The following is a 72,089-nucleotide window of genomic DNA, read 5'->3' on the forward strand; positions in this document are numbered from 1 at the left end:
ACACCGGCGTAATGCAAAAAAGCATGCTACCATTTCGAAAGGGCTACTGCTGTCGCGGTTCACAACGCACCTGGTTAATTATTTAAATACGCGCGTACGGGCCGTATATTTAACAGTGCTAGTATGATTGTCGACATCTAAAAACTTAACTGACAATCAGTCAGGGTTCTTCCTGACGTTGCTGCGGCCCTGAAAAACAATAAATGAAAAGGAACCCCAGCTTTCTTTTGTAGCATCCTAATTTTCCATACTTTCTGGTGATACGAATTTCGGATGATACGAATATTTTTGGTGGTCCCGTGAGACTCGTATCACCGCTGTTTCACTGTAGACAGACAGATAGATAGATAGATAGATAGATAGATAGATAGATAGATAGATAGATAGATAGATAGATAGATAGATAGATAGATAGATAGATAGATAGATAGATAGACAGATAGATAGATAGATAGATAGATAGATAGATAGATAGATAGATAGATAGATAGATAGATAGATAGATAGATAGATAGATAGATAGATAGATAGATAGATAGAAACGCTGAAAGTGCATTTAGTTAATTAAGAAATGCCTAGCATTTAATATCAGAGCCAGTTACGCCACAAATAAAACCCTTACCAAATGCGGTGCATTTAGCCGACTGTTTCCGATGTGTTAATTTCTTGTTTATAAGGTATTTTATATTATTTTAGTTGTTTTCTTGTGTGTTTCTGCTCTATACTGCTATTTTGGGTTCGTTTCGTGCAAATATGCGCCATTTTGTGTCTTTTTTTCGCTTCTTGTGATTATCTGGATTGTTTAGCGATTATCAATTTTCTATTTCATGGTGTCCTTTCTACTCTTTTTGTGCTGTTCGCAGCGCGGTGCGCCTAACTCCGGGCGCTGGCGTTTCGGCTCCACTTTTCTCTTTCATATAGCTGAGGCTGGCTTGCGTTTCGCTGTCGCTTCAATGGCTCGGACAGGTGAATTTGCTCTTCGGAGACGCTGACGTTCTAAACCCTCAGCCTATTCGACCTATGTTTATGAAGAGCGGGACCTGCATGACGCATGCGCGACATGGGACTGAGTGACACCAGTGCCAGGCATGAGACAACGTGAGCGCAGTCCCTTAAGCTGCTCCACAGTTAAAACAGTTTTGATGTATAGACGTCCGGTGGACGAACCGTGTGTTATGTGCGCCCAAATTACACGGGCACACCATTCAAAACTCAGAAATGCTGCATCGCCATGCATCGCCATGCCGTTCCTCTGCCTTGCGTGCATTATTATTGTTGCACCGTAAATACTATGCAGTTATTATTAAAAAGACGGGCCCCTTCACCGTATTGAGTGCCCATGGCATCACTGTAGCCTACATTATCGAACACTAGCCGACGTTATCCTTATTCAGCCGACACAAGCCAATATTACTCAGATGCGAACAGTATGTAGCCGACATGAGCCATCGTTTATGCTACACTGTTGGTCATGTATTACGGTTACTAGGAATGGAAGCTGTGCAGTCTTGCTTTCCTTCTGCAAATGCGGCATTGCCATATAGGCCGTTTTCCACTGAAGACTACGCAATATTTAGAAAAATAACTTGTAACAATGATGCAGCTATTCTACAATCTGACCTAATCAGTGCGTGGTGTAAAACGTAAGCAATTATCAAGCAATGTGCTTTTTACTAGGTGTGCCATCTGTCCACCAACCTATAATATCACTGAAATACCTCTCGATCGTGTTTCTTTCTATAAGTGTCTTCGTGTCCACATTTCATATGACCTTATCTGGAACACACACATTGTTTACCTAACAAGCAAAGCTAACAGATCACTAGGCTATCTGCGACCGCATTTTTCACTTGCACCGCAATCCTCCACATTAATTATCAATAAAACACCTAGTCGGCCTAACCTTCAATATGCAGCCTCAATTTGGGACTCCAGTGAGCCCAAATTAATTCAGTAGAAAATAGTCAGCACAAATACACACGATTCCTTTCGTCTAACCATAACAGAACCGCAGGCGTTAGTTTAATTAGGACTAATCTTGAGTTGTCATCATCAGGTTCACTGCGTAAACAAGAGCGATTCTGTCTCTTCCATAGAATATACCATCACCATCTTTTACGACACGAACTCGTTTCGGCGCTACATTATATATATAATCTTGCACGAATCACAAGCACATAATCGGCATTCCACCTTCCAGATCCTCCTCATCCTTTCACTCAGTCGTTTCACACACAACTGATGAGTGGAATCACCTTCCTTCAAGTGCTGTCTAAATCAAGGACACTAACTGCTTTAAAGGAACCTGACGCAACATCTTGTTGTAAGTTTCTTTTGGTTCTTGAACTGAGCACCATCCTTATTAGGTACATCAATTATATAAGGCCGTAGCCAGGAATTTTTTTCAAGGGGGAGGGGGGGAGGGATTCTTACTTGCTGAAGACGTTGGGTATTTAGAAATAACACTACAACCTATTTTCATGATTTATTTCGGTGAAACACTCCCCGCAATCACAATTTTGGGGAGGGCGCGAGCCCCTAGGGCCCCCATTCCCCCCCCCCCTCCGGCCTGGCTACGGGCCTGAATTATACGTCATCATTTAAAAACAGAATTTTACATTTTATTGCATCATTAGGCTATCACGTATGTTGTTTTCTTTTTGTGGTACTAGTATTTGTGTAAGTACAGTGAAACCCGACTATATCGAGCTCGGGTGAATGAAACTATGCTTTATGTCAATATATTTTTGAACACGGCAATTCTCTAACGTGAAAGGACAGGAAAATTTGCGGCTACATCAAACGAAAATATCCAGAACACTTGATATATAGAACGTGAGGCAGCACGAAACGCCCCAAGCGGTTGACTTTCCCTCAATTATTTGGACGGGGACTTAGCCGGACATATTCTGGAGAGCGAAAGGTGTAGTGAGGAGAGCGCCACGCGCAGCGAGTACAATGTAGCGCTTGCCATTCTGTGCTTTCCTCGTGATTCCTAGTCGATGTGCCACCGGCGCATTGTGCGGGGGGTCCGTTTGATTCTCCCCTGAATTTCTTAACGCGATGGATACCGTAAAACAGATGAATTTGCTGTTCTCCGCAAAGCTTGGAATAATTAATACAGCCGAGCGAGGGAAAAAGAAGCCTTACGTTGCCGCTGCGTACAGCATCATGAATGGAATAATGGATGGCATAGAGCCGGGCTGCCCTCGCAGTGGTAACCCGCGCTGCACTTTACAACACGGGCTGTGGCAATGTCCTGGACTGCGCGAGAGCCCCAGGTCCCCCTCTACGGAGGTGGATTCACTAGCAACGACACTAGCAACGACAAAGAAGACCAGGTAAGGGCTATCCAGAGATCCCATGACATGGCCGAGAAGATGCATCTCCCCGTCCCGTCGTGGGTGCGGCCCACCGATGCCGCCCCCTAAGGGGGGAGTGAGCCTCTTCTCCGTTTCAAAATAAAGTTATCTGCCTGCCTGCATCGCAAGAGGCACGCTAAGTACGATGTCGAAAACCAAGGCCGACATTCGGGCCAAGGCAGACTGGATGTTTCCTGCGCCCGATGAGTACGTACAGCTGCGCATGAAGACTTTGAGGCGCTATTTACATCGCTGCCGTATTTTTTTTTCGCGTAGATCTTTCCCCTGCATCCAACCCCACAACCCCGACTACAAACCGCGCCCAAATATTACATTTGAAAAAAGAGCGCGCGTTGCCGTGAAGCCGTGTTCCTTCCACCATCGCCCAATAATGCCGTGAAGCCAACTTTGGCACCAAAATACGCGTCGAAAATACGATAATTTGACTAACGTGCCATATTGATTTATCCGATATATAGAAGTTCTTTTTTTTGCGAGTTTGATATATTCGAGTTCTCACGTTAATTATAATATATTCGTGACTTCTGTATGAAATATTGGGAATTTTTTTAATTTGCATTAATGCTGTGGAATTTCATACGACCTGTTCTGGAGTAAATTCCAATTTTGTGTTTTTCGCCACTCCTCTCTGTAATGGAGCTGGCCCTGGTGTTATGCAATATAAATAAATAGCCAATATATTCCTATGGATTAGAGTTGCAGTATCTGGCTATGGTCAGCTTCGCGCTGCCTCGCTGACGCACGGCGTTTTTTTTTTTGTTTTAGTTTCGCGTGGCTCCTCAAGAGCCGTGCTGCGCATGCGCGAGGATCAGTGATGTCACACAGCTGCCGCATCGGAGCCGGCACCTCCCGCGCCCTCCGCCGCTGCCGAGCGCGACTCGCCGCTGCCAGTCTGCGTTTTCCAGAGGAGTGAGGTCGTAGCCGAGGTAGATGTACTGGCGCCGGCACGCGCGCAGCTATTCGCCTTCGCTGTGCAGTCGCCGTCTGACACCGCGCTGGAGCCGCTTGATAGCGCCTCTGACTGGTGTTCGCCAGTGTGGTTCAGCCATGGAGAAGGAGAGGACGAATACTGCTCAACGGCGCAGAAGAGTGGAGCAGCTTAACTCATCGGATCCCGAAGTAGTTGCCTGGCAAAAGAAAAATACATGTGCCACATAATATGTACACCATGTGTGTATCATTGGAGCAGCAGTAAGCGTGATAACCAAGCTAATCCTGGACAATCAGGAAAGCTAAGAACAATCAGCTGAACCTTTGCTAACGCTACGTTATCCTGGCATAGCCGAGCTAAGCCAATGTAACATTTTTTTTTTGTTGGGCGAGAAGCAGCTCTAGAATGCATACACAATAAAGACAAAGAATACGATGAAGCGAGAACAGCGGAAAAGAGAATCGTGTGTCTGGAAAATCTATGTTGTTACACAAAAGAGGACGGATTACCAGCGACGCCGTATTCGCGTTTCTGCTGCCGACGCCTGTCCGCTCGATGTTCAGCTTGAGCGAATGCAGACGGTGACGTTTTTCCTCGAACTCACTATAGGGAACCCAAGCTCTAGTTTGCGGCGCGATGAAACCGCCACGCTGCGACTCTGGAGAGAAGCTGTGGTGCAACTGGGTGCATGCGCGGCCGGCAGCCTGTTTGTCCGCAGCGGGAACACGTGCGCGCGCGCGCGTTCTCGATCGGTGCGGGGAACTGAGGCGCCGTGCCGACAGCTTGGCACGCTGAACCGAGAGGCTTGCAGTTGAAGCTGCATTTCCACGTTGGCAGAAGCGACGCTGTGGAAGCGCAAGCGAGGTCCAAAGTATTGCTGTGTCGTGGTTTACCGACAGTGCAGACAACACCAAGGCACACGATTCAAGTGTGAAACTGTATCAGTTCTCGGGCATGTCCCACGAGAAATAAACGCGGCAAGCGTGGACAGCTGACAACGCTGTCACGCCTTCTATTTTGGCTGTCTGAGTTCATCGCTTTCATTCGTTTCGACTACATGAATCAATACATAACTCGGCGCATGCACGCAGCGACTACAGTAATTATTATTTGCTGTCTTCTCGCATTGTGAAAGTCCAGTTACGGTTGTAGGTGAAACAACATTGTGTTTTGATTCCGCGTGTTCGTGAGACCTGCCCGTCGTTGTAGAACGTTCACACTCGCGTTATACCAAGCGTTGCGCAGTTGGTTAAATTCAAATGAACTGGGCACATTGTCAGAAGTTCGGCGCCTGCAATACACGCACCGGGAAGGCTGCTTTATGACGCCGGAACGGACATCTGTGCATTTTCAACAAGCTTTGACATCGTTCTGCAGGTTTCCCTTCTTTTTGTCACTTCATTGGGGTGATATTTAAGCCGCTAATTATAAATGGCACTCAATACATGCTTTGCAATTACAACCTTGATGTAATCACCTTCTGACTTTGTGCGATTCTCTAGCCGCGTTCGCGCTGCAGGTTTTATACGCCTGTCAAGTCTATATCCTCATAAAAAGAGAGTGCAAGCATGACGCGAGAGCCGAAAAAACGAGGCCAGCAGGTCATCTTACTTCACAGTGATTAAAGCTCAGCTAGCTGCCTCGCGTCTTAATCGGCGGGTGATTCTCTAGCGGCACGGATGACTTGACTATAACCTTCTCCGGAAACAGTGCCATGGCCGTATAATTTTTTTTTTCGCCCGCCGCAAACGTTTGTTCACGAAATGCACGGCTGCTACCGCAAGCAGCCATATCAAAACAACAATCATATGATTCGTAGTCCGCACCGCAGAACATCGATAGCGTGCACGGCTTCATTTTGGAGTGCACGTCGACCATTACGCATCTTTTACATGACAGAATGAGACTTACCTCGAGGTATACGTCCTAACGGTGTAATCGCGACTTGGGAAATGCATTTCGCTTTGAGTCGGGCGTCGTTGTCGTCGATCGTCTGCTCTGCACCGTAAACATGATGGACGAGCCTTTCTCGTTTTATCAAGTTCGCTTTTCGGAAGTGCCAGTCAAGCTTGAATGTCCTTTTGAAGCCGCACTACAAGCGGTACATTGCGAGATGCCGGAAGTGCACCGCGAGAGCTCTGCACGTGCACGGAAGCAAGCGGCAGCGCACTGGAGAGAAGGGAAAACGCGCGTTGCTGGCACGCAGTTTGTATTTTTATGCCAAGATGGCTCTGCCTGTCAAGAGCAGCAGCGCCACTAAGCGATGCTTGGGGAGCCTATATCTAGCCGCAATTTTCGTTTTAGCACACCTCCGATGTCTGGGTTCACGTTGCTGCTATCGACTCCTCTCCGCTTGTTCATCCGGCGTAAGAAAGCTGCGCCATCTCCCCATCTCCTGTTTCTCGCAGTGCTCTGCGTTATACTACATCAGCGCCACCACACTTTCCTCTTCTCCACTACCTGGCTCCATTCTTGTAGGCGTCACACCGGTATGGAGGCTAGCCGCGTAGCCCCTGGGCACGCATGGGCTAGAAGAAAAATTCGCTAGAAAACTTGCGTAGATTCTCTTTTCTAATGCGTTACCGTAGGGATTTATTGTATCCTGCGGTATTCCCTGCAACGCCGTTTTCGGGCATCATCGGTATGGCGTCTTTTATATTTCTATATAGTGCAGGGAAAGGCTCGACAGAAGGCACATCAAGCGACCGCCGAAATGCTAGTTTGGCATGAAATTGTCGAAAAGTTTCAATTTTCTTGATGTCTACAATCCCCCATGTCGGCGTTACATCTCGTCTCAGAAAGTGCTTTTAAATGCATGAGCATTTCTATGCCGATTCGGCGAAGAAATTCACAGTTGGTCCTTGCTTCTAACACGTACCACACTCATCCCTATAAAGTAGTAATGAGTGCGTTTGCTTTGCTTTGCTGGCGTGTTTGCAATATGTTTGCTTTGCTGGTGGTGAATGCAGGCTTTGAAACCCAATATAGGCAAGCACTATGGGCCATTGCACTGCGGCATTCGTTGTTCCACTGCACTCGAGCAGCACGCCTTGTTCGATGGTTTCTCAGCCCTTCAAGTCATCTTGATCCCTTGAAATAATGTCCGAGTTCTATCTGTTTGGAAGCAGGAGCTCGATAAACTGTATATGAATGTTGACTCTTTCAGCCCTCTCGAATGCTCCCGCTAGACATTTCTTTAATAGATTACTCGATGAAAAATCTCTCATCGATAGGGATTCGTCGATTGATGGCTGAGCTGGTGAACGGTTAAAGGTTAAGCTATGAAAAAGACTATTGGATCATCCTTAGCTTGCCGATGGAAGAGCGTATGGAATGAGAACTTTACGCACACAAGAGTATGTCATGTACAGGAATATCTCTTCGTACGACGTCGCATTCTACACGAAAATAGCTGCGTTTTATCCTGTTCTGATTCTAAACGTATACTTATTACTCAATAGTGGCAAGGCAATAATTATTTACATGTACCCTATAAGTACTGGTACTGTGGTTCAGCTAAGGGATAGAAACATTATGTCAGAGTTTTACATATTGCCGCGCACATGTGCCAGCGGCGATGACAGCGAAGCAGGGTGAGGACACTTCACCTAGTGCAGAGGTGAAGAAGACGTTGCTGTCTTTTTTTGTAGCGTGGGCTACACTGAGCGAGGTAGAGCAGTTTCGCGTGGCTTATCGAAAGACGTGCTGCGCATGCGCGAGGATCAGTGACGGCACGTCACACAGCTGACGTCGCAGGCGAGCCGGAGCCGCTTCCGCCGCGCGAGTCTGCGAATTCCAGAGGAGTGACGTCATAGCCGCGGCAGACACATTAGCGCCGGCGCGTGCCCATTTGTGCGCCTCCGTTGCACAGTAGCCAAGTCTCACGCAGCGCCGGGCGTTGGGGCCATAGAGACGGCAGCGTGTTACTACACTGACCTCCGAGCCGTCTTTGTGGCAATAGAGAAATGACGTTGAGCAATAAATAAATATGTATGTGTCACGTGATGCGTATACCGTGTGTGCGTCGTTGAAACAGCATTATGCATGATAAGCTAATCCTTGAGAGCCAAGAATAATCATCTGAACTTTAGCACACACTACGTATATCCTGCCATAGCGGAGCTAAGGCACTACAATGTTCAGCTACTGATAAAGCGTATTTTTGTGTCCTTCTCCGTTTGATTTTCGATCCCACGTCGTTACAATATTTATGCTAAATAACTGACTGATAATTAAAACCCATATATGCCCAGTGTCCTACATACAGGACGCTTCTTTGATGCACTCTAACATCGCTATTTCTTTAGCTGATGACTAGCGCCACCTACAGCACGTCAAGCAGGCCTCATTCTCAACGTGTGTAAGCCTAGACATTGTAGACACTGCTTGCTTTTCATGCTGCCACGTGCCGACCGCTTTCTCCTGGCAAACGCGTACTTTGTGTGAAAGACATCATGGAGAGGAAGCAGTGCAATGTCGGTGTGCACACGAAATCTTTCAAGGCTTACCACACCCGCACATAGCACCCCTAATGCCCAGTGTCCTATATGTATAGGACGGCTTGAAAAACAGTGTTTCGTTTACCTGGCAGTAAATAAAGAACTTGTACTTTCTTTTGAAGGTAGAAGTACACTTTTTGTGAAAAAAAAAATGTTTGTTTTGTCATTTTTTCTGAGATTGGGCATATTTGGGTCAAAAGGGCGGTTCAATAAATATAGTAAAGTTGGTAATAGGTAAGTTGTTGAATATAGCGCACGACTTTATTAAGATACCTTCATGAGCAAAAATATTTGTGCTTGTTTGAAGTTGTGCTTGATTGATTGATTACGCAGAATGGAGGTTGGGACATCTCTCTATCGGTCAATGTTAAATCGCACTACAGGGCCCGACTTAGAAAGAACATTAGGGGTTTATCACAATCTAATGGAACACTAAAGACAAAATTTGGTCAATCACTCTAATGAAAAAGTGAGTCAGGTTCGCAAATATTTTGACGCCTATTACAAACAATTATTATACAGGTCCAAATCCCCCGCGCTCTCACATTATCGCAACACCACTGTTATTTTGTGTATTCTAGGTAACGTTGGCTAAGTAAAGATTCACAAACTTGTCATGTCAATCTATGTGTGATTTAGAACATATTTTTCTCCACTTTTAACAAGGGACAATAAACGAGGCATTAGAGAGTGATGACGTCACGGCAAACTGCTTTGGTAAATTAGGGGCGTTCCTGTCACCTGTGTTACATGTTGCTTTGTTTATTATCATCATTTTCTGGCTCACGAAGACTTTGTCGAATAAAGGTGACATCGTATTGTAGAGGGATGTATATAGTAATAATAATAATAATAATAATAATAATAATAATAATAATAATAAATAATAATAATAATAATAATAATAATAATAATAATAATAATAATAATAATAATAATAATAATAATAATAATAAATGTTTATTTGCCATCAGTACAAAAATAATGATGGAGGGGGCGAGAATAAAAGCGACAATCCCCTTGACGAAGTTCCCACTCCCGTACAGCTAACAGCAGCGAGGCAGATAAAAAAGATACAGTTCTATGTATGTATTGAATAATATTGGTCTGCATTTAAACAAGCGCAGAAAGAAAAAAAGAAAAAAAACACACACACAGAGCACTACCATTTGCTCCTAGAAAAGCAAAATTATACACACACTTATATATATATAAGTGTATGTATAAATCAGTATTCACAGCTGAAAACAAAAATGTACCCTCGGTCAGTTCACGCATTACCACAAGCATCGATGACCTAATCATTACAGATGCGGGTATCATGAACCTGCTGCTAAAATTGATCATAAGAAATCTAGTGGGCTCGATAACATTCCGAACGAATTTCTTAAAAGGTACGCGGAATGGAGTAGTAAATATCTCGGACTAATTTTTAAGAAGTCTTTCCAGCTCGCTAAATTACCGTCAGACTGGAAATTAGCTAAAATCATACCAATACATAAATCAGGAGATAAAGGTATGGTATCTAATTATAGGCCTATATCGCTCACAAGTACATCGAGTAAACTGCTAGAACACATTATTTTTAAACACATCACACTTTTCCTTGAAGGAGTACACTTTCTTTCTCCCAACCAGCATGGATTTCGAAATAGTTTATCGACTATTACACAATTGACCGAAGTTGTACATGACCTTGCATATAGCCTCAACAACCGCAATCAAACAGATATGGTCCTGTTAGATTTTTCAAAAGCATTTGACAGTGTATGTCATAACATATTAATCGCAAAATTAGAAGCCGTCTTAGGTAACAGTCCATTCACCTGTTGGATTAAGGACTTCTTGCTTAATCGAAAACAGTTTGTATTCTTTGAACACGCTACATCAAAAACTGTTTCTGTGTCATCAGGCGTACCACAAGGGTCAGTTCTTGGACCGTTGCTATTTTTAATCTATATTAACGACATTGCAATGAACATCAATTCTAACATTAAACTTTTTGCCGACGACTGTGTTATATACCAGGAAATTAATAGTTATACAGACCACCTTACTCTGAGTGCTTCCCTTAACACAATATCCGAGTGGTGTAAGCTATGGCAGATGTCAATTAACGTAAAAAATCCGCCGTGATTACGACAACTAAAAGAAAAGATCCTTCCCACTTCGCTTATGCAGTCGACGGCACCGTACTGACTAGAGTATACGACCATAAATACTTAGGTGTGACGCTTACTGCAGACCTTAATTGGACCCAGCACGTCGATAACATTACCGCAGCAGCACTACGCAAGTTATTTTTTCTTAAAAGATGCCTAAAGCTAGCTCCTACCCCGATTAAGCTGCTCGCCTATAAGACATTTATAAGACCGATTTTAGAGTACGCCAATGTGGTTTGGTTCCCGCATACGAAGGCTAACTTATGAAAACTGGAAGCAGTGCAAAGAAAAGCCATAAGATTTATCCACAACAGGTACAGGCGCACAGACTCGCCAACTAACCTTCTAAACGCATCCAGTCTAAAAACGCTGTCAGAAAGAGCGAAAGAAGCCCGGCTAAAGTTTTTGTTTCAGATTCTTAACAACAACTTCAGGATAAGCGCGTCCAAATACATTTCGTTTTCCGAATCTCGAATTACGCGTCAAAGGCACGCAAATGAACTAACAGAATATTCATATAGTAATGAAACTTTTAAACATTCATTTTTTCCACTTGCCATTAGGGAATGGAATCAACTACACCCATCCATCACAAACACCAAGTCGTTCTCGGAATTCGCCAATAAAATTGAAGGTACACACAACTAGTATTGTCCCAATGAGATGTCATACTGCCTACTCCTATCCCGCATTAGTACTTGTCGGTTGCCTCCCCTTGGCGAAGCTAGGAAAACATACAGGCTAATTCCCTCTTCTCTTTGTCTTAAATAATTTTCAGGGGATGTGATATTACTGCTTCATTGTACAAATGGTGTTCAAACTTAACACAGTGTCACTTGATTGATTTGATAAATGTATGCAAGTTGATCGTATGTATTTATGTAACCACTGTTTGTTGTTGTAATATATTATTGTAACCTTTTTTTTCTACGTTCGTTTGCACAGTTTATTATCCTGTAAACATTTCGTATATTGTACTGAATATCTGTATTGCCCTCCTGCTACGCTCTCAGCTGAGAGCAGCAGTATTGAAAAAAAAAAAAATATATATATATATATATATATATATATATATATATATATATATATATATATATTTATGTACACATATATATACATGTCCACACACATAAAGATGCAGTTACATACAAAATACCCAATATACATAATCGCGTACATATCAGTTCGGTCATTCTAATAAAGGGAAAAATAGAATGAAATGTCTTCTTCTGTACGAGGATGTAAGTGAGTATCGGTCGTTATTCATTACTCTGCGCGAAAAATTTCCGTATTCCTGCATTATCGATTTCCGGCAAATTATTATGCGCGTCGATTAGCTGATTTAATATGAATAGTAACTGGTAGTGAAGCACATGCCGGCCATAGTTCGTGCGGGTAGCCGGTAAAATCCAGTGTGTTTTGTGACGGTGTGGGTAATGAGACTCAAACAACCTTAACGAGGCAAGACTGCATAAGCTGTCCTGGCGTTTTTTTAACTCTGCTTTATACCTGCGTAGTAGTCTGCAGTAGTAGAAGTTAAATATGTTAAGAATGTCAAATTGAACAAAAAGATGGCTTGTTGTATGTCCGTAAGGCATCCATAAACTACCCTTAGTAGCCGTTTTTGTACGATTAATATTTTTTGTAGATTTGATTTTGTGGTCGTGGCCCATACAAGTGTACAGTAATTTAGATAAGAACAAAAAAGAGAGTTATAGAGCACTAATTTTACTTTTTGGGGCAATATGCTTCTGTGGCGCATAAGGAGACCAGCGACGCGGGATGTTTTAAGAGGATATGGTTAACATGGTCGTCCCAATGCATATTTTCTGAGAAGTTACCCCAAGTGATTTAAAAGATGACACTATTTCAAGAACACTTGAATGATATAGAAGATTTGCAGAGACTGTAACACGTTTATTCCTAGGATGAAAAATGATAGCTTTAGACTTTGACACATTGACGAAAAGCACGTTTTCATCTGACCATTTTTCTAGTTTTTGCAGTAGGTCATTCGCTTGAGTTATTACGTCATTAGGATTCTCATTTGAAATAAATATACTTGTGTCATCTGCATATATTATAAAACGGGAAACTTTATCAATGTTTACGATGTCATTGATGTAGATATTAAAGAGTAGTGGTCCAAGAATGCTGCCTTGGGGCACACCGCAGACAACATGGTGTGAAGATGATTTAAATTGATCAATTTGGACATATTGAGTTCGCGACGACAAATAAGACTTAATGAGGAGTAAGGCATGACCCCTTATCCCGTATAATTCGTATGATTTCATAAAACCGGTTAAATAGTCTTCACTTTTCTGTTTTAAGAAAAAACGTGATTTATCGGAGCTATATTCAACTGTTTAAAAAAAGAACCATGCATGCTTTGAACATTTACAATTCACACGAACATTCGCAACCGCAAAGGATGCGACGATACGGCGTCAACAGAAACGACAGACATATTACAAAAGGATCAATAATCCTTAATCTATATGCAGTGCAGCAACAGATGTATGCATTCCATAATGCATCCTAGATTACTTTCCCGACACCGGTGTCAGAAATAATCCTCCAAGTGTACACTCATCGTGTTTGTGGTTATCATTATTAGAGGGTAATAGCTGGGCGGCTTTGCGAGCCAGTGTGCTCAGCGGACGAGCGGAGAGGTGAACTGTGCGTGCGCGGTACGCTGCGACAGCCGGCGTCTTTACCGAGCGAGCCGCTAACCCGCTCATTTCGTCTCTTTAGCGAAGCGTGAGCGGCGGACGAGCGCGCGAGCGTTTTCCATGAAGGCAGCCCCCATCACCAGCGGCGACGGCATGTCGTCGGCGGCACCGCCAATAAATCTAATAAAATGTATTAAAGAATGCCTTTTGCAACATTCTTTTCGCAGTAACTTCATTTTTTATTCGGCAGGTGACGAAGCAAAACCTCTCCTCGATTGACAGTAACTTTAACTTTCTTCAACAGGTGGCGCAGCAATGCACTTTGCTGAAACAAGCGGGGTGTCACTCAGCTATCACCCTTCCTTTCGTGCTGCGCTCCGCTTCCCTCTCTGCCCGCACCGCTGCCTCGCAAGCACACCTGCTTTTACTCATTATTTTTTTTAAAGCCAAGCTTTATGCGGCTAGGTTCTGGCGTTTGGAGTCCGTGGACGAAAGACACGTACAACAAGCTCTACTAATCCAACGTTTGTGCGTCGAAAAAAAATGTACATGATGTAAAAATAAACGTGAAGGTGTATCATTTTACGACATGGCAGAACGACATGAAGAATTTTACCTCACTGACAACACCACTTGCGTAACAAGCAAACGTCGTGCCATTTTTGGACTTTTGAAAGAACGGGGTTTGGTGTTCACTTTGTGACCGCCGCTGGCCGCCGTTGACGAGAAATATTGTTCAGTACACTAGTAAACAGCGTAGAGAGTAAAGCCAGAAACACTGACTTTACTATCGCAGGCACCGATAACAACTAAGCTGAGTGAACGCAGACTCATTTAATACTTCTTATGGTCACGAAACTTTAACGTCACATCATGGGGCAGTTTCATACGCTTCCCAGAGATGCCACAACGCGGCGCCACTATGCCAAAGAGGGCACTGTCCACGCGTGAAGCATCTGCTGCGATACCAGCAGATGGTTGTGGGGCTTTCTGTGACTGGATGTACGTCATTTTTTGAGACAGCTAAAGTGTCGGTGTGGAATGGCAATAATGGACACATTTGGCGTGCCGGCTGGCGGTTTAGTTTACAAGAGGACATCCAAAAGGCGCCTTTGGTTCAACGAGTAACAAGAAGCAGCGCGAGATATGAAAGTGGACCCTACTGGTGCCAGACAGTGGTGGTTCCCATGGTGAATCCGATGGGCACACATATGTGCACGAAACACAGTGATGCCTCACACCGTCGCTTCCTGCCACTCCAATTTCAACGGCCTAAATCTTCTTCACAAGTGGTCTGATACTTGTATGATCAGACATTTATCTGGAGCCTTCTATTCCGCAGTGCCGCAATCATTTAATGGTTATGGCGCTGAAAAGCCAGGAAATTTAGTGTCCTTTAGGATGAAACCACCGTGAGCTTCCCGTATTGAGCGGTTACTCCTTCGCCCTGCTGCTCATTTCAACACTTACGACGCACATAGGCACTCATTTACGCATGTTTTGTGTTAAATGTACCCACGTGAAAGTAAAGCGACCATAACGGAAGTTTAGAAAGCTAGAACACCGAGGCTGTACGCACAACCACAGTGATAGCAGCGTTCGCATGCCCTCTCTTGCACATCTGCGCCTCTGGCAGCGGCCGCTGTCTCCATAGGAACCCGACGCGTTAGTCTCGTGACCACAGTATTAAAAGACTCTGGTGAAAACCTCTGCGCCGAAAGCGCTAATTCGATAAATTCCAGGGGGAGAAAGAGGCCCGCCGATGTGAGAGCCCGTTTCAGATGTGAAGTAACTTATAGCGGAGTTCAATCCGGTGGTGGTGGTGGTGTGCGGCCTGACCACCCTTCCTGCGCATGCGCAAACCCTCTCCACCTCCCCTCTCCCCTACCCTTTCCGCCTCCCCTCTCCACTTCCGCTCTCCCTCCTCTTTCCCCCCTCCCTCTCTCCACTTCCACTATCCTCTCCCCCTCTCCACTTCCCATTTCCTCCTCACCACTCCCCCTCTGAAACGCGGGCTCTACATGCCGAAACACTGCTTCGCACCATCTCATGGTCCCCTACTATGCAGCGCTGACGTCCTTAGTAAGGCCACACCGAATGTGCTCGCAGCGGCTGGTTATTGGATCCACTTCCGCTCAACTCCACCCTGCCACCTGTTGCGCCGCTCCTCCTCTCCGCTTAACTTCCTCTTCCTCCCTCTCGCCTGACTCATTCCTTTCCTTGCCATTCCATTGCTTTGCTATTATTTACTCTCTCTCTCTTCCTCCTCACCGCGCTTCCCTTTCCCAACTTCATTGGGCTAGGCTTTCACTACCGTCTCTCCTTCTGTTATGCTTTGCTTTCCCTCAGGTTATGCTCTTAACCTCACCCCCGTCCGTTTTCCCGCTCACCTCGCTCCTCCTTCCCCCTCACCTCATCCAATCCTTGCCTTGGCACTCACCCTCGTTTTCTATTCTCGTTCCGCTCACTCCTCTTGTCCCCTCGGTTGACTAATTCCTTCGCTTGACAATGCGTTGCTTTAAAACGGGTTTTTCGCTCCTGTTCCCCTCAATCTCCTTTGCATTTCGCGTTCACCTCCCTAATTCTCCCTCCCCTCACTCATTCCATGCCTTGATACTCCGTTGGCTTACTCAATACGTTCCCCTCACCTTTAAAAGGGTATCTACTTGAGCTTGTTGACATGGCTTCATCATATGAAAGAGCGCGGGAAAACGGGACAGGGACAGACAGGACCGTCTGTCTTGCTTCCCCTCACCTTTGCTTCCGTTTCCCAACGCTGCTTTGCTAGGCTTTCATTCGCCTATGCTCGGCTTATGTTTTCCTTCTCGCTATTCACTTGCCTCTCCCGGCTTGACTACGCGGCGAACGATGCTGTGCATGGGCGGCGCTCAGCTTTGTAGCTGTGCTGTAGAGAGATACAGGCGATTTCAGAGAACTTGGTGCTCTGGTACGAATGCAGGACATTTTGGTGGCTACTATTAAGAGCGCTTCACATGATCTTTAATGTATGCGGTAAAAAAGGTCAGCAACAGCACTGTCTATGGAGCCAAATATACAAGGGTACACCAAGCTTGCCATCGTGGTCGATCTGGTTGTACAGGTGGAAATCTGCTGCCTATTGAAAACGCTTTACTCATAACTAAACAATAAAAAGTAGAACAAAAAAGAAATTAAGGTCCAATTTCACCATTTAACCAAACGACTACAGGATGAAGGGGATACTTAGAAAGGTACCACTTAAATGCCTGCTAAGAATTCCGAGCAAAGGCCAGGTTCAACTAAGAGAAGCACTGAGAGGTCCGCTCGAATAAAAAAAAATTCACCATCTCCCACTAAAGAGAACCATATGGGGATGCGAAGGATCCCATGGGTCGACTTAAAGTTCCGTTCATCACGGGCACCCTGTCGGATGTTAACACGTGTTTGCATATGGAGCACACGACGAATTCACTGTAGTTGCTGTTGCTGTTACTCGTCCCTAAATCTTGCTGGAGCACGCCACACCGTTCATCGCGCGTCTGCAGAATCCCGTGCCCAAACGCCATCACGTGGTTGCTGAGAGAGTGTAAGGGGGAGAGGCCATAGCGTTTACCCAGCCCCTTACACATACCCGAACGCGCTAGCGCGTGCCAGCGCATTGTGACTAGGATACAACGCGTTGGTTCATCTGCAGAAAACAACGCGTTGGTTCATCAGCAGCGGGTCTGCAGAATCTCGTTTGCCGACGCGATCATATGATTGCTGAGAGTGTAAGCGGGAGAGGCCACAGCGTCTTACCCAGCCCCTTACAAAGGCCCGACCGCGCTAGTGCGTGCCAGCACACGTGGTTTTGTCTGCGTAACGCCAAGCTAGGACAGCATACGGCAGCCCGGGTCCCTAAAGTGCTCTGCACGTATTATCATCAAGGCGGCCGAAGAACAAGATGAAGAAGACTACTCCTTGGCACGAGCGCACGCTCTGCACGTATCACCATGAAGGCCGTCGAAGAACAAGATGAAGAAGACGTCTCCTTGGCGCGAACGCGTGCTGAATATGTTACAGATGGCGATGGTAGGTTTTAAAAAGTAAAGTCCCTGAAAAAATAAAGTAGCGCCAAGTGCGTCCATTCGCCTCTGCCTCCTCTCCTAGCAGCTGCAGCAGCGCCTCTAGGCTGTCCTCCGGGAAGCTACAGGTTTTACCAGCTATAGTGAAAACCTCTTCTTTCTGCTGCTGTACCGGTGGTTGGTGCCACTGGCACAGCAGTTCGGCATCCTGAAGCATCCAGAACCACCGTACGACCTGACTCAAGCGCTGTCGACCGCGCACCGTGCACCGTTCAAAGAGTGTACTAGAACTGTCGAGTGGCGTGAACGCGCCTCGCCGCCTGATGCCTTCCGCGTCGACCGTAGCGGCGGCGCTGCAGTCGCTCGGTACTGAAGGCGCGCGGCGCCGCGCGCTAGGAACTGGGAGCGCGCGTCGGCGGCACCCGGCTAATCGGCACTGATGCGGCTTTCGTTGCGTGTCTATCATTATTAAGCGTAGGACTTGTCATCGTAAGCCTTGATGGACGAAACTTTAAAGCTTTTAGTGGATGCTTGCTTCATATATTTGAGAGATACGGCAAGTCAGTTCTTGTAGCCGAAGTGACTGCTGGAAAGTACGCAAAATATAAAAATGAAAACGGGCTGACACCGACAGTGAAGATTCACGATCTCGGTGTAATTGAGCCGAACTCATTGCTAGGCTAGTTAGAACAATTACGCTCAATTGACTAGACGCCGAACGACCGCCAGAAGAAAGAGACAGACGAAACAAATGGCATGCATTTATTCTAATTTCTTCTGTCTTAATGCTTTCTTCTGGTGGTGATTCGGTGACTAGTTTATTCAGAGTAACTGAGCTGCTGTAATGGAATTCAACTGTGCTCAGAAACTGTGTGCTGATATTCTGCCGAAAGCACACCGAACATTTACCGCGTGTTGGCGAAGTTGCGTGTACGGTGCGTATCTTTACAAATGCGCTGTGTAAATGTGACTTCTTCTACATTACGAGGGCTCAAAGGTATTGGAAGTCAAAGGTAACTCGACCGGTACAAATAACTTTATTGTCCGTATTTGTGCGTGTAAATATATATCTGCATTAATATATATATATATATATATATATATATATATATATATATATATATATATATATATAACATCATATTGCAAAGCATAGAGCACCACCGCCCCTCCTGGCTTCACTTTTGACAATATACAGATAAAGCAATGAAATTATAATACAAAACATTGCCAAAAAGACGTTTTTGTAATGGCATAGTTTAGAAGATCTGGAAAAGTGCAATATAAGCTGTCCATTGAAGAGGAGAACTGATTGTAGTGAATTTAGGCAGAATAACCGACGGGCTATATTTACATCTGCGCATTTTGATATGCTTGACATAAGCCCTGATGCATGAAGTGTGTGCCTCGGAGGTGAACGCGCGCCTTCGGCTCGGCTCCATGGCTCGACTTCCTAGTATTTTAAGCACTCAGAGGTCGCATAACCGATGCATGGTAACCACGGAAGCACGCTGTTGAAACAAGGTAGCCTTTAGACATTAAAGAAAGTGCGCGAAACTGGCAGAACTCAGCCGTCACTAATATAAATGTTGTGATAAGAGTTATTTGTACTCAGGTTACTCATGAAACAGTCGAGCGCATTGTATATATCGTAGAGGCTGCCGGCAGAAGAATTGTAGGCTTTCGTCGCTGGTTTGTTATTTCTTCGTAGTCAGTGTTCGTAGTCACTCATAGCGTACTGCGGCTCGAAGTGTTGATTGCAAACCGCACAGCAATCAGTGAGCAGCTAGGAGCATGTGCGCAAAATCCGATCGTTGCCTTCTTTGGGGGTCGGCAGGCTCCAAGAACAGGGAATATCTCGGCGCAATTTTTGCACGCCTGCATATTCACTCGTGCACCATGGCGCGTAGCAGGCGTTGAGACACCGATTAAAGCTCAGTAATACTGCATTAAACGCGCTATCAACGCGCAATTACACGCTTTCGTTGGCTGCGACGCGCGCGCGCCAAATGCAGACGCTCTCCACAGCTTCAGTACAAAGTGACTACAGCGCCGCCGCTACGATCGCCCGTCGGAGCATCACCCGAGATGCGGCGCGGCCGCTTCGTTCGTTCCACTGCACCCTTCTAGTACACTGTAGTTCAAGTAAACAACCCAGACGAGGACGAACAAGATGGCACTCCGACAACCATCTAAAAAGCTAGTGCGCCACTCTAGCAATTTCTTAGCGCCGCCGAGTTTGCACTGGCGCTGCCAGCAGGAGCGAGCACTTTTGCGTAATAAAAGATTATGTACCGTACAATTTTATGCTGTGGCACACAATGAGAAGACGCCACTTGCTTCGGTATACATTACATTGCCGTATTTATTGCTATTGGGAGCTGGCTCGCCAGGTTCTTATGCTGGGGCGAAGTTCCGCGCTGTAACCTGCATTCATCCATTCAAAGCGTCGTGGAACGCAAAGAGGAACGCTACGCGCGTCGTGTCTTCCCTCTGGCCTGGCCGTTAATTCTCAGAGGGCGAGCGGGAAACGCGGTCGACAGCCAAACGAGCGTCGGACAGCTATCTTTAGGGCCACATTGTCGTGCGCGCCTCGAGGGCAGTTTTCAAATTGTAAGAATATTAGGAGCATTGCGTCTACAAGTGTCGACAATGGAGAATCAGAGGCTCTTAGATGTTTCTTGTATACTTCATCAATATATAATTGTAAATTGTGCATATAGTTCATCAAAATTGTAAATTAATTAAACCTGGTGTATATATGTATATATAACAACGTGTCACGTCTTCATACGTTGGTAGAGGACTTGTACGGAACATTCACGGATTTTCCCGATCTTCTCCGAGCCAGATCCTCAATCATCATTCACTTCGTGGATATGACGCGATTTTTTTTTCACAGCCCTTATTTCGCGCACTTTTCCAACTGCATCACTGAGAACTGCACAGCCATCGGGCGCTCTAGCGGAAGAATTGCACAAGCATCTCTTTCCGGCCAAGAGCCATGCTCTGCGAGCTTCGCAGCTCAACTAACTCCAACTGCAATCTACAAAGCGCACGAGTGAGGAGGTGCCTGTATACTGACACGAATGGCGCTACTATAGTTATTTTCTTCCTTGGTTATTTTTCAGGGACTTTAGCGCCTCCTCTAACGAAGCGTCGTAAAAGCGTCGGCCTCGATCATTGCATCACGCTAATCAAACCAAAAATCACACCATCTCCTGCTAAAGGGGACCTGAGGCGATGCGAAGCAGCGTTTCGGCATGTAGAGCCCGCGTTTCAGAGGGGGAGTGGAGAGGGGAGGGGAGAGAGGCAAAGTGGAGAGGGGCAGTGGAGAAGGGGATGGGAAAGAGGGAAATGGGTGAGGGTAAGGGGAGAGGAGGAGGGGAGAGAGGGATTGTGGTGGGGAGGGGAGAGAGGGAATGTGGAGAGGAGGGGAGAAAGGGAGTGGAGAGGGGGAGGGAGAAATGTGAGAAGGAAAGTGGAGCGGGGGAGGAGAGAAGGGAAAGTGGAGAGGGTGGTGAGGTGTATGGAGAGGACTTGCGCATGCGCAGTAAGGATGGTCACGCCGCACACCATCACCACCGGATTGAACTCCGCTATAAGATGCTTCACATCTAAAATAGCTCTTCGACGCGCGCCCGCCTCACCTGGCTCTAACACCGCGTTCCCCGCCTACGCGCTCGCTCGCCCCGAGAAAAATTGCGGCTGGGTTACCGGGGGGGGGGGGGGGGGCAGGGGCGGCACGACGCGCTTTGCGTTTCCCTCTAGTCCGACCGTTGTGTTCAATCAGATTTTAACATGCCGCGGGATGGCGACCAAGTTCTGCGTCCAATATGCGACGCTCTTCTGCCTATCACACCTAGTTCTCTGATTACGCTTTCACCGTCAACTACTACAGCTACTAAAAGGGTTTGTTTATTCATTGAACATGGACGTTAGTCGTCGGCTTTGAGATGTACCATCAAGCATCAAAGTGGGTGCATTCACGTTAAACGGTGCTATAGCTGCCAGGCATCAATATACATTGTGCAAAAGCTCTAATGTCACTGTACAGTAAACACTCAGTTACTTCTATAAGGGCACGTTTTACTTTCGTGTTATTCCGATTCCTATAAAGGAGGGATGAACCATGTTTTCTTTGTCATTATTTATAATATTCTGTGCATGCTGACCAGTATATGAACATCTAGATTTTTTTTCTCCCGACTGTGACTCATTTACTCTGTCTGCTTGCGAAATGAACATCCAAAAAGCAACAAGGATGTAAATGCCCGACGACGACTTAGCGCCGACGACGTTCGGTGAGCACTTGTGACAAGTAGGTTCCCCATTTGCCAGGACGTGAAGTCAGGGCGTGGAGGGCTCTCGGCAGACGTCTGAGTAACTGTTCAATAAAGGCGGCAGAGGAAATAATTTCGCCATTTTGTAGTCAAATTTACAAACATGTTGACGCATGGTTTGCTCCAGCAGTGCACAATATTAAAACGAAAGTGTTTTATGCCATGGTCTACGAAGATTTTATTGACGTATTTCCGTCATAGAAATGACGTCGAAAAAATGCACACAACCAGATGGCAAAAAAAAAAAAGTTCAATCAACGGGAGTCAAACCCAGGATCTCACGGTGCGCGACAGCAGATGCCGGGCACGCTAGCCACTGCGCCAAGTCACACACTCTGCAGGATCTACAAACGCGCCTTTTATGTCTCACACATTCCTCTCACAGTGCACTTGGTGGACGGGGTGGTGTCGCCCTCTGGGAGCGGTCAGGTGAAGTAATGCATCACGACCATGGCCTCCGTGATTAGCTCCGGCAAGGCGTCGTTGCTACGAGTCTGTCCCATTCGGTGCATTTCGAATAGGAGAAGTGAAATTTTTTCAACGCCTTAACACACCTTTAGGTGGCGACCAGAGTCAAGCGTCGGTATCGCTTGTAGCATCTATTCATATCAAAAATACCACTTCGACGTGCGCTTGCCTCGCCTGACTGTAAGACAGCGTTCCCGCACACGCTCGCCCCGAGTAAAACCGCGGCCTAGCAATAGTGGAGGCACGACGCGCGTTGCGTTTCCTTGGACTTCTGTAAGGAGACTATAGTTTCGTGTTATACCGATTCCACTGACGGAGGGATCAACCATTTTTTTTTCTAGAACAATGTGCAGCTAGAAATTGGGAATGCTAAAACACGCTGACCAGCGGGCGGTGCATTCCCCGTGTTAAGGATGGGGAGAGAGGAGCGCACCTTTCATTCACTCCTTAAGTGACCACTCTGGCCTCAAAGTTTGTATAATGTCTCTAGTTTTGCTGGTGAGCTGACATTTCGGAAATCATTGATTAGAACCCGCCTTAAATTTATTTTCTGCCCGAGAGGCGAAGCCACATCGATGAGGCTGCTAAGGAGACTTAATGTACCAGCCATGCTACTTTGCCAAAACTGCTTTGCCAAAACTGACGGCGGTCTTCTGCTATATATATAGGATCTGGCTAGAATAGCTTACACGGCTTAACGCTTCGCCTCCATGGAAACGTGACCGCTGCGGCCGAGATCCAATCCGCGTCGTTCCCCTCAGCAGCGAGAAGCGTAACTATACTGTACCACCGCGGCGCTGGCGTTTTGAACATTTTGCTAGCCTGCCATTTTTTCTAGTCTTTTACCCACGGTCGAGAAACGTCTACATTTAATGTATATTCCATATAGACACAGCTGTCTCTGTCAGGTTCGTGGTCTCGTAACTCAGTAGCGTAATTCTTGTATTGAAATGTCTCGCGTGAAAAGCAAATACCTCATCAAGCGTGCGAATGAATGTGTATGCAACTCTGGAAATGAAGAAAAATGTCAGGGGCTATAATTTTCAAAACTTCACGTCGTTATGTAGCATCAGGATGCATCCTAGAGTCTTGAGGAAATATTATCCAGCTCCTTGGTCTAGTCATGGACTTCAGTCAAGAAAACACGTAATGTCCCTCACTGGAACTTCATCCTAAAATTACATGCATCGCGCATTATTAGGTTCCTCAATGTGTGTGCATGTTTAATTAGTTTTCTTGCTAATATTCTTATTAGTAGCACTTTCTAAGGCGAAATGTAACACTACATTTTAGTGCACCGTCTGGTGGAAATGCGGGCAAAACTATCTCGCATATAGACAAAATTACGTAGCCTTGAGCTGTAGTGCGCACCAACAGAACATAAACTTGGTCGCTTTGTGCATGAGACAGCTCATACGCGTATGTAAGTCTGCTAGACGTAATGGTTCGTCTTTATTGGTTTCTGCAATAGTGGGTGGGCATATTTCGCGGGCGAGGTTAGTCTAACAATGAAAATTATCGCACGCAATCAAAATGCCCGCACACGAAGCAGGTTTGATTGTATCCCCGTTTTCAATAAAGTTCGAGCAATTAGCGTGTCAAGAAACTCGGACAGTTATGACGTTTGATGTGGAGTCTGCTCGACACATCATGTAAGTGAAGTTCCAAAAACGCAATGAAAAATACGAACGCACAAATGCGCCGTCAACTACAGCCAAGTTTGAACTTCGTGCATTGCATTCTATTATATTTTATATCTACTGGGTAGATTTATTTTTACTAAACGAGTTCCTGACGTGACGGAACTGAAGTGGTCGAGTGACAGTAACGTAAATACACGTGCTTTCGTACATGAATCTTTCGTATTGGAAAGCTTTTTGAAGCGCATTATAGATCCCGTGGAACTAATGTACTAGGTAAACTGCTGGAGAGAAAATTTTGTTTATTTTCAGGAATTGTGTTATGCAGCAACGACGCGTCGCTAGAATTAACCCCGAAATGTAAAATTTCCGTAGGACTATAATGCAGCCTAAACACTGTGCCCTTTGGCGAATGAGTAAAAAACCTTGCACTTCGTTTACAGAGTGGCATAGGCTTTCGTTCGCTGAATTGGGCTGCTCTAGGTACAACGCTCTTAACTATTTGTCCCCGCACTGGTAAGTGGTCACATTTAACTGTAGAGGTTCTGCGAACGATGAGAAGTATAATAGAAAGAACAACTATGCATTTCATGAGACCATAGGTCACCGTTCATGAGAGACTGTGCTTTAAGAGTGGCATCCTGATACTAAAAAAAGACAGAGTCGCCGCGGCTATCGGTCTATCATTATGGTATAGTTCATTTCGACAGCCGCCGCACCGGCAACGTCTCTGTCATACAATAAGATACGAGTACATCATCCGCTACATTCTTGTTGTACCTGCTGAGCCTGCCCTCGTACCGATGACCTCGGTTGACTTTGTTCTTACATGTGTACAACATGGCAGTAGCCTCGAGCGATGCGATGGAGCTGCTCTTCTATATTGCCAAGGAAGTGCTGATGAGAAAGCAGGTTCGCATGGCGGACACCAGCATCGACAGGAGACTCATCCAGAGTGCGAGCAAGGGGATTTGCTAATTTTGCGAATATGTATGCAGGACATTCTTTTCTACTCCGACTACTATAAATGATTCCCCACACATTAAATGCCAATGTATTTTTCCTTTCGATGCGGTTTCCTCTGCAAAAATGTAATTATTTTGGTGCGTGTAGGAAAATTTCCATTCATATATCTCAAGCGCAGTATCCTGACTGTGGATTTGAAGACGGACGTAGAAATCGCCAGACACGTTGCACTTGTAATAGACGAGCACAGAAGTTACAGTTGGCATGTCTGTATCATGGCCAGTGCTCCATAAAAAATTCGTCTAGTAAGGTTTCTTTCAATCTATTTTATCTACATATACCCTGCTGCCGGTGATGTCAAATTCGTATAATATATGTAGTTTGATGTGAGCTTTAAATTGCTGAGATTATTTCGCCTCCGGATTATCGCTGACGATGTTTTTATTAAAAAGTCAAATGTAACTTTAAAGTAACGGCGCATCCCAATGTTCGAAAAGTAACTGGAACGCGTTTCTTTCGCATGAGAGGAACTTGTAACTGGAACTCGTTCCAGTATGGGGAAGGAACGAGGAACGAGCTTTCGTTCCTGTTGTAGAGGAACCTGTACAACACTTCCATCATCTGAATGTGTGGCACCCACGGAATTGCACCGAGACGGTCACGAACTCAATAGTGGAGCGAAAGGACGCCATACCGATGCATTTCGACGGTGCTACGCAGAGTGGCGAACTACAGCATGAATATGAGGAAGGTTACAAAAAGGATGAATGCCGCGCTACAACGATGTTCCATGTAATGCCGCAACGCAGAACCATCGTCGTCACCGACGACAAGTACCTCGCTACTCGGCACCTCTTCGTCGTCTCGTGCTGGTCGAATGCATTGAACGAGTGTCCATTGGAATCGAGACACACCGATTTGTCCCTGGACCCATTTTTTCGGTCAGTATCCAACGCATATTTCTTAGAGTTGAAGTAGCGAAGTAACCTTTACCAACATCAACGGTGGCAGATTTACCCTAATGTAAAATAAATGTAACGCAATATATGGAGTGCTTATGACAGCTTCTGCTGGAGTATGAAGCCTTCTGTGTGTATAAACCATGTTCGGTATTTATTTGTACCGAACGAGCACTATCTAGTTTAGATGCGAAGCAGCTTTTGCACTGGGCTGTGTCCGTAATTCCATTGGCGACCGTCCGCTTTCTACCACCTAACATCTGAGCGCGCGCTCGCGTCAAGAAGGTCTTCTTCCTCTTGTCTTTGACCAACTTGATGATGATACGTGTAGAGTACTTTAGGGGCCCGGGTTGCCGTATGCTGTCCTATCTTGGCGTAACGCAGACAAAAGCTTGTGTGCTGGCACGCGCTAGCGCGTTCGGGCCTATTTAAGGCGCTGGGTAAGACCAGGTGAGACGCTGTGGCCTCTCCCCCTTACACTCTCTCAGCAATCACGTGATGTCGTCGGGGAACGAGATTGTGCAGACGTGCGATGAACCCGCGTGGCGTACTCCAACAAGAGTTCGGTACGAGTAACAGCAACAGCAACTACAGTGAATTCATGGTGTGCTCCACTTGCAAGGACGCTTTAACACCGGGCAAGGTGCCCGTGATGAACGTAAATTTAAGTCGACCCATGCGCTGCTTCGCATCCCCACATGGTTCCCTTTAGTGGGAGATGGTGTAATTTTTTGGCTAATGTTTGCATAACTCAAGCTAATGGTGACTAGCGCTGGCTACCTGCTTACTAATATGGCTGCTGATGCCTAGTGGTGTGCACAATTACGTGCGCTCCTCGCCTCAGGACACTTTCGATGCGGCTGTGATTTTGTCATACCGCAGCCGCTTCGAATGACGAAGACGCACTACACATTTTCTCGGTATTCATGAGTGGGCCCAAGATAACTTGAACGGCATCGTAATTTGAGACTTATATTTATGCTACATTCTGTTTAAAGGGCACGAAGTAAGCGAAAAACGATGCACCACTGATTCTCAAGTTTACAGATAACTTTATTCTTAATTAGTTACGCAGATAGAATCTGCGGATCTTCCCGGAGCAAGCACGGTGACTTTTGAAGGTCACGTACTTTGCAGCGCAAGTCAAGCTTTGGCTCCGCTCGCGATGGGTGTTCGTCGAAATCCCTCTCTTAAGTGAGAGGCTGGGAACGGCTCTGCTCACTGTAATGAGCCGGTTCACCTAACCGGTGAGAAAGGCACAGATGCAAAGCACGCAATAGAGAGTTTGAGAATTGGGGCCCCGGAACTTGGGGGCCCAAGAAGCTTGCGAGCCGCCAGGGCGCATGCGCAGAACCTAAGCTACTCTTGGGTTCTTGAGCTCGCGTTGACCCGAGACGCAAAGATCGAAAACTAGCGTGGGGCCCCAAGGCGTCTTGGGACCAGTGAGAAGACACAGGCGCAGCCGGGCCATGACGCAGTATGGCCCGCGTGTCGCATGATTTTAAATTTTGTCACGCGTGGAGCTCCGTGCGCTTCACCCAACGCAGACTGTGTTGGCCGCAGCTTGGGGGCCCAGCTACTTGGGCCCCTAATTCTCAAACAATCTTTTAAAGCCAGCGGTTGTGTGATAATTGGAAGCCTGAAGCTATAGTTACGTCGCATGTGCTTCATGTCCGATGCTCGCTCGTACAACGACGTAAACGTAGCATCGTGTCCCTTTCAAATCAGTCATTTTTGAAAACATTAACTCTTTCCGCACAGCAGAAAAGAACTAATCGGCATGGGCGTGAAATAAAATTGGCACAATGAAAACCGCGACGCAAAGGGCACCGCTCCCTTGTCGTCCATTTGGGAGCCGGCACTATCTTCCGGGACCTGTTCTGAGAGTATTCGAGAGTAATCTGAGAGTAATCTGGACTTAGGCCGCTTGTGTGCCTTCATAACTGCGTGGACACTATGGTCGCGCCTTTAGCGACGACTGTTTCAGCCTCAGCGGATGCCGCACTGAGTCGCTTCGTTTTTACTTCGAGCGGTGCGCGCGCAAAGTCACAATACGCAAACATAGTGGAAGCTGATGAAAGGGAAGGGCCTCAACCGCGGTGCGCATGCTGGCACAAAACTCGTTTGCTACACTGCGATGGGCGAACGATCAGCTGCCGGCCATTTTTCCGGCGAAAAAATTATCGTCACGTGCGCGGGGCGGTCTTAGTCATAGAGTTTCCTAAAATTAACTAGAGGGAACTCTGGCGCTGCGATCGTTCAGCCACCATGGGAATGATGGGTAGTACACGGATTTGCCTAGTCTTCGTACTTGCGGGTTTCGAACGCACTTGTGGCTTTGTTTATTGCTGTATTTTTGTTTTCTTTCGGATAAAATATTGGATCGTTGTGAACTTCGTAACCAAGTTTGAATTGGTGAGGCTGAAAAGGTTAAAGTGGTGAAGTGGGACTGCTGACTTTTGCTGAACTTCGTTTTCCGACAAAGCGGATGCAGGCGACGCGGAGCCAAACGGAGCCGAAAGAACGAAGTTTAGACAAATCCGTGTACTACCCATCATTCCCATGCTGGCTGAAGCGCCATGCGTTGCAGCTCCCATAGACACTAGCGCCAGAGTTCCCTCTAGTAAGTATTGTAGGAAACTCTATGCTTTTAGCATGGCCTCCGAGATGGCGGACGCGCGGCGGGTTTTTCTCCGGCCGTCCCAATCGCACGGAGAGAGCGTATTTCCCGAGGTGGGCGTGGCGCGCTATTTTCTCCGCACCGCGGCGCTCTTTCTTGGGATCGGAAACGCTGCCGCACTGTTGGCGCAGCTTGCATGTGGCGAGGAAAAAATGGTTTTGCGCTTTTATTAACCTCGCGCTGATTTGGAAATGTCTGGTCAAGGTGTACGAGAGGACAAGTAAATGCCGGGGCCCATCGATTCTCAAATGGGCTTTTTTTTTTGCTGTAGGTTTGCGCCGCCTTTATTAGAGCACTTAGAAAAACGATGCCTCTGCAAGAGATCCGCATGTGCTAGAAACCTACTATACTTCGAAATTTGCGGGCTGTATAGTATGGGCACGCTAGCGAAGGAGAAGAAAAAAAAAAGAACCATGATGAGGCTGGGGGTGATGACGCCCGGGGCTCGCGCTCGCCCTGCCGCTAAAAACCGATCAGTCGTTGTCGGGCCTCCGTAAATTAAACGCGTTTTTCTTGTCGCCTATGTGTTCTCTGAGGGCTTTGGCCGACCACTGGCCCCGAGCCCACAGTAGATATTTTGATAATGTTGTAAGCTAGATTTAAGGCCTGCGACGGAAGCAGTCCGTTTGGAAGCAGTATCGCAAAAAGCAGGTATCGGTGCTTGCTTCCTTTGTGCATTTTTTTCCTTCGGTGTAACAACATATAGCGAAATGAAAACACACGTACAGCAGCACTCAAATTTTCCATTAGGGACACTTTGTTTATATTTCCTTTATTAACAACTTGCAGGCACTTCCTTATATACGGAATGCTTTACAGGCATCCCAAGCTTCTTTTTGCTATTCGACTTGCAGAAGGGTACGCAGCAGTATGCCATATTCCTGAAATTAAAGAGAATACACAGGACCTCACAGCATTTTCTCTAGCAACTGCAACAACAACAACAACAACAACAACAACAAAAGACAGCACTGACAGAGTGTCAGTTATATAGCCGTAAGTAGTCTGCAACTTCAATTAATAAATCACTGCTATTGAATCGAACATTCATTTCCACTTCCACGCCAAAATTTTGTCTTCTTTACGCAGAACGCCAGCGACACACGCACGCAAGATAAAAAACCGCGCAAACGCCGCAGCATGAGCGCGTTACAAAGAAATAAGGTCGAGCGCACGCTGGAGCGGAACGCTAACTGAGCCGACCAAACTCGGCATCAGCAATCGTCATGCTCTCTCCTCGTGATGTCGCCGGCGCCATCAAGTCTGGCGCGACAGCCGCGCTCGCAAGCGCACAATGCCTCGCACTCGCCCACGAGGCTTCCCCAGTTTCCCTTTCCAACTATGTACTTCCCGTCGCGCCGCAGGAGACAGGGAGGAGGATGCAGGCGGTCGCCATACGTCTGGACCGTGGTCTAGACTGAAAGTCGCCGGTTCTGCGACGACCACGGACTGGTTACAGGCGCGTTTTGTTCATTTATGATCGATTGATTGATTTGGATGCATTCGAGAGCACAGTAAATGAACACGATGCTGATATTGCCATTGTGCTACCAAAATGTAAGTAAAATCCGGATGACGAAAAAGGAGGCGATAACAACTCGGGCACTTTCACTGTGAACGACGTGTGGAGTAAATGTAGGTCGGCTAATCGAAGCCTTCAACAATATTCCGGCAAAATTACTTATCATCTTACTTCAGTGTCATCCCCAGGGCACTCAGTTATCTAGAGCGTAACCGTGCTTCGGTTGACCAACTCCTAAATATCCGTACGCGATCAAATAGTAAAACGATGTGTCACGATAGGAGGACAATATGATTCAACGACGAAAATTAGCCCAGTTTTCACCCATACACGTCTCCAGAAAGGAAGAATGCTAGAACGCCCCTGTATGTTTCTCAAATCAAGGTATTTCGCGCCGAGACAAAACGGACCGTAATGAAAAAAAAAGTAACACTACCACAGACGAATTGATACCTCCTTACAATAATTTATATCAGGAAAATTCAGCAGTTCCGCGGTTTTCTCCGTAAATTGGAGCAAAATAAATGCAGTAACAGAAAAAAATACTTGCCTTCAGTGCATCCAGAAGATCCTGGCGGCAATGCTTGCTCGTACGCAGAAAAAAAAAACATACGCACGCTGCAATCCCGCGCGCTCTGCTTTCTGCCGCGGTCTCCGCTGCCGCAGGAATCCCAAGTGAGTGCGCCATCCCGCGGTAGCCGGGCGCGCGACGCGACGTTCGTTTTATTTGCTGGGGAGCGCGGCGATTGGGACGGCCGGAGAGAAACCCGCCGCGCACCCGTTATCTCGGAGGCCATGCTTTTAGTGGCGGCGGTGCGCAACAAGGGATGGGTTCAGAGCACGTTTCGGCGTAAGACACGGGGGTCTTGAGCCACGGACCACGGTCACATTGTGAACGAAGTCGCGAATGACGAAAATTGCTGTTACACAGCTTCTAGGCAAAATAGGTACTACAATTACTTATTCATAAAAATGCAAGTGCATTGATGTCACAGACACGTGTTCATTGTTTTCTTGATATATTTGATAATTCGGCATTCACTGAACTCGGACACGTTGTTCCTATCCCGGGAAATCCGAATTAACAAGCTTATACTGTAGTACTTCAAATATTTCGTCTTTTCTTCGAAACACACGCTGATTTCAGTGGAGGCGAGGTGTTGAACCTTACTCTCCACCCCATTTTTATAAACGTGAACGAACATTTTATAGGCGCATTTTAGTGCTGTACCATAGCATTGTATTTACATAAAGATATATAAATCGTTCACCCTTTGTGATAACCACAAATAACGCTTCAATTATTACCGGAAAAGAAGGGGCACAAAGATCACCCTGGCGTTATCTGTTAAAGGTTACGGTCGGATAAGCTGATTTGCCGGGATGCATGAACACTAGCGTGTGAAGCAGGGCTTTCGTATCTACGGCAATAACGCAATCAGCAGCTATTTGCACTAGCACGCTACAGGCCAGGGCCATGTGTTGTGAGGAGTCTTAAAACAGAGCCATAAAGGTCGCCTTCGCACGCAACGTTCCCCACAAGTGTGCGTAAGTTCTTTTCGCTTGTCTCACGTACACTTTTCGTACGTTCATGAAGTAATGAAGTAGCTGCGCATCCCATGTCGCAGGCCGTTCAAACATCATTGGCTAATAAATAGGTACCGTCTATATGAACATCCCCTTCAAATCTTTAGAAGCTACGTCACAATCGGCAGCAGTTTTAGGCTTTGTTTAGTTCTTCGCTGTCCAACCTCCTTCACAGAGTGGACTTTAAAAACATCTTTGGTGGCATCAACCCTGAGGCCGGTCAGTGTTGCCAATATATTAAGTTAATAGCGGCACTCGAAGTAGTGATTGCCAACTGTGTGATAATTCGCCAGTGAGGAGTTAGTGATTCGTTTTACAGCGAAAGCTGTTATGAGATCATTTCACCGGCCGTTTTTGGTGCCGTAGTTGTCCGCCGCCGCCGCCGCCGCCGGTGTCCGTAACCAGTATCGCTCGAAATAAAAAAAAAAACTAAATAAGAAAAAAAATGCCAGGATGCAACGAGATTCGAACCTGGGCCCTCTGCGTGGGAGCCCAGTATTCAACCTCTGAGCCATGCCGGGGTTTTTTTTTTTTGATCATGGTATTTAATAGAGTGCGTATGAAAATAGTACACAGTATCACAACAGTAGAGTTACACTACTACAGTCACTTAGCGACAATGAAAGTACAAGCACTTCCACAAAACTAGAAGACTAACTTATAGTCCTTCATTCCAGGGAGAGTTCTTCATCAGGTGTTGCTTGAAACTGCTTTGCAAAAAGGTCCAATACATGCTTCATGTCGGGAACGAACCACATTAGCATATGCAATATAGCGTGGTAAAAGAGTAGAATAAGCACGAAGCGTCGCACAACGCGAATTCTGTAACCAGGCGTCACACAATAGCGAATTGCGCAACGAGTAGGCTGTTGAATGCTTCCAACCCATTACAAAGAGTTCTGCCTTAATTCTTCATCGTCATCACGCACAGCATCAACAAAGTGCGCATAATGCCTTACATGCGTTTAGCAGGTACCACGGCTGTCTGTAGAATGAAGAAAAATGGCACAGTGCGTACTGCCCTACTTCTCAAAAATTACAATGATTTATAGCGTAGTGGGTTCCTCGCAAGTGCACTTTTGTTGGTTGCCAAGGAAACCCATAAGGCTCCCATGATCCATTTCCTCAGGGTCTCAATAAAGTCAATTCTCTCTATCTCGCGCTCTACGTTTCTCCGGTTAAAGTGTGTTATAAAGCGTGGTGGGACAGTTAAATAACGACCGGGCGTCACACAATATGCATTACGTAACTAGTGGGTCGTTTAAAGCTTCCAACCCATTACAAAGGGCGCAACCATAATTATTCATCGTCATCAACCGCGGCATCAAGAAACTGCACATAATCGCTTACATATGGTACCTTGCTTCTCCGCAGAACAACGAATAATGTCGTGCTGGGTGCTTCCCAACTTCCCAAAAATTACGCTTCGTGGCGTAGTGGGTACGTTGCTAATGTACCTGTATTAGTAGCCACAGGAGAGTTTATAACGGGCTCTAGAAATGCCGCTCTTCCAGCTTTCGCTGTGACTGCGCTGCGCTTTCCGCGCAGGCCTGGCGTTTTTTTTCTTGGCAGTCGTTTTGAGTTGACAGGTACAAAACCTTATTTCATCCCGGCCGCAGCGGTCGCATTTAGAGTGAGGCGAAGATGTAGGCTACGATGTGTAGTGCACGTTCAAGAGCCCCGTTCCCGAACGGCCAGAAATTGCGGAACCTTTATGTACCACGTGTTTGATAATGACACCGTGGTTCTCGCCAAGCAGGGTAATAAAACATTCTTCGTTCTCGCACGTGAAGGCCCAGAAATTACCACCTCCTTATTTGGTACCGTGTTATAGTTTTTATATTTACAGTATTTCGGTATCCGTGACAGCGGATAAGCCTTTTAAAGAAAAGGTAGCTCCTGAAGATACACTTGCCTTTGATTAGGAAATGTTATCTTAAACGATGCGATTTACTGAAATTAATACTTTAATAATCCCTTTAATTTGTCCCTTCAGCACTTCGTCGTTGTCCCTCCTCCAGAGTGGGCCCCACTACACCCTTGTGCCACTGGCCCACTGCTACCTTGTGACACTATCTACCACGTATTTGGTGGATACACGTTATGTAAGCTAGATACTAACTGCAAATTGCACCACAGCATGCACTTCGGCTTCCAAGTAGGCATACATCAGCCTAGCATACGAAGAGTTCGCACCATTTGCGATCCATAGGTGCCAGATATCGTCAACATTCAGCTGTCCCAATGTGGAGTAATTAGCTACCACTGTTAAGGTGAAAGCCTTCAATTTCTCATACTCGCGGTACCCGTCCCTTCGTGCCCAGGCATGGTGCCAGCTGTGGCATCTCCCCCTAACACTCTCTCAGCAATCACGTGGTGGCACCGAGACGCATAGCAAAAGCTGCGCGTTGCTCCTTCCAACGCGCTTTGCGCAACTATTGCGCAACGCGGCTGCGGCGTCCAGCGGCGGCGTCCATACGTCAGCGCGCAACAGACAAGAATTGTGGATTCCCCTGATACCATGGCGAGAGAGAGAGAGAGAATAAACGTTTATTAACTATTCCTTAATTAGCACCTAAAGTGGGTGGGGCCCTTCGTCCAGTGCTCCACTGGCTATTGCAGCTCGCCGGGCCTGGTCCAGGGTTGCCAGTTGGCTTCCCAAGGCCTGATCCGAGAGTCGCGCCTCCCACGACCAGTGTGATAATGTGTGCGTTTTTATGAGCGTGGAGTTTGCCGCAACAGGACGCGAGGTACAGCTGTATGTAATGTGTGTCAGTGTTGGTATCCCTCCGCACCAGGGGCATTCATCTCGATATACGGAGGGGTGTATCTTAGAAAGTGTGTGTAGGTTTGGGTACGTGTTCGTCTGCAGTCGGCGCCAGTCTCTCGATTGCTCTCTGTTCAGATTCGGGTGAGGTGGTGCCATAGTGCGTCGCTCGAGCCGTTGAGCTTCGAGGATGTCGGCTCGACCGCGCTGGGTCGCTCGTCGTTGTCAGGGGCGTCCGTCGCTGGGTATGTACTTGCGCGAGCGAGTCGGTCGGCCCGTTCATTCCCGGGAACACCCGTATGTGCCGGGCACCAAATGATGCCGTGGTCAGATGCGATGTGCGAGCCTAGGATTCTGAGAACAGTTCGTGGTAGTGTGCCATGCATGTAAAGTCGACATGCTCTTTGTGAATCCGTGAGGACGGTGGAGTTTGTACCTCGCTTGTCTGCATCTGTAATGGCCAGGGCGATTGCAGCGGCCTCCGCTGTTGCCAAGGAAGATGTGCGTATCGTCGCTGCTGCCACCAGATGTCCTCTATTACTTGCCACTGCCGTGTACGTGCGGGACCCACTTGGAGTGGGGTCGGAGGGGCAGGCGTCCGTGTAGTACACGTCAGGATCAGTGCCGTAGTTGCGAAGCTTTCGTGCACGAGCTTGGCGTCGCGCGCTGTGGAAGTCCGGGTGCATGTGACGCGGTATTGGTGCCACGTGTATCAGTGAACGTATAGTCGGGGGGATTAATTCTGTGCTATCTCCACTGTACTGCGGGGCAAGAGGAAAGCCAAGCTTGGTCAGTATAGCCCGTCCTTGTGGCGTGGTGTTTAGCCGTTCCCGCTGCACAAGGAGCGTAGCAGTTGCATATTCTTCATATGTGTTGAGCATCCCGAGCTGAGAAAGAGCTGCGGTGCGGGCGTTTTGAGGCAGCCCTAGGGCTGCCTTGCAGGCGATTCGAAGGAGTCGGTCCGCGTGCTCGATGTCTGTCCTACGAGTTGCTTGATAAGGCAGTGCATAGGTAATGCGGCTGACTACGAAGGCGTGCACTAGCCGGAAGGTGTCAGCTTCGCGCATTCCTTTTCTACTGCGAGAGATGCGACCCAAGAGGCTGGTTATACCCCTGACCGTGCGCTTGAGATTCGCAAGGGTGCGCGCGGTGCTCCCCGTTTCCTGGACGTGCATACCCAGAATTCGAAGCTGCGCTACTCTCCTGATCGTCTTGCCTGCAAGTAATAATTGGAGCTCTGGGGATCTGTCAGCCCGGGTGTACTTCGGTCTCACATGGATGTATGCCGATTTCTCCGGTGAACAAGTCATGTTCATTTTCTTCATGTGATAGTCTATAACGTCAATGGCCCTTTGCAGTACGTCCTGCCTGCTTCCGTACGAGCCCTTATTAGCCCAGCATGTAATGCCGTCTGCGTAAATGGCCAAGCCCAAGTCGGGATCCTCCTGTAAGTCAAGAACCATTCTTCTCATGGCGAGATTAAAGAGAAGTGGGGAAAGGATGGAGCCTTGCGGGGTTCCCCTGTCTGGAAGGCTATATAGTGGGGAGCGTGTTGTGCCCAAACCAATACTTGCGGTACGGCCAGGACTGCTCCATGAGAGACTCTGTCAAAAGCCTTATTAATGTCTAGCGCTAGTAGGATCCTGTCCAGACTACCCGGTGGAGGATTGAGGACGTCCTCCCTAAGCATCAGGAAGACATCTTCGGTGGAGATGCCTTTCCGAAAACCCACCATACAGTCTGGCAGCAGGTCGTGTCGCTCTATATGGTGTTCCAGGCGCGTGAGGATGACTCTCTCAAAGAGCTTTCCTAGACACGAGGTAAGGAATATCGGCCTTAGATTCTTCAAGTCCCGGGGCTTGCCTGGTTTTGGAATTAGAACAATAGTTCCCTGCTTCCAGCGTTGCGGTATTCTTCCTTCTGGTGACCAGACTTCTGCGAGCTGATGAAGGGTTTGGTCGCTTAAATTTCGCAACATTGCGTTGGTTATCCCGTCCGGTCCTGGGGCTGTGTTTTTTCTAAAACTTTGTGCAGCAGCATAAAGCTCCGAAAAACTGATTTCGGCATCCAAGGCAGGGTTGGCAGGACCTCCATATTGATCGTCGGATTTTATCCCGACGTGTGCCACATTGTTAGTACCAGTGTAGTCTCGTTTTAACTGCGTAAACAACTCGTCCTCCGAACCGTCGTATTCTGCAACGTTTGGTAAGCGTATTTGCTGTTGCTGTGCGCGTTCCCGCGGGGTCTAACATGCTGCGTAAAATATTCCAGGTCTTCTTGGTGTCGAGTGTACCTCGCAGAGAGTCGCAAAAGCTATGCCAGTTATTCGTATATAGTGTACTCGCGTACACGTTTGCCGCATCTGTCAATTCCCGAATCCGTTTGCGGAGCGTTCCGTTGTGACGCTGCCTTTTCCAGCGCTTTATAAGGCTGCGACGAGCGTCCCACAAGTGCAGGAGATGTGGGTCGACTGCCGGTGTCCCCTGTGTTGTTTGTACGGTCTTGGTTACTCCCTTATAAATGTACTTTATAGCTTCCTCCCATTCAGTCGCGTTGGTGGGTGCGCCGTTGTCGAGAGACCAGTCCTGTTGCCGCTCCCGGAACTTATTCCAATCGGTGATTCTTGCTTTGCCCAGCGGTCGGCGCATCTTGCCGGTACAAATTGCGATGCTGATTATATCATGATCGCTCCCAAGGGTCTCTTCAAGTCTTTGCCAGGTGGTGTGTCGGTCACCGTTAGTGAAGGCGAGGTCCGGTGTTGTGTCATGTTCAACACTGTTCCCTATCCTAGTGGGAGACTTCGGGAGGTTCATGAGGGTCAGATTGTGTTGCTCTGTGGCATGGATGAGCCGTCTTCCTTTGGCGGCATCTTTTAAGTACCCCCATTCTGTGTGAGCCGCATTGAAGTCTCCAAGGAGGATGAGTGAGTCCCTGTGCGAGGCCTTGGCCATTGCCGCATGCACAAGGCCATAAAAATCCGCTGCTCTTTGCCTCGGTGGACTGTAAACGTTTATGAGAATGCATTTTGGCCTACCTTTCTTGACAGGCCAAATAGTGACGAGTTGGTGCGAAATATTCACCCCAGGAATTTCGCTAGTACTGATCGCAAGATCCTTTCTTCCGTAAGTTACCACGGAGGTATGTGTTTCGCTAGAGTAGCGTGCATATCCCGGAAGGTTTCGCTGTTTTTTTCCGACTTCCTGCAGGCATAGAATATCCGGAGGTACCAGGGCCAACTGCATAAATTGTGTGAGTGTAGCATGTTTGTTAGAAAGGGTCCGGCAGTTCCACTGCCATATAGTAAGACTCTCTTGATATCCAGTGGTTCGGTTAGCCAGAGTAGGTAGAGTTAAATGCGTCTTCCGTGTCTGTCGTGAGGGCTGCCTTTGGTTCCCTTTCATCAGAGTCGTGGCCGGCGGAGCGTTTGTATCTGTGGCGAGGGCTTTTGCCTACGCTGGTTGCCTCTACAGTACGCTTGAGGCGCTGAACATCGAGGGCGAAAAGCTGAAGTTGCTGATTCACGTACGTGGTCAACGTGTCTAATTTGGTGTGTAGTTGCTCCAGAGACTGCGATGAGCGCTCTATGTCTGAAGCGTTCGATGTATCTTTCCTCGTTCGTTGTTGCGTTAGTGTTGCCATTTGCTGGCGCAGTAGCGCAAGTTCGCTTTTCATGTTATCAAGCGTTTCGCGAAGCTGTTTATTTTCAGCAATAACTTTTTTGTATTCTGGGTGCTGTGTGATCGGTGTGTTATGGCTGGTCGTGCCAGACGCGACCCCCATCCGGCTCACCTCTGGCATAGCTGTGCTCGAAGTCTCCGGACCATGGTGGTGGGCAGGCGTCTCCTTCTTTTTCTGCGGAAGCCGTGGTTGGGCGAACTTCGGCGTAGGCGTCGATGACCCTCCCGCAGGGGTTAGAGGAGAGCGCTTCGCCGATTTGGAGTAGGATCTCGACCGGGATCTGCTACAAGACGTGGTGCGTCGCTCCATACTTGTGGTTTTCCCGTTGGCTTCTTCCTCGTCCTCGGTAGAAAACCAACGTGGCTGTCGGGCTGCTTGTGGTCGAGACGTACGCGGTGCTCTAGGCTTTTTTAGCCGCTTGGTACAGCTGCGGTCCCCAGTCGCGTGTGGCCCCCCGCACGAGGCACAGTTCAATTCACAGGGGTGCTGGGGACTCGGGTTTTGCAGTCCACACATCCTACAGATGCGCCGGTCAGGATGAGGGCAGACGTCCGTGCGGTGTCCTCGTACCCTGCACAGCTTGCAAACTTGAACGGTGGCACGGAAGGGATGACAAACAAGTTCTCCTCCGTAGTAATAGACTACCTTGGGGAGAATGGGCCCACTGAAGGTCAAGGTGGCACTCTTCGTGTCTCCAATCATACGTGCTTGTATGAGTTCAACACCATGCGTGCGTACGCGCATGTTTGCGAGGAGGGTTTCTGATGGGGTGTGCTGAGGTATTCCATGCACTACTCCTCTTATTGCCTCTTCTCCAGCGGCTGCGTACACTTTAACGGCGTGTGTATGGCCATTGATCGTCAGGAGTTGAATTCCCCTCGCTTTTGCAGCCACCTCTTGGTGGGGCGTGGAGAGGATGGCTATGTTAGAACCAGTTTTGATTCGCAACAGGAATTGCTCCCCTGTAATGTGGTGGTCGCAAGCTTCTATGATCGCAGCTGCCAGTGCTGGTGATACTATGTTTCTCAGAGGCAACCCCTGGTGCGGTCGTATGATTATCTTAAAGTCGTCCTTCGGTAACGGTGGAAGCTTGTATAATTTCTTCTTTTTTGGTACACTGTGCGAGTTTGTCTTCGAGGCATCTTGGACAGCGGCGTTTGCGCGCTTGCGTTCCAAAGCTTGTTGTTTCCGTTGACACAGGGTTAGAGCTGTCGTCCAATCTGCGTCTTTATCGATGGCAGTCGAAGGTGTATCGGAAGCTCTCACCTCCACATGCTGGTCATGGGCGTCCGTCGACGCACCGGGCCCGCTTAGGTCCATTGGGGCGTCGCTGGTTGCGCGATGGCTTGTTAGTACGGATGCGTAGGTGTCAGGCGTCTTGCCCGTTGCCATAGGGAGGCCTAGTCACCGAATCGAAGCCCGCGACGCCGACGCAGCTGCTGCTGCGACGCCGAACCGGCGTTAGGGCTAGCGAGTCCACGAATTCGGGCTGACCTGATTAGAGGCGTTGATCCTTGTAAAAAATAATCCAGGTCCATGAAAGCGGCGTCCTCGGACACCTTGCGTCTTCACAGATCTAACGGTGTCACTTTCAGATGGATTGCGATAGACGAACCATCAAAAACACATGAGAATTCGGAGCACGAAGCGAGCTGCTCTGCGCTGCTCGGCGTCCATACCATGGCGAGTCAGTCGAATGGCCACAGGCTTTCGCCGCACACACTTAGGAATTTACGAAGCGTCGTTCCACTTTTTACCAATCTTATACCAAACAAACAAGCGGCTGAAGCTTACGTATTTCGTGAATACCTTGACATTCGGTGTTCATAGGCAGCCGCTTCAAGCTCTACCCTAGCACGTCCACGTACTCATCTCTAAATCGTTCACCGTATTTTCTTGAGCATTAGTACTTTTTATTTGCGTCGTATAAAACGTACAGTGTGCTCATCTACGCACACTGTAATCATTATAACTTCAGTGTTCGGGCTTCGGCTTCCGTCTGCGTAGCGCAATGTATGTATAGCGCGCTGCGCATGTGCGGTTGCCAAGCCTGCTCCTTCGGTTCATTTCCGTTGTTCGGAGTTTTAAGTGCATGACAAACAACGCGTGCTGTTATTCAAGTAAATTAAATGATCGTTACAAGCAACAGTCGTTGATGAACTTCAAGTTTTCAACAGCTGTTGTGTAAGCGCATCGTAAGTACTTGGTATTTAAACAAGAAATAAAAAGGTTGAGAGCACGAGTCAAAAGGAGATGCACGACGGTGATATGAAATGTTTGTAGGTTGTGCGGAGTTGTATTTTTTTCAACATATTTATTCCTGCGGTAATAAATCGACGTTTGCTGACTCGTTCATGGTCACCTGAAAGTATGCTGAACATAATTAGGGTAATCATACTAACGTAGAGAAATACAAAGCTTTTGCATCGAAAGTCGTAATAAGATGAATTTACAATAAAATAGTGTAAATAACACTCAACGTTCGACCCTTGATAGGGCATGGTGCGATCACTGTTCTAAAGAGACTCACAGGGTCTTTTATGGATTTGCCTAAGATGACTTGAAGGCGAAAGCCATCTTCCTTTTCTTCATTCGATGTACTGTTCGTTCCCCACCCCCCTCCGAATGCTTTCTGGACGTAAAGTGGTTTTGCACTGCCTACATGATCGGAGGCATTGCAAGTTTCCTACAGAGCACCTGATTTTGCATTGCCTCCGTGATCAGCGCAACGATCACGGAGGCAATGCAAAGTGACGATGTCATGTGATGACGTCATCATGTGACGTGCGTTATGACGTACACATTTGGGCCGTCTGTGATGTCATGATGACATTATAAGATAACGTCATCATGAGATTATTTTTAGCATCACTCGTGTTGGCGCTGCCCACGCGGGACGCCGACGGTGAATTTTTGCGTTCGATGAGGAATGTAAGGCTTTCACCTTAAAATATTCAATTTGTTACAGCGCGGTAATGAATAGCAATAACCAGCCAAAGGGGCAAAAATAATGGTGCGAAAAAGCTCTCTCGCTCCTCTTCCTGGACACATTCGCCGATTTTTGCTGCTCTTTAGCAAGCTGTACTATCGGTGTCAAATGAAACACGAACAGCGGAGCGCGTTACCCAAGCATTAGGAACTTTATAGTGCGCGCCGTCCTGTCAGCACCATTGACAGGCCTCCACACCCGATTAGGCAGACCTGCACGATCGAAAGCATGAATGAGGCTCACGAGCGGCAAACCGCGTGAGCGTATATATCTCTAATTGAAAGGAGGCGAACTGTACCACGCGCACATCTGCTGGCGTTTCATTGGGAACCGAGAGTACGCGTAACAAGTTTTAATGTGCATCCAACTCGCCCACTCTACGCTAGTTGTCCTCAATAACCCGCTTTGCACACATTTTGTGTGCAAAGGTCCACATGACTACAATTGGGAGTGGAGTGTGAATTTTCGTTCATCTCAAGTCAGTTTACACTAGGCTAACTTTTGCAAATAAGCCGTAAAATTGATCGCGCTTCGCTTCAAAATCAGCGTAGACTCTAACTCGCTTGGCGGGATGTTCGCGCTTTCATGTAAGTATATTTCAACGCCATCCAGCCTAGGGAATGAAGCAACAATCTCGTGGGCACGATCTTGACCGCGGTGGTTGTGGGTATGCAGAAGATACGTTAAATGCTAACGTTTATCAACCTCCTGTAATGATAGAAGCCATTTAAAGAACTATCATTAGAAGAACATACAGCTAGTAGTCGAGGAACGCCGTGCGAGGCGAGCGAACTATAACGAATACGCTGCTGTTTTAACCAGATCCTAGCACTCGACAAAAGCCGAATCCCCGGCTTTGCATCAAAGGAGCGCCGTTCGCAGCTCCGCCATCGGTGGTGCACAAAGCGACTCCCCCCCTTGGCTTCATTATCGGTTGGTTTTCATTAAGGACGGGAAGGCAGCGCGCAAGGGCGCGACACCTGCCAATATGGCGAGCATCGACAACTTCGTCGTTGAGCATGGGTCCTAATGTCGCAGCGCGTCTCTATCACGTGGTAATATGGAATTTTACTCGAAATTACCGTGCCTAATGCACTGCCTTACCAGCACGCGTGGCGTGGAACTGCACGGCTGTAACCATTACGCCACGTACGCACGGGCACGACGAGACATAGACACGTGTCGGCCTCTCTCGCACCGAAGATTGACGCAGTGACTCGCCCCACGATAATAACCCCGAATTTCGACCGTGCATTACTTCAAATGCGAAAGCATTATATGTTCCATAAGCCCTGCCATGTGACCGACTGACGTCATGTGACCAACTGACAATGCCACGTATTAATGTCAATTAAAACCCAACTTACTCACCTCAGTTCTATATCGGCCCAGCAAATCAACCTGTCCATCAAGAAGCCGAATAATCATAACTCTTCGGGTTTTAGGATCCGAAACTACGATGTGGTTGTCAGATACCGTAGTGGAGGGCTCCGCAAATTGCGAGCATCTGGTGTTCTTTAACGTACATCAAAATCTAAGTACACGGTCCTCAAGATTGTTGACTCCATCTAAATGCGGCCGCTACGGTCGGGATTCGATGCCGCGACCTTCGGGTCAGCAGTCGAGTGCCATTACAACTAGACCACCGTGGCGAATACGTAAGACGAAAAACTGTAAACAAAATGTCATGTTACACGAAATAAATTCGAATGAAAAAAAAGCACACCATCTCCCGCTAAAGGGGACCATGAGATTACTACGCTCGCACATACGTCGTGATATGCGATGTCGTAAGCGTATGACCTCATCATGGCGTCATAGTCTGCAAAAGCACTTGATGTAACTATGACACCACATGATGACATTATCACATTATATGGCCGTTTGATCAAAGGTGGGCCGATCACTGAGGCAGTATTGATCCGGCCTCGCCAGACTAAGAAAGCTTTCGGCCCAAAACGTGGTTTTCCTCCGCCTCCACGACGACAGCCCCCTCACCTGGTTTTGCACTGCATCCGTGATCGACCCATCTTTGACCGAGCTGCGCTGTTATTTAATGACGGCCTACTGTGACATTGCGTGACGTGATGCCCGAAATTTTGTTGATCTGTGACATCAGCACAAGATGATGATGTTCTACTTTCTGCACCCTCGTGTTGTCCCCGACGCCGCGGGACGCCGACGGTAAATGTTCGCGTTTGATGAGGCATTTATGGCTTTTGCCCTAAACAAAGGTGGATTTTGCGCTCGAGCCGCAAGGCTATCAGTTTTTAGCAAGGTTTTTAGTAAGTTTGCTTTCGGTCACCATGTGTACACGTGTGTTAAAAAAAAAAGCTGATGACGATTTCAGAACACTTTGTGTTGTACTAGGAACGTGAGGCACAGTTCTCACTGTCGATGGAGCCAGGTATACATCGGCGCACCTGGCCTAAGTCGACATGAAGAGCCACCGTGCCTGATCTGGCTATATGGCAGAATTCTGCTGCGGGTCCAAATAAAATTACTCATTAGAGAGACAGCAAAAAGTACTTCGAAAAATAAATAACGTTTCCATTTGATCGTTTAATTAAACTACTGCTATGGCCACAATGTTACTAATAAAAATCACAGCATATCCACGGAGTGAATGTTGATGAGTGGGCGAAGCTGCGAAGGTTCATCGGTAAACCGTGAATCCCGTGAATTCTGCCCAGTACATCATCATCGACGTGAGATCGGGCGCGTTTATACTAAAGGTTCGATGAGTTATGAAGACTTGCAGCTCACTAATTTTACATGTACGCTGTGAATTTATATTGTTTAGAAAACCATTGCTTTACAAAACATCTGGCGTCTTTCGTTTTGCTTTAGAAACATACGGCGTCTTTTCGTTTTGCTTTTAGAAAACATCTGGCGTCTTTCGTTGGTTTATTTCATCAATCAACGGCGTTTTGAACAAAATTTTTATTGTTTAATCACGCACAGGAAAAATCTCACCAGGCACTACCTTGGAGGTAAACAATGGCTGCTAATGGGAATGAGAGACAGAAGAAGTCGGCTTTTAGCTAACACTTACACTTCTACTTCTACTAACGTTTCCTACTGGAACATGCCAATGGCTGCTAATGGGGAATGAGAGACAGAAGAATTCGGCTTTTAGTTAACGCGCACGCTGCGAATTTTTTATTGTTCAACAACGCACAGGAAAAATCTCCCACCGGCACCACCTTGGAGGTCAAGATCTGGTACTAGCGTTACGACTGGTTACGCACTACTACGACTACGAGGGACGAACGGGTGCCGCCTTAAGGAGCTTCGCCCCTAAAAAATGCCTAGAGTGGTCCCGTTGAATTATTTTCTATGAATTCTTCACCGAGCAAGCGGCGCACGTTCAACAAACACAAGCACTCTAAAAAAGCTGTTATTCATAGCAATGATTGATTGAATGAATGAATTCGAACCAGTTATAATGTATACACGTGCGGTGGCCGAAAAGTGTGTTATATGCTCTCAAGCGTAGGCGTGCGCACGGCGGAGGTGGGAGGGCAGGGGAGGCGGCTGCACCCCCCCTCCCCTATTTATCGAAAGGCGGCCGCGAATTCTCCTGCTACTTGTACTCTCTCGGACATTTCACGTCATTTTTCATGTGCAAGGTTACGGCCACGCACGTTTTTACGATAATACCGGCCGACTACCCGTGATCTTGCCTTCAAACAGTTTACTTGTCACAGTTACCTCAGAAAAGCTGGGAACCAATGCCAGGCCGTTATGAGAAGCAGTCATTGCTTCGTTTTCATTTGTACAAGCATCGGGCAGCTTGTATGCTATCGTACTCGACTAACCAAAAGGTGTGTGTGTGGTGGGGACGGGGGGGTCTCTTTGTGAGACTGGGCTTCTCCTAATGTAGAACACTGCACACGTGTATGCTCCCAAGTGAGTCGTGACAGGGGCAGACCAAGCCTAAAGTATGCTATGCCGCAATACGCTTCGGAAGCCGCATGTGCATAAGTGTGGTGCCATCGCTATTGTCCTCGAGGGCATAGCATAGCGCCATCTGCCGGAATGTCTCCGTGACGTAAAAATCAACGTCACGTGACACCGGCTGGTACATATATGGCTGAACGGCTGAATATCTATGGTCCAGTCCGTTCATGTACGGCCGTATTCGTGTTGCGATTTCCAAGCGTTGTGTTAGTGTGCCTTAGCTGTAAGATAACCTGATGTGCATGTCTGAAGGTTTTCTGTGAACCAAAGGGCGGCATCGCCGCGTCGTCCACTCTCGTTGGTGCTTGTGCACGTGGCAATGTGGACGACAGATTTGAAGCGGCCACTCGAGTAAAACGTGCCCTATCATGAGATTTACTCTGTCAACTATACCTTGAACTATTGACATATCTGTACAAGTACACCTTGAAAACTAAAGGAGTGGCGGAACAGACTTTGAGGGAGTTTTCGCTTGTCCCACATGGCACTGCTTTATCCATGGTGAAATAACAATCTCTAGACAGAGAGTTATCCAATGCCTCCTCATGGAGTACAGTACTACTCCTGCGGTAGAGTGAAGACACTCCTCCGCGGGAGTAAAATTATCGTATTAAAACAGATTTGGTTTAAAATAATCGAACGCAAAAAAATGGCACCTTCCCATGCGCTTACATCCATGTATTCACACAAACAAAACGCTGAGAGCGCTCGCGACTAAAATACGTACATTGAACGAGATCCTTACCATTCTCTCACGGAAAGATGTGTACGCAGGTGTGGTTTTTGGGAGCGCTGGTAGTGTTTCAGTACACTGCTAGTCGAATCCTCTTTAGAATCCACGCCATTAGGCAGGCATTCCGTTCAAATTACGGCCGCTCCAAGTCAATTCGTTATGCGGCCCCGTAGGCGGCTCCCAGAATAGATACAAAAAAAACCTTGGCATAGCTTATTTAGGATTTTAGGTGAAATGTTTTGGATTTTAGGTCAAAATTTATTTACACACAAATAGCACATCAACATACAAATTACACACGGCACTAAAATCGAACTCATGACCACACGTACCCGCAGCAGGCACTATAACTACCACACTACGAGCCACCGAATGCTTGATTAGCCACCGGCTTTTATCGTTACACAGCGGTTTGCGAACAGTCTGCGGAGCTTGCAACTTCTGTTCTTGTATCATCGGTGTGTGTTTCCGCATACACCACGTCAGTAAATAGTTCGCCCCGCGTCATTAACTCCCAAAGACCTCCGTAGACACCTTCGCGTCCGACTTGGCTTTCTCGTGTGTCGCGCCGCTAGAAAAATGATAGACGTGTGTGCTTTTGAGTACTCCAACATACATTGAGGATGTTTCGCTCTCTTAAAATTCACAAACACCAGCGTGACACGTATCTCCAGGCGGCGAAACTTACGTATGTGTATTCGATGTGCTGTTAAACAATATTGTTTAATTTAACTCGAGCTGCACGTGTCTGCAGTGGCAGCAGCGCGTTCTCAGGTGTGCGAAGACCGTTTCGTCTGCATATTCACGTTATATACGTAGATGTCAGAGGTACAGGAATATTTTAAAGTGCACCTACAGAAACACGTGAATTTATTGCGCGTGTACGTACTGTAGCGAGCTGCACGCAGAGGCAGCGGCGCCATCTGTCCACATAGACCGTCATTTCCCCGATAAGCATTTATACGCACTCTGGCACGAGGTACAGTGCTTCTCAGCAAGTCATAGTCGGCATTTAGTTGCTTTTATACTCGTAGACGAGCTACTCTCTGACTGAATAAGCATTACTAATACAGTATCACACCGTCGTTAAAGACAATGTCGAAGACGTGCATCAAGGTTAAACACAATGCTTAATACTTCGCGAGTGAGCTGCTCTAATTCCTATTTCTATGAATTAGGGCAGCTTGGCACCGGTGGTGCCAAACCTGAAGAAACAGCGGACTTGGGAGACATTCCTTAGCCTGCGAGCCAAGCCTAAATTAAAGATAGGCACATAAGCCCACATAAAACCACATATGCATGTACAGAGGCAGTGAAGCTAAGGAAAGCCATGTTCAGCATCTCTCTCTATTTCGTTCTATCTTTATATATCTGTTTTATCTCTCCGTCTTTCTCTATTTCTTTGTATCTGTTTCTTTTTGTCTGTTTCTCCCTCGCTCTTTCGGTAATTTTTTCTTTCTCTCTATCTTTCTATTTTTCTCTGTCTCTTTTTTCGTTCGCTCGGCCATAGGAATGCAATCATATGGTTCCGTAAATCCTTCTTCTACCACCGTGCCTAGATAGCCGATTGATTACGTAGCTCGCCTTCGAACTTGGTGAGGTTCTAATTGGACCTCGCCAAGAAATGTTGATTCCATTTATTTATTACCATTCTTCCTCTGCATTTCGGAGCACATTTTGCCTTTAACGCTCACTTCACCCCTCCTTCCCGGATGCTTGTCTGAGCACTCATCGTTTGGAACTACGGGTAAACAGCGCTGCAACGGGACAAAGAAGGAAGGAACAGGGCCAAGCGCTGACTGACAAAAACGATTTTTTTTTTGTTATTTCGCCGCAGCGGAATATATACTCTCGGCAAAAGAATACAATGAACAAAAAATATATGATGACAGCTCTCTTACTAGTACATGCGCGAAGATTACATTGAATGGTCTGGATAATCATGCTCTTTCTTGAGAAGGTCTATGGAAGCCATGCTAACAGGTGACTCATTGCCTTGTGGATCACGTGGGCTTCACAGATTTCCCTGGAATAGTGTATGACATACCACTATCTTGTGAAAATTCGTACACTGGACAAACGCGCCGTTGCCTAAACGATCGGTTGCGAAAGAATGTACGCACATTGAAGACAGGGACGGCCACCAACCTTGCTTTACAATGAGGAAAATGTAGGTGCAAGCCACGCTTCGACCAAACAAAACACTAAAAAGAAACAAGAACCACTGCACCAGGTTCAAGCGCTGACCAGCGATGTCAGTAACTGTGACAGCGAGTGCAGTCATACCGTGTACTTTTCTTTATTGCCGTTAGTTCGAGTGACTTTAACGACAGTCATGAAAGCTGCTTAAAGAGAGTCTTATTTCTGCATCAGCGCGGACGCTTTTTGTTCCTGCACAAAATGATTGCTGAAGTCAAGAGTTTGCAATTGAATCATACCAATTCTGATAGGGAAGTGTTCCTGTTTTACATATTTATATTATCGCAGAAAGGCTTTCGCGTTTAGTCTTTTAAATAAAAACGTCGCAGTTGTTTTCACACGCGCATGGCTACCTTTCGTTGCTTTCACTGCCCTTGGTTCAAGTTGGGTACTTGTTGGCTAATTTTTTTTTTTCAATTTTCGTGTTGCTTTTTGTTTTTTCGGCCTGGAAACCCTGTGCTTCATTTTTACCGATTATCTCTGTGGGCTAAGCTGTCAAAACGTAGGCCGTCACGGCGATTGGTGCGAGAATACAGCGCTGCCTCCTGCATTTTCTTTTACAGCGAAGATGGCTAAGCGAAGCGAAAATCTGTCTGTCCTCATTTTGCAAGAAACTTCTCCATTGGCTGTGCCGTCAGTGACGTCATTCACTCTGTCGCAGCCGTGCCGCCGACCTCGTGCGCAGCACTTTCAACTTACACCTTCAACATAGGTAGGCTACGGACACAGATTGTACAAACTCCCGAATAGCAGACAACTTTTGACGAACAGCGCCGACAGCAGAACCGTGAGAGAACTCGCGTGTTCGTTCGGCCGATGCTACAGTCCGTGCACAAATACAGACCAGGGTGGCCAAGCGCGAGCAGCAACTGCGCACCGAGGACCCGGCAGCTTGCGAAGCCACTCTAAATCGGCAAGGGGAACGCAAGCGCCACTGGGGGTCGGATGCTGCTAACCACGACGCCGATCCACTGCCGGACTGGCAAGTCGCGTGAGATTTCCGTCTTACGGCCTTCGCTATCGAGTTGAAAGCAACGGCAGCGTATCTCCGCGGTTAGCGCCACTGCTCACCGCGAGGGCCGCAGCGACTCTGCTCTAGTAACTAGCCGTTGTTAAAGGCGTTCTTGCTTGCTGCTTGCCGACAACATGGAGGGAAAAAAACGCGAGCACACGCTCGTGTTTACATTTCCATGAACCGCAGTCGCGAACGCAACGACTAGGGAGCCTACATGAACGACCGTTCTCTCTGGCAACGGCAGGGTCGCAGCGACCACACGGGGGTGCGGCGGGAGGCGGAAACAGACGCATTGCGAAGGCCGTAAAGGCCGAGACAGACGGTACGATTTTCCATCCGATGCGGCGTCCGGCTCGGCGATGCGGCAGCCGGAATGGTGACGTTTCGTGACGTTTCATCGCATCGGATCGCCGCATCGCATGTCCGGCTTGTATCCAACAGGGCAGATATTTTCGCCGCCGCATCGGACTGTCGGAAGGCCGCAGTCAATGACAGCTCGGGAGACGTGTGTCGTCACGCCGCTGATGGCGCCCTCTCCATGTCGCCGCTCCGGTCACTGCGGCGCGTGTCACATCACCGCTCGCGGTGGCATGACAAACATCGAGTACATTTTGTTTGTGACGTGAAATAATTCCTGATTGAATAAAGTGATGTTTGAAGTGTGCCATTTCTGCAAGAGAGTGCCCGTTTCCAAACCACTAGCGAAATCGCGAGCAGCGATGCAAGGCCATTTCGCAGGTAAACACAGCGACACCGTCGTCTCGGCGAGCCGGCTCGCTTCGCTTCCACCTTTGCTCTTCCCATCGATGACGTCGAGAAAGTTAATAGCGTATGCTAACCCGTTACATGCGAGTACAAAGCTTAATCGTGTTGGCAAAAACAGGCGCTCTATGACGAGCTAAGGTGTGATCGCGAGCGGCGTAAGCGACGGCCGGCGTCCGCCATGCTAGGCCTACTTCTCGGGATCGTGAGTGACGGCGAGCTGTTACGATGTGCTGGTCGTTCGCGAAGGCGTAGTGATTGTTTTCAAATAGAAAGAAGCGGGGCTGTGCAAAGTTGTTTGTTTTGTGCTTCATTACGGGGATACGAAGTCCTCCGAGTGTGCATGACGAGACACCGTATGTGGGCGGATCGTACGGCCGATCGCTCGTTCGCCCCGTATGTGCTGAATCGTCGTACGCCGCATGCCGGACATCCGACGCCGCACGCCGGATCGGAGGCAAAATCGTACCGTATGTTTCGCGCTTAAGACGGAACTCTCGTGCGCCATTCCAGTCCGGCCGTGGTCGAGCTATCTCGAGAGGTGGATCGAACGCAAGCGACAACGGCGAGCCGAAGAGGCAGCGGTGCGGGCGGAGCAGCGTCAACATGGCAATGGCGGGAACGCGTTCGCCGGGGGATTAACCATTGATAAATACCGGGGCTGCACATTTCAGCTTCGCTGGTTAACCATCAGTACGGAGCGCTTAGGTGATCATTTTGGAAAGATTTCTCGCTCACCCATCATCGTCTTGCCGCAATAGTTGTTCTTTGGTATTCCGAAATAGTAATGTGCTCTAAATTTACTAATACCAGAAAATCGTTTTCCTGTCTAGTGTCCCTTAAACATGGGAGAAGGTCACTGTAATAAAATGATACGGTAGGGAATTGCTGCACGTTCTATGTGCACAGGTAACGCATTTAGGAAGCCTGCAAAAACTATGGTGTGCTAACCTATTTTGTACTGGGATAAAAGAAACAAAGAAAGTTTTTACCATTGTACGTCGTATAAAAATAAATTTAACGCTAACAATTCAGGAATTATGCCCATGTCTTGTTCGTGTTCGATGTTCACACACATTAGTGACTCCACTGGAAGTCCGAAATATAGGCTCCATACTTGCAGGCACTCGTGCGTAACATATTCATGCTTATATTTATGCTGAACACACATGCAATAATGGCGAGAAAGTGTTTCCGATGTGCGAGCTGTGCTGCCGGTGAGCGTCGGAGCTAAATATTTCTCGACAACGCAGAGCAATGGAACTGCGTGGCGGCACATTTCTGGCTTCATTACTGCCGAGGTACCCAGCATGGTGGTCTAGTGGATACGGTGCTCGACTGCAGACCCGAAGGTCGCGGGTTGAAATCCCGGCTGTGGCGGCGGCATTTCGATGGAGGCGAAAATGCTTGAGGCCCGCGTGCTTAGATTTAGGTGCACGTTTAAGAACACCAGTTGGTCAAAATTCACGGAGCACTCCGCTGTCATAATGATATAGGGGTTCTGGGAAGTTAAACTCAAATAAATATTCATACATACATACATACATACATACATACATACATACATACATACATACATACATACATACATACATACATACATACATACATACATACATACATACATACATACATACATACATACATACATACATACATACATACTCTTAGCGAGGGTGACGAAATCATCACAATAATATCGAATACTTCGGCTAGAACGGCGCGCCAAATAATATATGCGACAGAAAAAAGATGACCGTGAATCATAGCGTTTAACTCTTGACCGATTTTGATCGGAAGCAAATCTGCGCACGCGAGGCTGCGACACGTATGCGTAACGCGGGAAAAACAAACGAACGAGCGAAGGTGACAGAGCGAAATAAAACTTGATTACATCAAGCCTCGATCATGCTCAATAACTTGAATTTGCTGTCGAGAAGGCTGATTGACGGATCGTGGGTCTTATGAGCACTGCCGTATATTAAAGAGCTCAATGCAAAGTTGCAAGGGCTCTTAGGGAGATAATAGGAAATAAAAGTAAACACGAACGAAATTACGGCAATGATATACCAAATGGCCTGATCCGCAGAAAAAAGCATCGCGCATTCTACAAGTGAAGTGATAGACGAAGCTACTAAAAAAAGAATCCGGGGTAGGGTAATTGGGGGCAAGCGAAACAAGGTGTAGGCGTGCTGGACGTGCTCCGATTTGTCCGACGTGGGATGCAATAATTCCGATCAGCGAAAGGATGAGTACTGAAGAGAAACAAATTGAAAGAGAAATAGGGGGAGAGAGAAAGGTATGAAATACAGAAAAAGATGGAGAGACAGTAAAAGAAGCGGACAGAGAGAGAAATATATAGAAAGAAACAGGCAAAAGAAAGAGGTGGAAAGAGAGGGAAGAAATAGATAGAAAGGTATGGAAAGAACTGGGAAGCGAGAAATAGAGAGAGGTATAAAAAAGGAACAAAGAGAAAGACAGAAAGAGCGAGAAAGAGAAATAAATGGATAGAGACAGAAAGATAGAAATAGAAAGAAACAGAGACAGAAAGGAGGTAGGTGAAACAGAGAGAAGGTGAAAAAGAGAAACAAAGAGGGGAAGAGAGAAAGGGAAAAAATAAAGAGAAGCAATTCAAGCCGTACAGCTCCGCACTTCCTTCAGGCCTAGCAGCACGAATGAGAAACTGGCTTTCTTTCTTTCTTCTTTCTTTCTTTCTTTCTTTCTTTCTTTCTTTCTTTCTGTCTTTCTTCCTTTCTTTCTTTCTTTCTTTCTTTCATTCTTCCTTTCTTTCATTCCTTCTTCCTTTCTTTCTTTCTTTCCTTCTTTCTTTGCTTCTTTCTTTCCTTCTTTCTTTGTTTGTTTCCTTCTTTCTTTCTTTCTTTCCTTCCTTCTTTCTTTCTTTCTTTCCTTCCTTTCTTTCCTTCTTTCTTTCCTTCTTCCTTTCTTTCCTTCTTTCTTTCTTTCCTTCCTTCTTTCTTTCTTTCTTTCTTTCTTTCCTTCTTCCTTTCTTTCCTTCTTTCTTTCTTTCTTTCTTTCTTTCTTTCCTTCTTCCTTTCTTTCCTTCTTTCTTTCTTTCTTTCCTTCCTTCTTTCTTTCTTTCTTTCCTTCTTCCTTTCTTTCCTTCTTTCTTTCCTTCTTCCTTTCTTTCCTTCTTTCTTTCTTTCTTTCCTTCCTTATTCCTTCTTCCTTCTTCTTTCTTTCTTTCCTTCCTTCTTTCTTTCTTTCTTTCCTTCTTCCTTTCTTTCCTTCTTTCTTTCTTTCTTTCTTTCCTTCCTTCTTTCTTTATTTCTTTCCTTCTTCCTTTCTTTCCTTCTTTCTTTCTTTCTTTCCTTCCTTCTTTCTTTCTTTCTTTCCTTCTTCCTTTCTTTCTTTCTTTCCTTCCTTCTTCCTTTCTTTCCTTCTTTCTTTCTTTCTTTGCTTCTTTCTTTCCTTCTTCCTTTCTTTCCTTCTATCTTTCTTTCTTTCTTTCTTCCTTTCTTTCCTTCTTTCTTTCTTTCTTTCTTTCCTTCCTTCTTTCTTTCTTTCTTTCCTTCTTCCTTCCTTCCTTCTTTCTTTCTTTCTTTCCTTCCTTCCTTCTTTCTTTCTTTCTTTCCTTCCTTCCTTCTTTCTTTCCTTCCTTCCTTCTTTCTTTCTTTCTTTCCTTCTTCCTTTCTTTCCTTCCTTCTTTCTTTCTTTCTTTCCTTCTTCCTTTCTTTCCTTCTTTCTTTCTTTCTTTCCTTCCTTCCTTCTTTCTTTCTTTCTTTCCTTCCTTCCTTCTTTCTTTCTTTCTTTCCTTCTTCCTTTATTTCCTTCTTTCGTTCTTTCTTTCCTTCCTTCTTTCTTTCTTTCTTTCCTTCTTCCTTTCTTTCCTTCTTTCTTTCCTTCTTCCTTTCTTTCCTTCTTTCTTTCTTTCCTTCCTTCTTTCTTTCTTTCTTTCTTTCCTTCTTCATTTCTTTCCTTCTTTCTTTCTTTCTTTCTTTCTTTCTTTCCTTCTTCCTTTCTTTCCTTCTTTCTTTCTTTCCTTCCTTCTTTCTTTCTTTCTTTCCTTCTTCCTTTCTTTCCTTCCTTCTTTCTTTCTTTCTTTCCTTCTTCCTTTCCTTCTTTCTTTCTTTCCTTCCTTCTTTCTTTCTTTCTTTCTTTCTTCCCTTCTTCCTTTCTTTCCTTCTTTATTTCCTTCTTCCTTTCTTTCCTTCTTTCTTTCTTTCTTTCCTTCCTTCTTTCTTTCCTTCTTTCTTTCTTTCTTTCCTTCCTTCTTTCTTTCTTTCCTTCCTTCTTCATTTCTTTCCTTCCTTCCTTCTTTCTTTCTTTCTTTCTTTCTTTCCTTCTTCCTTTCTTTCCTTCTTTCTTTCTTTCCTTCCTTCTTTCTTTCTTTCCTTCTTCCTTTCTTTCCTTCTTTCTTTCTTTCTTTCCTTCCTTCTTTCTTTCTTTCTTTCCTTCTTCCTTTCTTTCCTTCTGTCTTTCTTTCCTTCCTTCTTTCTTTCTTTCTTTCTTCCCTTCTTCCTTTCTTTCCTTCTTTATTTCCTTCTTCCTTTCTTTCCTTCTTTCTTTCTTTCTTTCCTTCCTTCTTTCTTTCCTTCTTTCTTTCTTTCCTTCCTTCTTTCTTTCTTTCCTTCTTCCTTTCTTTCCTTCTTTCTTTCCTTCTTTCTTTCTTTCTTTCCTTCCTTCTTTCTTTCTTTCCTTCTTCCTTTCTTTCCTTCTTTCTTTCCTTCTTCCTTTCTTCCTTCTTTCTTTCCTTCCTTCTTTCTTTCTTTCTTTTTCTTTCCTTCTTCATTTTCTTTCCTTCTTCTTCTTTCTTTCTTTCCTTCTTCCTTCTTTCCTTCTTTCTTTCTTTCTTTCCTTCCTTCTTTCTTTCTTTCTTTCCTTCTTCCTTTCTTTCCTTCTTTCTTTCTTTCTTTCCTTCCTTCTTTCTTTCTTTCTTTCCTTCTTCCTTTCTTTCCTTCTGTCTTTCTTTCTTTCCTTCCTTCTTTCTTCCTTTCTTTCCTTCTTTCTTTCTTTCTTTCCCTCCTTCTTTCTTTCTTTCTTTCCTTCTTCCTTCTTTCCTTCTTTCTTTCTTTCCTTCCTTCTTTCTTTCTTTCTTTCTTTCCTTCTTCCTTTCTTTCCTTCTTCCTTTCTTTCCTTCTTTCTTTCTTTCTTTCCTTCCTTTTTTCTTTCCTTCTTTCTTTCTTTCTTTCCTTCCTTCTTTCTTTCTTTCCTTCTTCCTTTCTTTCCTTCTTTCTTTCCTTCTTCCTTTCTTTCCTTCTTTCTTTCTTTCTTTCCTTCCTTCCTTCCTTCTTTCTTTCATTCTTTCCTTCTTCCTTTCTTTCTTTCTTTCTTTCCTTCTTTCTTTCTTTCTTTCTTTCACGGTGCGTAATGCTGCTTGCTAACGTAGGCGTTCCATTTTATTGTTGGTAGCGGACGTCGCCGTAATGCTATTTTCGGGCTGAATCGTCATGGCGTCTATCATGTTTTTTCCAGTGTTGATCAGCCTCTGAAGCGCCCCGACGAAAGGACCATCACGTACTCGTAGAAACGCGACATAGGAGTTCAATTTTTATCCGCGCAGGTTTGGCGTTTTTTGTTTATTTGCGCGTCCTAGGCAGAACGCATTCCGATGTTTCACTTCAGTTCACATTGGGTAAGCACGGGCGCGTGGCCTAGTGTTCAAAGCACTCGCTTTCAGACGTGGGAAACCCGGGTTTAGAACTCAAACCGGGAAGAATATTTATTCAGCTTTTTTTAAAAATAATTCTTTTGTGGGTGCCAGCTGTGGTAAGCACAGATTTTTGGGTGAGGATGGTTTTTGGGAACACCGCGAGCTGCACATGTCCGTCACAATAACAAAAAAAACACTGCTTGCGGATTAACACCAGAATTGAGTGCCAGCTTCGGACACTAATGCACATGATTTTGCGTTAGCATAATTAATTTTAACTAAATTAATTGGCCCATTTCTGTGGTATTGTTGTTGTAAATTTAAGGACGACCCTATTCGGTAGTGAACGTGCAGGGAATATAATATTGCCTTACCCCGTTTCACACATCAGGTGCAACGCTATGGAAGCTATGCAAGAAGTTCGGTCAACGACATGGATAACTCCGCGTGTCTCCTGGTCGGTTTTGTCGTTGGAAACGCTCGCAAGAGCAGAGGCCGAGCCTGCGCGAGATGTGCCGTGAGGGGCTGCAAATGAAATGCCAACAATCGAAAGCAACTACACTCTATGCGTTTCAGCAGCATAATAAGAAACGTAAAGCGCCGTTTTTTTTTTATTTTTAAGGCGAAAAACATTAACTACTTTACTATACTCACCGTAAAAACGAAGTATAAGTAAGTATTCTGGGTAATAAATACATCGAACTATTTCTTAATGCGTACGCATCTCCTGAAAGAAGCCTCGCTAGCATCCAAAGCGTTCGCTGATGTGTGGGACAGAGTATAGTGCTACAACGCCATAATTCGTTAACGGTCATTAATAGGCCACAACGTTGCCTCCCTGCAGATCGCCGGGCTTGCTCTGCTTTGGCGTTGTCGGGGCTTTGGCGTCGTCTGATAAGTTGTCGACCAACGTTCGGTATTCGAACACTCGCATTCCGAACAACCACGTGGACGCCCTCGAAGATGACGTAATCAATGTTCCACTTTTCAGACAAGGCTTATTGCCGACAGCACACAGTAAGCACAAGGATGCGTTTCACGCATAAAATTTGAAGGACATTTGAGAGGGCCACATCCTTGCCGAGTACTATACTGTCTGTGGCTTAACGAAGACGACTCTTCAGAAGGGTCACGAAGTGACAGAACTGATCCCAACGGGGACGGACTGCCAATGGAGCCGAATATGTAAGGGGCCGCCTAGCCTAAGTCATCCCTAAAAGCCGCCGTGCTTGATCTAGTTATTGTGCAAAATTCTGACGCCTTTCCAAATAACTTTACTCACAACCTACACTTCAAGAATGACTGCAAAAAATAACTTCAAATTTCCATTTGATCACTTATCCAAACGATTTCAAGGTAGTGAAAATCTTTGGAATGCTGCCCTTTAAATGGCTGCCACGAGTGCCTCACTAATCAATGGCCAGGTGCACCCAAAATATCCACTTAAAGGAATAATATAGCCAAAACAATGAATGAATGAATGAATAAATGAATGAATGAATGAATGCATGAATGAATGAATGAATGAATGAATGAATGAATGAATGAATGAATGAATGAATGGAAATCCAGCAAATCAGACTCAATGTGGGTATCAGTTTCATGAGATCCAGTCAGGCGGTAGCCGCCTTTACCGGATTCCACCTTGAGCCAAGCACTACGAGGTGTTTCAACGTCTTCAAAAGTATCTTTACGGATATTGTGGGACTTACCAGGCACGCCGTGTACACTGGCTGCAAAGTGTAGGTCATGCTTCAAGAGAACGTCGACACTCACCTTAGAGCAGACACGTCAGTTCCATCGCCACGAAGTGCACTCTATGGGGCGATGACGTGCATAACATACGTAGCAGTCGTAGGCGTATTGACACTACGCTTCACTGTAGCTTGCGAAGTCAGATAAGTAATATTAGTTACATTGGTATAAAAGCAGATAGCCGGCACTGCCAGCCCAGTTGGCGTCGTCCTAACTTCGTGCTTGTGTACTGTCTTTTCCCGCAACAGTTTCAAGCAATTGTGTGACTTCGTGCTAGAATATTTGAGTGCCATGAAGAATGCCTAGATTCGATTCCAGCTGCAGCCATGATGTTGATTATTGCTTTCATCGTGATATTTAACCCATCGAGAACACCGCCGATCCCGGCACCACATTTGTTGTGACACGGGCTCCTTCAGACTGTCGGGTTGAGGTTTTCAAACTTTGGCTTTATATAGACTGAGATTCCCTGTGGAGCCTACCCGTGCACCATGGGCCTCGATGTGTGAGTGTGTGTCACGCGTGACTAGTGGAAAGTATTCCGTATTCAAAATCAAAGCCAGTTCAACCCCAGGTAAAGCAGTACAAGCTGCGGATCATAGGTTCGCCCGTGTTTATCTCGCGTTTATCAGTTGTTTCCTGCTGTTTTGTGCTCTTTTCGTGTGATTATGTGAGATTTTATATCGTTTAGTGTTCCTTTCTGATTACCTACTTTGTGTGTTCATTATCAATTTTGTTTTTGATGCTCTACTTTCTTTTCTTCTACTGTTTACAGCGCGGTGCATCTAACTCCCGGCGTTGACGTTTCACCTCCGCTACTGTCTTCCGTACCAATGTGGCTGCTGCTTCGCTGCCACTTCGCTGCCACTTCGCTGTCACTTCGCTTGATCGGACAGGCGAATTAGCCTTTCGTCGACGCTGGCGTTCATGGGCAAGCTAGCCCTGCCATTCTAAACGTGCAGCCCGCTCGGCTTATGTGTATCAATCGTGGCACCTGCGTGACGCAGTCGAGGCATGGGACTGCGTGACACCAACGCGAAACATGCGACGACGAGAAGGCGGTCCCTTAAAACAGTTCTCATGCATATACATGCGGTGGACGAGTCGTATGTTATGCGCCCCCAACTTACATGGAGAGACCATTGAAGCCTCAAAAATGTTGTATCGCTATGCTCTTTCACTGGCCCAAGTGTTTGTTCAAAGACCTTCCTAAAGCTATGCCAGAGCGCCCTGCAGCCGCGCGGAGCACTATGGCAAAACTGTGTACGTCGAACGAGCCGGTAGTTCAGTCCGCTGCTCGTTGGCGCCGTGGGAGCATGAATAGAAAAGAACACGCCGCCGCTTCTTTACGGTTCCTAAATCGTAACTACTACACATACCCAAATGCACCTCCATGTATGTAATGTACGCATGAAATGTCAAGATACAACGCAGAGAATGTAGGTGATACCGAGCGGATGTATATAGCATGTAGCAGTTAAGCGGCATGCGCGTCATCGCGTGCCGATATCGTCAAGGCAGATTATGGTAGGCAATATGAGCTCGAACGCCGAATTCATGTTGATTCCACGATTATTTGCAGTGTATGGATATGAATGTGACTGATGAATTGGCATGTGATACCGTTCCACTTGACCCTTTAGTGTCATGAATACTTTTGCGCTTGTCGACTGCGTTTAAAATGTAATTTCCGTGTTGCACTTCATATTACTCCGAACTATACATATCTACGGTATATATGGTCACCTGTGAGCCTACACGCGGAGAACCAGCGGTATTTGTAAATACAACACCTGCAGTTAGTGTCAACGAAGGTTGATGGATGCATATCATTTGTCATCTGTGGTGCCAGCGAGGCGTATGCTGCCGTGTTAATCTATATTATTTTATTACATGCCGACTGCACTCCCTCGCGTACTCTTAAAATATCAGAACCCCACCTTTGGCTCTTCAGCAGTGTCGTTGAATATTGATTTCAAACGAATACGCCAATTTCTTAGGCCGCTCCTGAAGTTCGCCTAGGAAACCAAGTTTTATATGTTCATTTGTTTATGCCGTAGGTTCGCCGCAGTGTTGAAGCGGTTACAGTGTTTGGCTGCTGACCCGAAGGTCATGGGTTCGATCCCGGCCGCGACTGCCGAATTTCGATGAAGCCGAAACGCTGGAGGCCCGTGTACTGTGCGATGTCAGTACACGTTCAAGAACGCCAGATGGCCAAAATTTTCGGTGCCCTCCACTACGGCCTGCCTCATAATCATATCGTGGTTTTGGCACGTAAATCCTACTTATTATTAGTAATTTATCTCGTAGGGTTTACTGGCACAAAGAAAAATGAGAAGCAATGGCGCCTCCCGCTCTGCTTCTCCAACAGTGGCACGCGGAACCACTACACGAATGAAGATCGTGGAAGTCATCAGATCTGGACGCGGAAGATCATCATTGAATTATTCCGTAATGTGTTGGAGATTGCCAAATTTACTTGATCTCAGAAGTGCTAGCATGGCACAAGTGGAAAGCTGAAGCGTGAGGCCCGCGTGCTCGTCGGAGGGGCTGCTGCGGCGCACACACGTTTCCCATGAGCGCGCGCGCACGCGTTCATGGCGCTCGTGCGCTTGAAAAATCTATATTGTTGCACGGTCGCTGTGGTAGAGTGGCTAAAGACACGGGACCCTTAATCGTAGTGAGCCTCCATGGCAACGCTGTAGCCGACATTATCAAACATTATCAAACATTAGCCGACATTATCTTCATTCAGCCGACGCAAGCCAATATTTGTCATTCGGCTTACGGTACATACCGATATTAACCATCCTTTATGCTGCACTGCAGCTTCTGCATTATGTTTACTAGTCCCGGCAACGGTACAGTCCTGTTTTCCTTCTGCAAATGCAGTATTGTCCTGCAACGCGGCATTTCTCTGTCCACATCGCAATATTTAGAGGATAACTTGTAACAAGATGCAGCTATTCTCCCACCTGAAATTTACAGTCCGTTATCTAAAACATAAGCAAATATAAACCAATGCGTGTTACCATGCGTAATAACAATCCACCAGCCCTTAAGATCGCTAAACCACCTCTCGATTGTGCTTCTTCCTGTAAATATCTTGGTCTCTACATCTCATCTTACCTTGCCTGGAACACACACAATGCATGCTCAACAAGCAAAGCTAACATATCACTAGGCTATCAGGTGCGAGGCCCACCACTGGAGACGCCTGCGCCGCGATCATTGTGACTTGCAGAGCTTGAGCACCTGATCTCACGTTGCTGCGGCGAAGGTAAGCGGACGGTTGAACGCGTTGCTTTAAACCGCGATTTCCACCGTTTTATCCTTTGAACATTGTTGCTTTTATCTCACTTCATGTGTCCGGACATCTAGATACCTTCACAGTGTGGAAGAGTGCAGTGAAAGTTATTGGCGGCACGGTACTTTATACTGATCCGCGCCACAGTGCAAGCCTTGCGTGAGCTTACACTTTCACCATTACCCTGTTTTGCAAGAGCATGATATTCCTATCACCTGACATTTATTTATTGTTATCTCCATCTCATGGGGTTCTTTGCATATAGAGGAACTCTGTAGAATGAGCCCATCCAGATGCGACTCCTTCTTTATGTTGCGCTACAGGCGACAACGAGGCCAGCGTCAAACACTGATTGAGCTTCTATAATTGTTGGGGTTTCACGTCCCAAAGCCACGATATGATTATGAGTGACGCCGTAGTGGAGGGCTCCGGAAAATTCCACCCCCTTCAAAGGGTTCTTTAACGCGCACCTAAATCTAAGTACGCGGGCCTCAAGCATTGATTCACCGTCTAACAGAAGCCGCAAATTGTCATACTGGTAATCAATGAAGTTGTAAATGCTGGACACTGGTATTTTCAATGAAACATAAAATAGCCAACAAAGCTGTCTGACCTAGTTAGAATGCGTTCATGCTTATGAAGCGCTAACAAAAAAAAAGAAAACGCGGGGACGAAGCAGATGTACATATAGGACAATCGTTGTCATGCGTGCAACTCTGCTTGGTCCCCGCGCTTTTCGCGCTTCATAAGCATCAAATTGCCATCTTGACAATAGTAAGCCACCCCTTGCAGCATGCCAGTGCATTCAAGTGCTGAAGGTAACACGCTCGCCTGGCACACGGTGCATTTACTATCGCAATCCAGCCGTGACGGGACCCTATTTTTCGGTCACGATTGGCCCCTTTGTGCAAACTGCAGCACGGAATAAATCTTTTAAAATTTTCATCCCGATGTGGCTTCATCCCCCTCTCCACTTCCTCTCCCCTACACTTTCCACTTCCCCTCTCCTCTACCCTTTCCACTCTTTCTCTGAAACGCGGGCTAGATATGCCGAAATTCTCTCCTGCGCAACGCCGCGATGAGCACCAGCGTATGCGCGTCCCCTCCCCCTCTCTCTCCTCTCCTACGCTGCCCCCCTCTCACACGCCTGCCGACCGCGTTCCCCGCTCGCCCGGAAGAATTAACGGCCAGGCTAGAGGGAACACAAGACGCGCGTAGCGTTCCTCTGCGCGTTCCACGACGCGAGGTCGGTTGCATGTCCAAAGAACGCCAACGGAACGCGATCGTGCGAGTGCTCCGGCTTCGCATCGCCTCATGGTCCCCTTTAGCGGGAAATGGTGTAATTTGTTAGATACGGTTCTGATTTTGTGACATTGGCAGCCGCTTCGCACGAGAAAGATACACTACACAATTTCTCCGTATCCATGTATGGGCAGATGGTGAATTCGAGGGCATCGTAAGTTGAGTGGTGTATTTATAATACATTTCGTTTATAGAGCTGGAAGAACTCGAAATTACTCTTAGGGCTCTTAGGACTAGGAAGTTTTTTTATTACTGTGTGTAGTGGTGTGACAGCGAGTTCATTCGAATTCTGACATTTCGGGAAAACGTGAGTACTTGCGGTGTTTCTGTATTAAAACTAGCGTCACACGAAGACGATCATTTAGAAGTATTTACAGGGTGGGAGGACAGCACGACATGGGCGTGGCAGGAATAAATTTTTCAGTCAGCATCGAAAGCCTTCTCCGAGTTAATCCTGAAAACAAATCTCCAACGAGAAAAGTGTCACGCTAAACCCTCTAGTAAATATCATGTAATATATCAAAATGTGTATGACATTTTGTTCTGCAGCCTGAACTCTGCTTTGTGCATGATGTCTGTTTGGCATCTACTCATAAAAAACGGGCACCGGTTATCGTTGGATAAGTGTTGGATAACGGTGGCTCATACTGACCAGTAACACCTAAATGCCGTTCATTCTGATGGCTACTAATGTGTTATAATGTCCACATTCCACGTGCACCTCCATCTGGGACATTTTTGGACACGGCTCCGATTTTGTGACATTGGCAACCGCTTCGCACCAAAAAGAACACTACTCATTTTCTCGATATCCATGTATTGGCAGATGATCAATTCAACACATCGCAAGTTTACCGGTGTATATATAGTATAGTTCGCTTAAAGAGCAGGAAGAAATGCAAAGGTGAACTGTGACTCATTCTGAGATCTGTAGATAACATAAATAATGATCAGATAGTCGGGTCGAAACGGCGCAATTCATCGGAACTAGCATGATGGCTTTTCAAAGTGACGTACCCAGCAGCGCAACGTTAATCTTAGCTCCATTGGCAGTCTCCTTTCTGAAATCGCAATCTCAAAGATAGCCCTAAAGACCACTCAGGCATCTCTCGTAATGCAGGGCATGGAGTAGCCCGAGCCCTCAGTCAATTTTTATAAAGGTAAGTGAACAGTTTCTTGGATATGTTGGTGCTCTGCCATAGTTTTGTACGCATAGTGCTGTAAATCTTTGTTTTGCGCTAAACGCAAATAATGCTTCACTTTTTAGAGGAAAGCTGTACACTTCTACCTTCCAATGAGTATTTTGTCTTCGTAGACTGACACATCGAGGGGCTACCGCTGTATGCGCCGTTAGCCGTGCCGACCGTTCCAGGTAAAAAAACAAACGAGGGGCACAAAGGTACAGTTTGCGTTACAAGGTAAATATTTTGGCCTTGGAAAAATTTGCTCGTCATAATGGGCGAACCTAAGCATACGAATGTAATTAATGTTTCGTCTAAGAAAGAAAAAAATCACCGACGATTACGGTAATGCGTAGTGCGACTTCTGAGCGCTGCTTCGTGTTGGTACAACGCCAACTGTGTCAGAAGTTTTGGCTATCCGCAGTAGTAGCTACGTAGGATTCGTTGCATATTTCCGCAGAAACGGCCAGCACTCGACCGCTGCGCACAGCACTCTGCCCATTGCAGGCATCGCGAACCAAGCTAAACGCCCACAGCCCCCTTACGACAAGCGAAGCCACCCGCAAAGCACGTGTTAGCCCTGCATGCGCCCGGGGTCCGACCGAAGGGCATGCGCCAGTGACGGAGGAAGAAAGCAAGTTTAGAGGCGAGTGGCTAGCGATATCGACAGACTGCGCGTTCCCTCTCTTTCCTCGTTGGCGCTATCGGTTGCCAACGTCAGCGAAGAGCGACGCGACTCAACGAAGGAATGGGCGCCCAATAACTTCTCTCTAAGACGAGCCCTTAAAGCCCCCTTTTTTATTTATTTATTTTTAGCCAGGTCTCGTTCTGGTAGAGTTCATGCCTTCAGGTTGTATACGAGAGATCACTGGTCAGCTGCCAGCTCGAAACAAGATCGCATGCTTCGTGACGCCAGCAGGCAAAAGAAGTGTCCTACGCTCACCTTCATGGCCACGATATGCGCTGACTAACACTCGCAGGTTCAAATGTATACACGATAAAGTGTACGGGAGGGCGGCCACCACCGTAGCTCAATTACTAAAATATCGGAGGCGTTACTCGGAGCTTGGAAGTTTGGTTACTGCCAGCGGCAAGTTCTCTTTTCCTCCACTTCGCTTTCTTCTCATTTATGTCATAATTACTGCAAATAACGTCCATTACAATTTGCTTCGCTTGGTTGTGTGTTGCTTCGTTGTAATTATTGTTGTGACTAATAATTACGTGCAGGCCGTAATACAATACTGGTTGTTCAATTTCAAGCCACGTGACATTCACTAGCCGTTCTAGACGATTACGGCTTCGCTTTCAAATCACCTTAGTGACGTGGATTGCAAACCAATGTTTTTTTCTTGTAAGGACAGCTGCATGCAGCCATTCCAAAGTACAGATCGATCGTTTGCATTATATTGAAGCTATAGCTTCCTTGCCAGATTATCGTGTTTTGTGTTATGGGACTGGGAGAGCACTGCAATTGAATTTCGTGTGATATGCATTGAGGCAGCGCATCCCGTGCATTTACACCTCAGCACAAGTAGCCTAACCTAACGACGCGCTTTGCGACATGGATATGTACTTCCTTGAATGTCGTTCCGTGGTGTTTTAAGGGTCTCTAAACAGCCTTTGAAAATACAAAGAACATGCCCGGTATTCTCTCCTGGCCTTTGCCGTCCTTCCGGCTTCGTGAAGCCAGCTGTCTGTTCACGTGACGTCACGAAGAAAAAGCTCTTCAGTTGTCCATATAGGAGAGAAATCGTTGTTTAATGTCTCCCTACCATGTTGTGCTATGCATTCGCACGCTTCATGTACCTTGGCTCGCATGACCGGGGTGGCTGAGCCGCTTATTTCGCTTCGTTTTAATTCGGTAGCGTTAAAGAGTTCGTTTCTTAGAAATTTTGTTGTCGGCCTCGGTATCGTTGGTTGTGAGCGAAACATCGGTGTTATCCGTATGCGAAACTTGGGACAGCTGCAGATAAATTAAGACTAAAAATCTTATGCATGAGTTCGATCTGAACCAAGGCTTTCTGTGTGGCAGACAAGTGTTTTGCCACGGAGCCACGTAAGCCATCTAAACTGCTTTAGAATAGAGCCCTGTACAGGCGTCAAGTGTTGCGAGGAGTCCAGTTAACTTGTGTAATATTGTAAGGGAAAAGCGCGAATGTGCGGAACGCAGAAGAAGAGGAATAGTAGTGGAGCGGGCGCTTGGACTTTGTGGTTGTGTGGTTGGGCGAACCGGACTGGTCTTGAGCCGCAGTTACGCTCATTCTGCTTTTAATCATTTCATCTCATCTGTAAATGCATCCTTACCTTCCTGACAATATTACGACTCAGAAAGGCAGAATCGCATCAGGCGTCATACCATGTGAATTGCCCAACGAGTGGGTCGGTTAAAGGCCCGTCCATCACAAAGCATGGTTAATCATAGTCAATCATGGTTAATGATAGTCTTCAGCAACCGCATCAACATTGTGTTCAGCTGCGCGTATTGACTTAAGACCGGAACACACGTACGCGTTGCAGCGTGTCAGCGTGTGACTTTTTGACGCGGCGTCGCGCCCTCTCCCTATGGAGAGAGAGGGCGCGGCGCCGCGTCAGAAGGTCACGCGCTCACACGCCGCAACGCGTACGTGTGTTCAGGTCTTTACGGACGCGTAGTGGGCGCTTCACTGATTACCAGTATTATACATTCAGGCGTAGTGGGCACTTCTCAACTGCACTTGAAGCGGAAATAGAGTCTAGAAGAGCTTCAAACGGTAGGGAAAGGTGGGGCAAAACGCGACAAAAATGTGAAAATAGTCAATATCTTTTTTTTATTTCACTCGTTCCCATAAAATGTCAACGCAGGAACTTTCTTTTGGGTACAAGGTATGTGCTACATAAATATGGCCATGCTGCGACGGTTCAAAATATTATTTGAAAAAGAAACAAAAAATGCACCACATGTCTCATTTTGCCCCAACCTGCGGGGCAAAACGAGACGCTGCGTGAGGCTGAAAGAGAAAGCGTGAAAATATATTATCCTTTCAGTTCTTGCAGTCGAAGCACTTCAAATTCTGTCCGTGGGTAGCCACGCAGTCTTCATGCGCCCAGTCATTGCACTCCATGCATTGAATCTACACAGAACCCGGCGGTGTGCTGCTCCGAAACTCCTGAAGAGCATTCAGTGCTTTTTTATGTCGTTTTCCTCCCAGGAAACCCTAGATGATATTCTCTTGTACGTCCGCACCATCCTTAACAAAAAATATCATATATAATGGGCGTAAATGGTTCACTCCATAAGACACTCTCTAAGGCAATTCAGTGCCTTTTTGTCGCGTTTTGCCCCTCTCAAATGCCCGAATTCAAAAAAATTTCCACTTTGGCCCACGGCACCAAATGAACTAAACTTTTGGTGGAATGTAGCTAGTAGTATAAAGTAACAACATAAATACTTACATTCTTGTACTGATGCCGGAGTAGCTTCATGCACGGATCCGAAAATTTGGCCGAGCCGAATTATCGCCCCATTTTGGCGGGTCACGAACACAGTGATATCAGCCGCGCAATTTTTCCCGCGCGAACGCTGGGAAATTATCAACTTTTACACATAAAATGTCGAAAACTACCGGCACCTATCGCTGAAACAGAGAAATAAAGAAAATGTACTTTTTGTATTAGCTATAGAGGGCGGCAAAGTCAAAATGTCGCGTTTTGCCCCGCGTCTCATTTTGCCCCGCCTTACCCTAAATGTTAGGCGCACTTCGTTCCTTTCCTCGCGGAACGGTTGAGGCGACCGCTGAGAAGCGAAGCAGGGCGAACGAATGCGAAGACCATACGAACGAGGCCCAGCCACGCAATCGTGTTAGGCTCTTGAAGGCGAAGCTCAAGCGTGGTCAGTTTTTCACGTTTTCGAAAGCACAAGCGGCGATGAAAAACGTTTAGCCGAAAGCGCGAAATCCTGACAGACCCAGCGCTTTGTTCTGACACTACGCACGTGTTTTCTAAGGAAATAAGTGGCGAGGAAGAAATTGCGCCTGCGGGATATGTAGCGACGGCGTGAAAGAAGCCACTCTGTCGTCCTTGAACTCCAAGTGGTTTAAGTGCCCTTTTGTGGAGATCTTATATCCGTGTTAGACACGCTTGCCCACGTGCAATGTCCGCGACAAAGCCCATTTTACCGGAATGCACGTGAGCTGCGTCATCTAGTCCATTACTTGTCTTTGCTAGATACACCGATAAATACATGTATCGTAACACGCATCCTCCTGGCGGCTTGGCTACTCGTCCAGTATACGTTGGATCTAGTGTTGTGCGAATTTGAAAAAAAAAAGTATGCAAATTGAATAATCCGATAATTGATTCAATTCGCAGGCGACTTCTATTATTAGAAATATCTGAGCACAACAAAATTTTATAATGACGATTGAAATCTGCACAAACATTTACATACTTTTGACAAGGTTCGCAAAATTTGATGCACGAATATACTCATTTGTATCAGTCGCGATATTCCCCCTCCCCCTTTCTTACTGTGCTTTTTCAGATGTTGCGCTAATATGCAAGTGTTGTGGTTAGAGCATGGAATTGCGTATTAGACCGAGGACGTTATTAAAACAGCGTTCTGAAATTATACTGAACAGAACAACCCAACCGAGTGGGGAGTCATTGCATAGTTAAGAAGATATATAAAAAATAGGCAAGCCAAGCAACATAACTAAAGTCAATTTTTAATCATTGATTTTTACTTCTAGATTATACCCTCAGGGTCCGAAGCTATTGCAGAGGGTAATGGGGATACATAGCGAATGCAATATTAACAGCTAACCAAAACGAGGGAAAGAACTGTACAAATACACTGTAACTGGCTCAAACACACAGAAAGACGTTTACTTATAAAAGAGCAGAGGGGATACATTAGAAACAATTGTCGAACAATGATGGAAAATTTGTATATTATCACGCACAAATACCTTAAGAGAAGACCAATTCCTTTAGAAAAGGGTTATTATATCTTATCTGCTTAATGTCATGAGGAAGGTGATACCCGTTGACACAAGTTCTGTGTATGAATGAGTCACAAAAATATTTTTGTTACAAGATGGAATCCTAACTTTATTGAGGTGACACGCACTATGCCCTTGCTAGTAATCCTTCTTTCAAATTGCTGTTTTAGTAAACCTTTAGATAGTGACACAATGAAGCTATTAACCTCCGATGTGAGACAAGAGGAACTGACCAGCTTACTTTCATGGCAGCTACAATACTTCCTTGTTCATAGTTAGAAAGTATAAAACGGCGGCACGGTTCTGCAGAGCGCCTCAGTAGGAAATGAGAGAATCAGTGAATTCTTAGTTTTGCTATGATAACGCACCTGTAATGAACAATTTGTCGATCGGCTGTCATTGCTTACCCCAAATGAGAAATCAATCTTACAGGACGACAAGATCAACACCTTAGCACTAGCAGAGTCCTTCAACGCTTTTGTAGTCACGAAACTCTCGCCTCAGTTTCATATGGAGCCAGTGCCGGCCGCTAGAGGCGCAGCTGTTCATGCGAGGGCATGTGAGTACTGCTGCCGCTGTGGTTGTGCGTAGGGCAGCCTTGACATTTAAGCTCTCTAAACATTTGAAAAAGTTGCACAAGTTGCTTTACTTGCACGTATGCCTACTTTTAACAGTGAACATGCGTGAATGAGTGCCTGAGCGAATCGTAAGTCTTGAAATTAGCACCTTGGTGAAAATATTAGCGGCTCAAAACATGCAGCTCGCGGCGGTTTCAGTCGAAAAGAAACAAACGTTCTGTGTTTCACGCGTCGTAACGATCATACGACTACGAGGCGCGGACGAAGGTGAGACTGTAGCAATATTTTTGATCATGTAAAGCCTTTTAACCAAATGAAAGTGCACATGTTTTTTTTTGTGTTTGTTTTGCTTTTTTCACCCTAAACGAAACACGGCCGCCGTGGCCTGGCGAGCGCCGTTAGCCTCATCGCTTCAGTAGGTTCATCTTCTTAATATTTGCCTCAAACTAGGTGCCGCACAGCCCCAGCAATGCGCCAGCGGTGATACGTGTAAAAAGAGGCAGACATCTCGGCTGTTGCGCTCACATTCATCGGTTGCGCAGAGCCCCAGATTCTTCGTCCAGCAGAGCTGTTCAGCTTTCTGTTAACCTGTTAGAGGTATTTTAATAATATAGATCATAGGACCTCAGTCATTGCTGCAAGGGCAGCTTCCGTAGAATTACTCCGTCAAATTACGAGGAAAATGAAAATGAGAAGCTACGCGTGCTGTAAATATTTCGGCGAAGCGACGCCATTTCTGAACCAGATTTTGGTGGAAGAAACGTGAGACACAACTCGCAACTACGGCTCCGTGTTTTGAGTCGACTGTATTGATGCCGCCCTAAACCTATCCGCACGCACCGTAGTTTTGCAGTGCCTGCGGGATCGGAGGCATTCGATGCTTCTCTGCACCTCAAGGGTTTTGCAGTGCCTCCGTGAGCGGCGCAGCTTTGATCAAGCGAAAATTTGATGTGATTACGTCATCACGTGGTTTAAAAACGTGTTGTGGCTTGGCGACCCGTGACAATTCTTGGCGACCCGTGAATGAGGCATCTAAGGATTTCGCCTTCAAAAACGCGATACAGATTTCACTCATTCATTACTTGGTTTTATGGCGTACCAGCGACACGTCCACATTGTGAGATACAGAAAAGGACGGCTGGTGGACTTCTCTGTGGGATTTCTGTGTAGCTTTCACAAACGTTAGCTTTATATCCACATTCCGTGACTAAAAGGCATCGGCACTGTTCGTACAATACATGCAAGCAATCATGCAGGATCTACACAACAAGTTCAGACCACAAGCGTGGCCAGGCTCAGTTCGAGAGTCAAGCAAGCAAGAGTATGCGAAAGCGCTGTTGCGTATCTTGGCTTCATTGAGGCAGTCCAGAGTGTGTAGGTTTGCGGGAACCGGCAATACGCAATCTCTGTGCCTCTGTGCCGAGACGGCTAAATGCGCTCCCATATTAAGAGTGCCTCATACTGTGAATCGTGGAACATTTGTTCTAAACACACAAAAATGGACTCCTTGTCCGCGCTGACGGTAATGTAAATAGGCAGCGACAGCTAACCGCACTCGCATAGTAGAGTACATAAAGTACACCGAATCGTTCAGATTTTGTTCCTAAACACCGACGTTTTCACAGAATTTCCGAGCTCCTCCCGTAGTAGAACATAGATTGAATCATTCCTCTATTTTTTTTTTGTTTCGGCGAAGCTTTTATCAGTTGCAGATTTCGGTGCCGGCGGCATAGTTCGCGATAAACTCGGCGCCGACCAGTGGGCATATGTGCGGCTGTACACAATGCGGCCCACGAGGGTGCGCCGGTTTCATGCGTATTTCTATTTCCAGTAATTGATGATTGTGGACATGCCGGCAATCAGGCGGTTCTGAGATGGCAATATGATCTTTTGTCGACGTCACTTGTTCGTTTCACGTTGCCACATGTCACTGTTGCTTTGATATAAACGCGTGACCTTCGTTATTGCCTGCAGCGACTGAAGTGTTGCGCTGCAAGGCGCGTGTATGAAGGTCCAATTCCCGGAGTGGAGGAATGAATGATTTAGGAGAAAGCAATTCGATAGAAAGAAAGAAAGGAAGTAGTAGGTCCGGCACGCGCATGCCAGTCTTCGCTTTCCCCATTTTCCCGGTAGGGGGAGGGCTCTCGAATTTTGTTGTTAAGTACATTTTCTCCTTTGTGTGCACATGGCAGGAAGAGGTTAGAGACCTCTTTATATGCACTTGTCTAAGAAGACTTGACGGCGAAAGCCTTGCCATGTATTAGGACACACAGGAAGCCACGTCTCATTTCGTGCTTGTCCAGCCTTTTCTGGCGTCGCATACCCCTTAGACCTACCACACAATCAACTAGGCCGTGGCTAGGTACCCTGCGGCTAGGTCCTGCATCGCACGCGCCCTTTCGGCGTTTCTCCGTAGTAGGCGTAGTAGGTCATGCGAACGCAGCTTTTTAAAGACTCCGGGTGGAGTGACACGATCCGCGCCTAGCTATGACAAATGTTTCTGGAATTGGTGGTAAACACATTTTCTATGACGGCACCAAGCTTGGACGACACTGCACCGTTAACTAGCCACGCTTCACACACCTGCGCCTGGCCTCTCAAGGCTTCTCCACAGCTGTGGACTGCCACCACAAGGATTCCTCTTGTGTGTAGTCATCTAAAGGAGGGCGGCAATTCTGCCCCATACCTTAATGTAGTCGGACAATACACCGCATTTTTTAATGCGCAGTTTTTTATGGTCGTGTTTCACGCATGTTCTTGATGATCATGGCGACCAAAGACATCTGAGATTGAAATTGTTTATTCGCCATCTTTGCAAAGCAGAGATGGGGAGTGTGTATATATATACAAACATTCGGATATATTGAAACAAAGAGTCATACAAAGATATAGGAGCATACTTATGCTTTAACACGTTTCAACTTACACTTTCAGCTTAAAAGCCGATGACATCAAAGAGGGACATGTTACAACACGAATCTATATCGAAACCACATACATCCCTTTCAGTACATTGACAGAGGCCGTAAAAAGATTAAACTGTACCGAACTGATGTTGCACTAAACACAGAGCTGTTTACTTCCCATATTTAGCAAATATGGTAAATGGAACAAAGTATGGGACAAAGGGCAGGTCGCTGGGAGAAGCACGTCATCGCTTCATTTTCATTTTTGCATCCATTGCGGAGCTTGTTTTCTATCGGACTCGACCTGGGGGAGGGGAAAGGACACTCCGATGATACTTGCTTCCTCATCCCACCCTAATGGGAAACACTGCACACGCCTGTGGTTTTGTACTTCGATCTCTTCTGAGCGTGCATGCTGAGGCACCAGTTAGGAGCGCAGCCTGCACACTGATTCCCTGTACGTCGTACGCCGCGTACGGCATCACACGTCGTATCGTATGCCGAAT

This window comes from Rhipicephalus sanguineus, chromosome 7, assembly GCF_013339695.2.
Source record: "Rhipicephalus sanguineus isolate Rsan-2018 chromosome 7, BIME_Rsan_1.4, whole genome shotgun sequence".
Classification (NCBI taxonomy): Eukaryota; Metazoa; Arthropoda; class Arachnida; order Ixodida; family Ixodidae; genus Rhipicephalus; species Rhipicephalus sanguineus.